Source organism: Pantherophis guttatus, chromosome 6 (genome assembly GCF_059756535.1).
Source record: "Pantherophis guttatus breed Tessera chromosome 6, ASM5975653v1, whole genome shotgun sequence".
Classification (NCBI taxonomy): Eukaryota; Metazoa; Chordata; class Lepidosauria; order Squamata; family Colubridae; genus Pantherophis; species Pantherophis guttatus.
In genome coordinates, this window is record NC_142068.1 from 104,819,096 (window position 1) to 104,891,006 (window position 71,911).

At 43.1% G+C, this 71,911-nt stretch overlaps 1 protein-coding gene, 1 long non-coding RNA gene and 1 pseudogene across 3 annotated transcripts in view; 1 reads left to right on the forward strand and 2 right to left on the reverse strand.

The window, feature by feature from the left end:
• Nucleotides 1-17,382: 17,382 nt before the first annotated feature.
• LOC132710305 (vomeronasal type-2 receptor 26-like) lies at nt 17,383-54,116 on the reverse strand. 2 transcript variants are annotated; one of them, XM_087871949.1, is made up of 6 exons: nt 52,379-54,116; nt 51,652-51,890; nt 23,908-24,702; nt 21,130-21,342; nt 19,205-19,331; nt 17,383-18,896 (listed from the first exon to the last, which is right to left on the reverse strand). In XM_087871949.1, the coding sequence occupies exons 1-6, from the start codon at nt 52,380-52,382 to the stop codon at nt 17,986-17,988; spliced, it is 2,289 nt and encodes a 762-aa protein (XP_087728075.1). In that variant the 5' UTR covers nt 52,383-54,116; the 3' UTR covers nt 17,383-17,985. The 2 variants fall into 2 exon arrangements, with proteins under 2 accessions (XP_087728075.1, XP_087728076.1); XM_087871950.1 differs by lacking the exons at nt 51,652-51,890; nt 52,379-54,116 and adding an exon at nt 44,911-45,102.
• Nucleotides 26,449-27,533, forward strand: LOC148113233 (uncharacterized; annotated as a pseudogene).
• Nucleotides 54,117-67,889: 13,773 nt separating the features above from the next.
• LOC148113234 (uncharacterized) overlaps nt 67,890-71,911 on the reverse strand; it is a 13,208-nt gene continuing 9,186 nt past the window's right edge. Inside the window, exon 3 of the long non-coding RNA XR_015728388.1 lies at nt 67,890-70,508. This is a non-coding gene — a long non-coding RNA (uncharacterized LOC148113234). The remainder of the gene's footprint in view (nt 70,509-71,911) is intronic.

The following is a 71,911-nucleotide window of genomic DNA, read 5'->3' on the forward strand; positions in this document are numbered from 1 at the left end:
CAGCCTGGAGAGATCATCCTGCAATGCAACGAAGGGGCCGTTGTCATGTTCTACGTCACCCTCAGCTACATGGGCTTCCTGGCTGCCATCTGCTTCACGGTGGCTTTCCTGGCCAGGAATCTGCCTGGGGCCTTCAACGAAGCCAAGCTGATCACCTTCAGCATGCTGGTCTTCTGCAGTGTCTGGGTGACTTTTGTGCCCACCTACCTGAGCACCAAAGGGAAATACATGGTGGCTGTGCAGGTCTTCTCCATCCTGGCCTCCAGTGCTGGTCTGCTGGTCTGCATCTTCATCCCCAAGTGCTACATTATCCTTCTGAGGCCAGACCTCAACACAAAGGAGCAGCTCACAGCCAGAATCAATGTGAAAACATGAGATGTAATCTATTAGAATATTTAAAGAATGGTAAAAGTTCCTTTTATTTGAAAGAAGGCAGTAATCATCCTCACTTAAATAGTATGTTTTGAAATGGGAAATGGTTGAATGACTGGAATTATTGCATTATTCATCCCAATAAATCTAGCTAAAGAGAAATCTGTGAAAGTCATTCAGAGGAATTTAATATTTTGCAGCTCCCAAGAACAGTTTATAATTTGAGCAAATATTGTCAGTGGCTGAAAATATAGATGTGTAGAAAGAGAAAGTAGGAAAAGAGGTAAGATGGAAGCTTTAGGACCCATCCTCCAAGAGTTATACCATCATCTTCATGAGAACCCTTGTTCACCAAGCCAGGTTGGGGGGGGCATCCCTGAAGTTTCTCTCGCTGAGAGACCCCATCAGCACCTCTTTCCCACAGCTGCCCCTCCCCCGGGAAAGAGGGCTTTCTAAGGGATCCTGCATCCTCCCCGCTCCGTCCCTTTATTGGATGACCCCTCTGACAGCCGGATCTAATCCCCTCCTCCCCAGCCCGCGGGGCTGAAACCTCGGCGAAGGGCACTGCGAAGCAAAACCCCCGAGGTTTCCCAGAACCCGGCGGTGAGGGATCCACTGCCCCAGAGAATAACTTCTCCATCGCCCTCCTCATCCTCGCCTGCCCAGCTGTCCTCCTCTTGTGGGGAGGCATCGGGTGAAGCTGCTGCTCAGAAGCCCCGCTTTGGCTCCAGCGCCCAGGAGGCTTCTCGGCCCCAGTCCCCTGGGTAGCCCTCTTCAGTGGGGCTCCCGCAGCCTCTGAGCTCCGCCGGGGCTGGGAGGGGAGAGGCGCAGAGCTGCCCGCTTAGCCCTCCATCCACGCAGCCAGACTGGGAGGAAGGCGATGTAGGCGGCTGTTGCTCCGCTGCTTCCTTGCCCGCTGCGCTTCCCGGAGGGGCTCTCGGCCAGCCCCAAGGGGGGGTTCCTGGGGGGCCAAGGTGGGAGGGGGGCGGGGAGGGGGCTCTGGCCGAGAAGACGAAGGCGCAGAAAGTGAAAGCAATGAAAGAAAGAGAAGTAGGAAGGAGAGAAAAAGAAGGGGGAGGGGAGAAGTAGCCCCCCCCTTCTTAACTGGCTTCCAAGGATCTGCTGAGCAAGGCTGCGGGGGGGGCAATTGGGGTCTTTGCAAGGTGTGGGATTCCCTCTTGGGCGCAACTGGAGCCAAAGTGGCCCAGAAAAGCAGTGATGTCAGCCGAGCAGCTCCGCCTCATCTTCCCCCGAGGGGATGGGGCCCTTCTTGCTTTTCTCGCCCCCGGGGCTGCGCTCCCTTGGCTGCCCTCCATGGCTCCCTCTGGAGCGAGACTTGGTCTTCTGCATCTCCTTCGGCTCTCCTGGGCCCCCATCTTCACCCGCGGGGAGTCCAGGCCATCTCTCCCACTCAAGGTGTTTCTGTCCGATTCTTCTGCGCTGGGTTGAAGGCGGTCAGGTCCGACTCGGCGGTTGCTCCTGGGCGCTTCCTACCCAGGCAGAGCTAGACCTCCCAGGAAGCCATGATGCCCTGCCTGGAGCTTGTGGGGGCTGCTCACTCTCCCTGCACGGAGGCTGCCTGAGGCAGCCTAGTGGTCCAAGCAGCAGCCTAGGAACGGAGAGATTGCGGGTTCGAATCCCACTGGCTGGGGGGCTCTGTGCCAATCACTGATCCCAGAGGTTAACCCTCTGCCTTTGCCCCCCCCTGCGATCAAGGCACAACCCTCCCCACTAATGGACTAGCAAGAGTAATGGATGAATCCCACCATCTTCCCTTCTCTGAATCTGGATCTTCCCAATCCCAGACTGAAGGTTTCCCTCTGGGAGGGGAAGAAGAAGGACGGAAGGTGCCATCCAGGTGGGGCTTCCTTTGCCACAATGCAGGTGAGGAGCCACACCAGCAACACACACACACACACACACACACACACACACCGACCTTCATGCCCTTGCCCCGCGCTGCCCAACACCCCCCAGCTGCTCTTGGGAGAGGAGCCTCATAGGCAGCCTCCACCTGCGTCACCCCTTCAACCTCCCACCCACAGAGGAGACCCACACTCTGCCATCAATCAATTACACACACACACACACACACACCATTTTCTCCACTTCCATATTTGGCCTCTAGGAAAACGTGCAATGCTGCTCACTCCGTTGCTTCCGTGGTGCCTGGAGGCTGCAAAGGGCTGGATGGGGAGGAGGAACCCACCCAACCCTAACAAAGACACCTAACAAAGGCCCACCTGCATCTGGAGAGGCGGCGTCTTCTATCTCTTCCCCCGGGGAGACAAAGCCTCACCTTCCCCAGATGTTGCTGTCCACAGTCGGTCTGAAGCCCTGGCGACTCGGTCTGTCCCTTCCATCTTGGCAAAGGGCAGCCCTGCCTCGCTCTCTGCAAAAGAGGGAGCTGCACATAAGGAGGGATGGGAAGGGGCAGCTCGAGGGTCCCAGAAGGAAACCTTCAAGCAGAGTTTGGGAAGATGAATAATAACAGAATAAGGGAGTTGGAAGGGACCTTGGAGGTCATCTAGTCCAATCCCCTCCCCCTGCTCAAGCAGGAGACCCTGCACCATTTCTGGCAGATGGCAGTCCAGTCTCTTCTTGAAAGCCTCCAGTGATGAAACTCCCACAACTTACGAAGGCAACTTCTGTTCCATGGGTTGATTGTTCTCACTGTCAGAAAATTCCTCCTTATTTCCAGGTTGAATCTTTCCTTGTTCAGTTTCCACACATTATTCCTTGTCTGGACTTCAAAGGTGCTTTGGAAAAAAGCTTGACCCCCTTCCTCCTCTCTGTGGCAGCCCCTCAAATATTGGAAGATGCTATCATGTCTCCCCTGGTCCTCCTCTTCACTAGACCAGCCATGCTCAGTTCCTGCAACCATTCATGATATGTTTAAGTCAGGTTGAATCTCTCCTTGTTCAGTTTCCATCCGTTATTCCTTGTCTGGAATATGAGGAGGATCCAGAGAAGAAAAGAAAAGAAAAGAAAAGAAAAGAAAAGAAAAGAAAAGAAAAGAAAAGGACTTCCGGTTGGTGATCCGCGGCGACATGGTGTTGAGTGGGTGACTGCTGCTCCTCAATACCATCAGTCACTGTGTTTTGGGGACCCCTCGGGGGCGCGGAGCCTGGAGAGCCCCATGGACGAGAGAGCGAGCCGGGTGAGCGTGAAAGCGGAGCGCAAAACGCTGATCGCAAGACCGGGCGGCTCTGTCAACCCAGCACGTGTGAATCGGCCAAATTAATGGCCGACGCGAAGCTGCGGTAACCAGCAACTAGATTGGAACCAAGGGAGATCGGATGCTGCAGTGTTAACAGATACACACCCTTCCTGCGTAGGTGAAAGAAGACATCAGGAAGAGGGGCCGGTGAAGTTGGGTGGAAGAGTCTCACAGAGGGGAAAAGCAGCGATTGAAAGTTTCTGAGCAGTCTGACAGAGAGAGAGAGCCCGACAAGCCAGCATTGAATAAAGAAAGATTTGCATCGAAAGTGTGCGCGCAAAGAGAGGAGCGGTGAGAAAATTTAAGAACAGTATTCCTTTCCTTTTTGCTGTGAGTAAAAGTAAATTCATCGGAGGTTGAAACTGGGTGGATCGAGCTTGGCTTTTTTAACGAACAGGAAGTTCAGCCATTAGAGTGTCTCGACTGAGGAATAAACTGCATAGCTGGAATGTCAGTCTTGTGGACAGTCTAGCAGCAAGAAATACGATAGAGTGCTGAACTTTGATGAATGGTCCTAAGCCCGTAGAAGAATAGAGACTGAGCAAAAAAGAACAGTGTATATCCCAAGAAGGAGAAAAAATTACAATAATAAAAATAACAGTGTTGGAACTTCCAGATATTCTTTCCTCAATATCCTGATTGTCTAAATTATAATCTTCAGCAAGAATTGTTAATCTCCCTATAAATTAATCTTTTTTGGTCTAGATATATACAATATATATTTTTAAGCAATAATATTTTAAATTCTCCTAGATTCATTCTGCTGTTTACAATAGTATTTATAGTATTTAAAATTATAATTATAATTGTATTTATAATCAAGTATTTAAAATTGTATGAATTCCTATTTACAGTATTTATAGTATTTATAGTATTTAAAAGTACTTACAGCACTTAGTTAAATTAACTGATTTATTGATTGTTGATTGTTGATTAATTGATATATTGACTGTCTAGAATTGAACTATTTAATTAATAATTGTTAAGCCAATCTACTATATATTAACTATATATTGAGTATAAGGTATTGCTGGGAAGAGGCTTAGATTTCTAAACAGATATTGATATTGATTGTCTATTAGAAATTATTTTCACTTAAAGATTTAGAAGAAATAATTAGACATAGAAATATATATATATATATAAATTAAGGAAAGATAACAGAGGTGCCAATTGGCGAATGAGAATTTGGAGTAATATTGAAAGAATAATTAGAGAGCAAAAAAAAAAATTCTGAAAGAAATGACAAGCACGTCATCAACAGTGGTGAAAACTGGAAAAAAGACTCCCTCTAATCCCACTATAGCAACGACCTCTCCGGCTACACAGAAATCAACAGAAGGTTTGGCAATGCAAACTCTGCAAGTGTCACTAACCTTGATTCAAGAAACGATGATGGCAATGCAGGAAAAAATGTCCAACAATCATGTCGAATTAAAATCAGATATACACGCATTGGACCAGAAAATGAATGAAATCCAAACATAAATATTTAATAATGAGCAACGAATTCAAAAAGCCGAAACAAGAATCGATCAAACCGAAAAGAAATTAGATACTGTGGATCAAACATTGACAAATCAAAATAAAGAGTTAGAGGATTCGATAACCCAATTAGAGATGGACCGGGCTTCCTTCTTTTTGCATTTTCAGAATGTTGTTGAGGATAAAGAGGAAGACCTAGGTGAGAAGATGGCGGAGTTGATAGCAGGTGTACTTCAACAAGATAAACAGGTGATAATTAGAGAGTTGGACGACGTATATAGGGTCCAGACAAATTATGCAAGAAGGAACAAGCTCCCTAGGGAAGTACATGTCCGCTTTGCAAGGAAAAAAGTAAAAGACATTCTATACAACATGACAAGAGAGGAACAGATAACGTATTGAGGAAAAGAAATAATAATCCTAAAACAGATACCAAGAAGAGTCCGGGAGATGAGAAAGGGATATAGATTTCTAGCAGTACAGGTTTTTTTTTGTTTGTTTTTTTATTTTAATTTGATTTATATGCCGCCCTTCTCCGAAGACTCAGGGCGGCTTACAATGTGCTCAGCAATAGCCTTCATCCTTTTGTATATTTATACAAAGTCAGCTTATTGCCCCCACAAACTGGGTCCTCAATTTACCTACCTTAGAAAGGATGGAAGGCTGAGTCAACCTTGAGCCTTGGCGAGATTCGAACCCTGCAGTAATTGCAGGCAGCTGGTCTTAATAACCAGCTTAATAACAGGGTGCCTTAAACCCCTGTACTACCAAGGCTACCAGTTGAATAAAAGAAATATACTATTCAGGTGGCTCCTTCCAGAAGGGATGCTAATAACCTGGCAAGGAAGAAAAATTAAAATAGAGAGCCTGAGTATAGCACAAGAGATCCTTGACCAGTTGAGAGGTGTGGAAGAAGAGCAGGGTAGCAAAGAAGAACTAGAGACAGCAGCAGTGGAGGAGGAAGCCCTACACCAACAGAACACGAACGAAGCAATTGCAGAGGAGAAGACAGAAGAAGAAGAAGCCAAAGGGAAAAAAGTAAGACCAGTAAGGGCCGTAAGAACAAACAAAAACTAATAACCAGACAAGGACATAGAGATGAATGATCTGAAGTTAATATCTGTAAATGTCAACGGTCTAAATGACTACAAAAAGAGAAAACGAATATTAACAAAACTAGGTAAACAAAATGCTGATATAATGTGTTTACAAGAGGTGCACATAAAAAAAGAAGAGCGTAAATGTTTAGAATATAAAAAATTTGGTCAAACATCTGTTTCGTTGGCAGAGAAAAAGAAGAGGGGGGTGGTAATTTATGTAAAAAAAGGAATTGAAGCAGAGCAAAAGTTTAAAGATACAAAGGGCAGAATTCTTATGATCGAAATTAAGAGAGGGAACTCCAAGGTATTATTAGTGGGCATATATGCTCCAAACAAAAAACAGGGAGAATTTTTCAAGAAACTTCATGAACAAATAGTAAAAATGGCGTATAATGAAATCTGTATGATAGGGGATTTTAATGGCATTGTGGATTCGGAGAAGGATCACAAGAGTAATAAAGCAAAAAAATAAATAAATAAAAGGACAAATTTACCGAGAGCTTTTTTCGATTTAGTTGATGAATTAGACCTAATTGATATTTGGCGTACCCTGCACCCAAACGATAGGCAGTACACTTTCTTTTCAAATGCACAAAAGTCGTGGTCTAGAATTGATATGGCATGGGTCAGCAGGAATCTGGGGTTAGAAATTGGAACGGCTGTAATTAACCTGAACGATTGGGCAGACCACAACCCAATAGAAATTAGATGGAAGTCTGTACAGAGGAAGTACCAACGGAGGTGGAGGTTTAATGGTAAACTACTGGGCGACAGTGAATGTATACAAAAACTCAAAGAAGAAGTGAACTTCTTTTTCAAGGAAAACGAAAACAAGGGCACACCCCGTGCAATAGTATGGGATACAATGAAGGCCTACTTGAGAGGAGTTGTGATCTCATATAGCGTACATAAAAATAAGGAAAAAAGGAAGACCCTGGAAGACTATCTAAATCATTTAGGAGAATCAGAAAGAAAACTTCAAGACAATCCAGAAGATGAAACAGCCAAAGAAAGTTGGATGATGTGGAAGCACAAAGTAAATATCATTGAGCAAGAGGAGTTAGCACAAAAAAATGAAAAGAATGAAACAATATCTTTTTGAGAATACTAACAAATCGGGCAGGTGGTTGGCCTATAAATTAAAAAAGGAAAATGAAAAGGGGATAATTCACATTTTAGAAGACTCTAAGGGCAAGTTATTGACCAAAGAGGAAGAAAAATTGGAAAGAGCTAGAGAATATTATGAATCTCTATACAAAGAAGAGGAGGTACCAGAAGACAAGTGCTCGGCGCCTTCCCAGCTTCCTTCACGCCCTTCAGCTCGGCTGGCGGAGGCCCCGAACGGCGCCTGGGAGTCCAAGGAGCGGGAGGGGGGGCTGGAGCTCTCCGGGGCTGCGGAGGGAGCCTTGGTGGGGCTGAAGGCTTTTGGCCAATGGCGAGGAAGAGCGCCCCCTGTGGGAAGGTTGAGGCAGCGATCTGGCTGGACTAGTGTGTGTGTGTGTGTGTGTCGGAGCTGTCCTAATAGGGGCTCACCTGGGAACTGGGGGGCAGAGCGAAGGGGAAGGAGGAGCTGGGATTTTGAGGAGGGGACCTGCTTTTCTTGGGGGGAAATAGGCTTCCCTGCTGGTTGGCTGGCTTTTCCGCAGCGATGGGTGTGGTCGCCCATCCAGAGGAGACCCTCAGCATCCCTGCTTAGCACCAGAGACCATCCAGGCAGCTGTGCCTCCCTGCTCCCCTCTCGCCTTGCCCCGTTGCCCGAGTGTGGGAGGCTGGATTCTAGAATCTCCTTAGCGTGGAGAAGAAATCACAATCTGTCTCTTAGAAGTTTAGAGCTCTTTCTGAGCTCACCTGCTCGTCTTTCCCTTCCACTTGAAGTTGGGCTGGGAGGGGGAGAAGAGAGAACCCTGAGAACCTGGACAGAAGCATCAACTCCTCTCCATAGTTTCCCAAGAATTTGGGAGGGGGCCTCAACCAGGGTCTCCATGCAGCCAGGCTGGGCTCCCCCAATTGAGGTGCCCTGGAAACAGGCAGGAGGTCCTGAGTCCAGAGTGGGATGGAAGCCCCAAAGTTGCCGTTGACCTGGGAGCCTCTGGATGGAGCTTGGCGCTGGGTCCTCTGGAAATTGTCTGCCCTCTTCGGGTCTCTCGGTTGTCCTCAGTAAGAAACGTTTGGGGGAGGCTGGGTATCCTTCGGGTGTATGTTTCTTAGGCTTCGCATTTGCATTTGGTTTACTTTGCTTGAATTAATAATAAAGCTTAAAATCTCTTTATTCACTGGAGAATATGATAGGAGAGGAAGAGGAGGAGGAAGAAAGGAGAATGGAATGGAAAGGAATGAGATGGGATGGGATGGGATAGGATAGGGTAGGATAGGGTAGGATAGAATAGAATAGAATAGAATAGAATAGAATAGAATAGAATAGAATAGAATAGAATAGGAGTTGAAAGGGACCTTGGAGGTCCTCAAGACCAACCCCCTGTTCAAGCCGGAGATGCCAAAGGATTCCAGAGAAAGGCTTGTCCAATCTCTTCTTGAAAACCTCCGTCAATGGAGCAGCCACAAGAGCTGCAAACTCTTCCCCTGATTATTAGATCTCCCTGTCAGGAAATCTCTCCTGACTTCTAGGTTGCATTTCCCTTCGCTGGGCTTCCACCCGTTGCTTCTCTTCCTGCCTTCAGGGGCTCCGGAGGATGAATGGATCCCTCTTCTCCGTGAGAGCCACCCAAGTATTGGGCGATGCTGTCCCATCCCCTGCAGCCCTTCCCTTCCTTGGACCCAACATTCCCTGTCCCTTCATCTGCCATCCCCTGGTTCATCCTCCGGACCCCCCCACCCTCTTCCTTGCTCTGCTCTGCCCACTGAGGCCGAGGGGTTTTTGGGTTGGGGGACCTCCCTTCCCCCCACTCATCCTTCAGCCGGCCTGAGAGGAAGCCTATCCAACACCCCCCCTTCTCTCACCCACTGTGCTCTTTCTGCCCCACAGCTGCTGGCTGAGAAGCGAATGGAGGGAGGGGCGAGGGGAGTTGTGCCCAAAGCCAGACCCCCCCTTTCCCCCCTTCCCCCTCTGCCTTTGTCAACGGAGGCTGGGCTGAGGCCTGGGGTGCTCCTGAACCTTCCCCCCCGCAGCCCGATCTCAAGGTCAGGTTTATTGGGAAGTTGTGATTGGGACAACTTGGCCCTTCTTCAGTCCCACAACTGTAGACAGCAACATCTGGAGAACATCTGGGGGAGGAGAGAAAAGATGCAGCTGCCCAGATTCAGGGGGGCAAACCTGCCTTCTGCTCGAGTTGATGCGGACCCGGGTCCTCCCCGCCAGACCTTCCGTCTCTGGGGATCTTCAGAGGCCCCTTCAGTCCCAGGAGACCCTCCCTTCCTCGGTCAAACTTCTCAGACTGGCTGTCCCGCTGGATCCCTTCCTCTTCAACTGCGGCAGGGACGCCGATCTGGCCTGGGATGATTGACAGCTCCTGGGTATTTTGGGCTGGTTTTGAGGTAGTCTGGCTGGGCGGGGTTTGCTCTGCTGCGTAAGGGAAGGTCACAAATATGCTGCGGACACCTGGTGGCAGGTGAAGAGGGAGGGAAAGTCCCTGGACCGAAAAGACGGGAGGGAGGGGGAGAGGGAGGGAGGGAGAGAAATGTACAAATGCCCAGAAGCCAAGAGAGTTGCACGGGGTCCCTTCTGAAGAGGGCGGCCTTCGGATTGCTTTGATCTCAGAAGTTTTGAGCAGGTCAGGCTGATTCTTCTTCAGCTATTTGTAACTTCCAAAACCACCCAAAGACAAGGAAAGATGACGGGGTTTCTTCCTCTTCCCTTCTCCTCCCCCTCCTCTTACAACCTCTCTTTCCCTCCCCGTTTCCCCCCAACTCAGGCAGACTTCATGCAAATCCCCAATTCTCCAGGGGGGTCTGGATGAGGCCCTTGACAGGAGATTAGAGAGAAATGCCACCTTCTCTTTATGGGTTTATTTAACGGAGAGAGATGGACACTCAACCTAGTCTCAGGCATGGATGGATGGATGGATGGAGGATGGATGGATGGATGGATGGAGGATGGATGGAAGGATGGAGGATGGATGGATGGATGGATGGGTGGATGGAGGATGGATGGAGGATGGATGGATGGATGGATGGATGGATGGATGGAAGATGGATGGATGGAAGATGGATGGATGGATGGATGGATAGTAAGGTGCCTCCCTGCCCTCCTCTCGCCTTGCCCAAACTTACAGCCCGCGCCTTCCCTGTCCCACTCCCTTTGCGGGGAACGTGGGACAAGGCACACCAGCCACACAACACACCAGCCACGCAACCTCCATTTCCCCCACTTCAGGTCTAGAAAACCAGCCTTTCTTTTAAGCGCCTCCTCAACCCACAACCTCCTCCAATCAGGGCGTCGGTCTCTGAAGAGTGGCGGGAGGCATCTGGAGAGATCTGCCCTCTCTTGTATCTCCCGCAAGGTGGACGAAGCCTCACCTGGCCCAGTTATTGCCCTCGGTAGTTGGGGGGGGGGTGAAGACAGGCTGAGCTTCCGCATCACCCCCCGCAACTTCCCCCCCCAGAAGATCCGGGTACTGTGGGGGGCGGTCTGGGAGCGAAGGGGCCTCAGCGCAGCCCTTGAGAGAGGCAGAAAGGGGGCTTTTCGGTCCTGGGGGGGTTTGAAGGGTCCTCGGCTGCCCCTCCAGGGCTTCTGGGCAGGCAGCTGCCAGGCAGGAGGAGCGCTGCGGTGGGAGGGGCGGGTGGGGTGAGGGACAAAGGGAGCCCCTTTCACTGGAGGCAGATCAAAAGGGTGGGCGCGAGGGAGGCGGCAGGTCAGGAGCTTGAGTGACAGCTGTCTGTTTGGGCGACGGGGGAGGGGAGAAGGGAAGCACCGTAGAAAGAACCTTTTGTTCTGGGGGGGGGAAGGGGGGCCAGGAGTGCCCTGGGAGGGGCAGAGATCCAAACTTTCAAAACCAGCTTTCAAATAAAAGCCACATGGGCGACTTTGCGACAATCATTAGACTATTGTGAGTTCTAGTCCTGCCTCAGGCATGAAAGCCAGCTGGGTGAGTTTGAGCCAAGATCTCCGAGGCTCTGAGTTCTAATCCTCCCTTAGGCGTGAAAGTTTCCTCAGTGACTTTGGGCTGATCCCCAGGAGACTCCTGAGTTCTAATCCCACTTTAGTTCTTATTGATTGGGAGTGTGAAAGTTGGAAATATTTTCTCAGATTAATTTGTGTTGGCAGAATTGGGGATTCCTAGAGTGTGAGATGGCCGAGTGTCCAATATTGTGTGGGGTGATGGAGGAAAGTGAAATGGTGGGAAAAGACCACTTCCATGTTGGGCAAAGCCATAAGTCTCTCTGCCTTCTGCTTGTTGGAGAACCAGAGGGATTTGTGTGGTCACTGTGAATCTTAGACTGACCTTTGTCTGATCCATGAGAGCTTTTCTTAGCTCCTTAAAATGGAATTTGCAAATTATTCACAATTAGGAGCCATTCTGAGACCTAAACATTGATTCCCAATTGAAGAGCAATCTGTGTGGTTGGAGAGCAGAACAGCTTCCATGGGTGCCTCTCCCTAGAAACCAGGAAGTCTCCCCCCCCCCCCTATTCTTTTTTTTTTTAATAAATACTTTATTGATTTTTGAAAACAAGGTTTTTTAAAAAGAAAATATCAAATCTCAGGTAACATCTGAGATATCGTGCGATTACATATATACATTATATACACATCAAGTATCTTCAAATCTATCATTGTTAGAAATAGGCATATCCTTATAGTCTTGTTCTATTATTCCACCATTTATACCACCTTTCCCATACTGCCTTAAATTTAGAATTCTCATCGTCTTTAAGAAAACTAGTTAATTTTGCCATTTCTGCACATTCTAGAATTTTATTTGTTATTGTCATCTCTGGAGGGGTTTGTTTGTCTTTCCAGTATTTTGCGAAGGTTAGTCTGGCCGCTGTTATAATATGTATAATTAATTGTGTCTTGTCCTTAGAGAGTCCATCTCCCGTCATTCCTAGTAGAAAAATTTCCGGAGATAATTTTATATCTTCTTCCACTATTTCTCGCAGCCAAGTTCGTATTTTTGTCCAGAACTTTTTTGTCTCCGAGCAGGACCACCACATGTGAAAGACATTTGTCCACATGTTTGGATCAGAGTCTCCCTTAATTTGTGTCTGTGGAAATATGATTTCTTTTTGTTCTTTGGGCCCCATAAATAAGCGTGCCAGCCTGCCTGTAGATCGGGCCTTCTAGCGTCAGGATTTTCTTATTTTGTAATGAAACCCATTCTTTGATCCATACTAATTTGGCCGCTTTCTGGTAAACTTGCCAATCAGGTAATCCAAAACCGCCCATGCTTCTTTTCCCTTGCAGTATTTTATATGCAATCCTTGCCTTCTTCCCTTCCCACAAAAAGTCTCGCACCTTCCTTTCCAAATCTAGAAAATATTTTTTATCAAGATTCACTGGAATAGTTTGAAATAGAAATATAATTTTGGGGAGAATATTCATTTTAATTGCTGAAATCTTACCTGTAAAGGACAGTTTTAGTTTCTTCCATCTATCTATGTCCTGCTTTATTTTTTGTAGTAATGGACTATAATTGTCCTCTTTTAAGGAGGAATACCTTACAGTGATCCAGATTCCCAAATATTTTATTTTCTTTGCTATTTGAAGTTCAAGAGACTTTTCTAGTCGCTTCTTATTTATCTCTGTCATATTTCTCGCTAAGATTTTAGTTTTAGTTTTATTAAGCTTAAAGCCAGCGACTTCTCCATACTGTTGTATTTCCTGGAGTACCTTGGGACCAGATTTCAAGGGATCTTCCATTATTAAGGCCACGTCATCCGCGAAGGCTTGTATTTTAAAAATTTCTTTCTTAATTTGTAATCCTTTGATTTCTTTGTTGCCTCTAATCTTTCTGAGTAGGATTTCCAGCGCCATTATAAAGAGTAGAGGGGACAGGGGGCATCCCTGTCTAACTCCCTTTTGTATCCAAAATGTCCGTGTCTTATCCCCATTTATTAATATGCTTGCTCTCTGTTTATAATATATATTTTCAATCATCTTTCTAAAATTTGTCCCAAATCCCATCAAATCAATTTGGTTAATCATGAATTTCCAATTTAGATTATCGAACGGCTTTTGGGCATCCAAAAACACTAACGCCAGCTGTTTTTCCGGGTGTTGTTCATAGTATTCTATAACATTTATTACTGTCCTCACGTTATCCCTCATTTGCCTCCCTGGGAGGAATCCTTTCTGATCACTATGAATCCAGCCATTTAGAATTTTTTTTAGTCTCTCCGCAATTATACTGGTAAATAATTTGTAATCTGAATTTAACAAAGAAATCGGCCTATAATTTGCTATCTGTTTTGGATCAGCACCTTCTTTCAATATGTGGGTAATATTGTTTTATGTTTGTTTTATTTGATTTGTATACCGCCCTACTCCCGAAGGACTCAGGGCGGTGAACAGCCAAACAATAAAATAACAGATACAAAAAATTTAAAAAACCAGATAAAATCAGATTAAATCATTTTGGCCCAGACAAATTTAAAACACCCCAATAATTTAAAAACAGATTAAAATTTACATGTTTAAAAAGGGAAGAGATTAGGCCAAGCCCGCCTGATGGAATAAAAAGGTCTTCACAGCGCGGCGGAAGGTGCGCAGATCCGGGATCCTCCGTATCTCTGGGGGGAGCTCATTCCAGACGGTAGGTGCCCCCACAGAGAAGGCTCTCCCCCTAGGGGTCGCCAGTCGACATTGTTTGGCTGATGGCACCCGGAGGAGTCCCTCTCTATGAGAGCGTACTGGCTGGTGGGAGGCTATTGGTGGTAGTAGGCGGTCCCGTAGATAACCAGGTCCTAAGCCATGGAGCGCTTTAAAGGTGGTAACCAAAACCTTGAAGCGCACCCGGAAGACCACCGGGAGCCAGTGCAGCTCGCGCAGGAGAGGTGTCACATGGGAGCGCCATGTCGCTCCCATTACCACCCGCGCGGCCGCACTCTGCGCCAGTTGGAGCCTCCGGGTGCTCCCCAAGGGGAGCCCCATGTAGAGAGCATTACAATAGTCCAGGCGGGAGGTGACGAGGGCATGAATGACCGTGCGTAAAGAGTCCCGATCCAGAAAGGGACGCAACTGGCGAATCAGGCGAACCTGATGAAAAATCCTCCTGGTCACAGCCGTCAAGTGCTCTTCTAAAGACAGCCGTGAATCCAGGAGGACGCCCAAGTTGCGAGCCCTCTCCGTGGGGGCCAATGATTCGCCCCCAATAGTCAGTGATGGCATCAACTGACTATATCGGGACGTCGGAAACCACAGCCACTCAGTCTTGGATGGGTTGAGCCTGAGCCTGTTCCTCCCCATCCAGATCCGTACGGCCTCCAGGCACCGGGACATCACTTCAAGGGCATCGTTGGGGTGATCCGGGGTGGAGATGTACAGCTGGGTGTCGTCAGCGTACTGATGGTACTCCACCCCGAAACCACGGATGATCTCGCCCAGCGGCTTCACATAAATGTTGAACAGGAGAGGCGAGAGGACCGACCCTTGCGGCACCCCACATATGAGGGGCCTCGGGGTTGACCTCTGTCCCCCTGTCAACACAGACTGCGACCGGTCAGAGAGATATAGGTTTCTTTCCAGGAGTCAGGGATTCTTGTACCAACTAGTACCTCATTAAATATATCTAACAATTCTGATTGTAGTTCTTCCTCGAATTTTGCATAGATTTCCCCCGGGAGGCCGTCTGGACCTGGTGTTTTATTCTTCTTTATTTTGGCGAGAGCCAATTTGAGTTCTTCTATTGTGATTTTATTATTTAACATTTCTCTCTCTTCTTCTGTTATCTGTGACAAGTTAGCTTCCATCAGGTATTGTACAATTCTGTCTGGGTCAATCGCTTCCTCTTTATATAAGGCTTCGTAAAATTCTCTCGCTCTTTCTAACTTATCCACTTCTTTTGTCAAAATATCCCCATTAATGTCTTCTAATATAAGAATTTGATTTTTTTCCTGTTCTTTTTTTAATCTATATGCCAGCCATCTTCCCGACTTGTTGGCGTTCTCAAAGTGGTAGTGTTTTATTCTCTTGATTTTTTGCGCCAACTCTTCCTGATCCAGAATGTTAAGGTTATGTCTTGCCATCATTCATTTTTGTTTGGCCATCTTGTCTCCCGGGTTTTGTTGTAGTTTACTATCTGCTTCCTCTAAGTTCTTATTATAATCCTCTCTAACTTTCCTTTCTTCCTTATTTTTGAACGCCATATACGATATCACTACTCCTCTCAAATACGCTTTCATGGTATCCCATACAATTTCCTTCGCCGTACCTTGCTTGCCATTCTCAATAAAGAAACGCTTAATTTCTTCATTTAATTTTATTATAAACTCTTTTTCGTTCAAAAGGTTGGACCTTAGTCTCCATCTTTGTTGTCTTCTCCTGTTAATATGGTGCCAATGTATTTCAAGAAGTTTATGATCTGTCCAGGTATTTATACTTATATCCGCTTTCTTAATTTCTAAACCTAATTTTCTAGTAGTCCATACCATGTCAATTCTAGACCAAGAATTCTGTGGGTTTGAGAAAAAAGTATATTGGGAATCGTGAGGATGTAAAGTGCGCCATATATCAATTAAATTAATTTCATCGACAAGATCAAAGAAGCTTTTTGGTAGAGGTAATCTTTTATTTCTTTTTCTCTCCCCACTTTTATAATCTTTCAGTGGATTAACAACTCCATTAAAATCGCCTAACATACATATTTCAGCATGGGCCCAACTCCCTAATTGTTCGTGTAGTTTTTTATAAAATTGTCCCTGTTTCTCATTTGGAGCGTATACTCCCACCAACATCATTTTTGCGTTAGCTCTCCTAATTTCTACCATTAGAATTCTCCCTTTAGTATCTTTATACTTTAATTCTGCCTCGATTCCTTTTTTCACATATATCACCACACCCCTTTTCTTTTTCTCCGCTAGTGACACAAACAGTTTGCCAAATTTAATAAATTCTAAGCAATTTGCCTCATCTTCTTTTATGTGAACCTCCTGTAAACAAATTATATCTGGGTTCTGTTTTGCCAATTTTGATAGGATTATCTTTCTTTTTTTGTGGTCATTCAAGCCATTGACATTTAAGGATAAGATTTTTAGGCCATCCATTTCTTATGTTGTGTCCGGGTTCTAGTTCTTATTTGTCTTTAGAGTTACTGCTCTTACTGGTCTGGTCTTTTTTCCTTGTCCTTCCGCTTCTTCTTTTTTCTTCTCCTCCTCTATATCTTCTTTTGTAATTTGCTCTTGTGAGGTTTCTTCTTCCGTGTTTACCGTATCGATCTCTTCTTTACTAATCTGTTCTTCTTCCCCTCCTCTTAGTTGATCTAGGAAGTCTTGTGCTTCGGATAAGCTATCGATTTTAACTTTTCTTCCTTGCCATGATACTATCATCCCCTCTGGCAGGATCCATCGAAATATAACATTCCTTCTGTTCAAGTGACTCACCAGAAATCTATAGTTTTTCCTCACTTCCCTCACCCTTCTAGGTATCTGTTTCAGGATATTCACCTCCTTTCCTTGGAATTCGATCTTTTCTTCTCTCGCTATATTAAGGAGAATATCCCTCACTTTCTTCCTGGCGAACTTCACATGGACCTCCCTAGGGAGTTTGTTTCTTCTTACATAGTTCATTTGAACTCTGTAGACCTCATCAAGTTCTTTGATAATATCTTGTTTGTCCTGTTGAAGGACATCTGCTATCAACCCGGCTATTTTATCGCTTAAGTCCTCTTCCTTCTCTTCGCAGATGTTTTGGAGGCGAAGGTAGTATGAAGCCTTATCCATTCTGAGAACTAAACATTGATTCCCAATTGAAGAGCAATCTGTGTGGTTGGAGAGCAGAACAGCTTCCATGGGTGCCTCTCCCTAGAAACCAGGAAGTGTCCCCCCCCCTCTATTCACCCCCTTCTTGGACCTGGATGAATATTATGCAGCATTGAAGGTTTGTGACCTGGTCAGTGATGCGGCTGCCTTTAGACAAGATCCCCTCAACCTCCTCCTGGACAGAGTCTCCAAGTCCCGTTTCTCTGGGCATCTTCTCCAGCCCTTCACAGACAAGAAATCCTTTACGTACAAATTGTAAAGTGGAAAATTAAACAGCCTGAAAACTGCTATTTTATTTCTCTGGTTGATGAAAGAAAAAATATACATTGGAAATTTCTTTACACACTTAATTTTTTTTTATTTGCTTAATTTTTTTTTTATTTTGGTGTAAAGTACCAAACAACAAATAAAAACAACCCCAAACTGAAATCCCAGACAGTTGTTCTGCTGAATTCTTTCTGCAAAGGAGGTTTTTATGAGGAAATCAAGAAAGAATTATATAAGAGAGATGAAGATTTCCCTCCTCAGCTGAGAGCCGGTCAAACATGGCATTTCACATCATTCTGGCATTTTCATGGAGAGGATCAGGCAACCAGGCTGGTTCCCACAGCTTCCTCCTGGCCTCTTTTCCTCCTCACTCTCTCACACACACACTTTTAGCTGTAGAAAGAAGTGCCCGAATTATTTTTTATAAGGTGTCACATTCAGTAGCTGTTGCTGAACAGAAAATTTCTCTGAATGACTCTTACAGAGTTCTCTTTATTGAGCTGAAAGGGAAGAGAGCTAGAAGAATTCCAGTCATTCAACAATTTCCCATTTTGAAACATATACATATGATTTTCTTTGACTCCTGCATACTATCTAAATGGAAAAAATATCTCCTTTCAAATAAAAGAAAATCTAATAATTCTTCCAATATCACAATGGTGTTATATCTCATGCTTTTACATTGATTCTGGCTGTGAGCTGCTCCTTTGTGTTGAGGTCTGGCCTCAGAAGGATAATGTAGCACTTGGGGATGAAGATGCAGCCCAGCAGACCAGCACTGGAGGCCAGGATGGAGAAGACCTGCACAGCCACCATGGATTTCCCTTTGGTGCTCAGATAGGTGGGCACAAAAGTCACCCAGACACTGCAGAAGACCAGCATGCTGAAGGTGATCAGCTTGGCTTCGTTGAAGGCCCCAGGCAGGCTCCTGGCCAGGAAAGCCACTGTGAAGCAGATGGCAGCCAGGAAGCCCATGTAGCTGAGGGTGACGTAGAACATGACAACGGCCCCTTCGTTGCATTGCAGGATGATCTCTCCAGGCTGGGAGTAGAGGTCAGAATCAGGGAAGGGGGCAGAAACTCCCAGCCAGATGGAGGAGATGATAATTTGGACAGCAGAACAAGAAAGGATGATGGAGTTGGCCAAGCTCTTCCTCAACCATCTCTTCACTCGGTTTCCTGGTTTTGTGGCCAGGAAGGCCAACACAACCATGATGGTTTTGGCCAAGAGAGAAGAAACAGCAACTGAGAAGATGATGCTGAAAACCGTTTGTCGGAGAAGGCAGTTGGCTTTCCTTGGTTGACCAATGAAGAGAGAAGGAGACAAGAAGCAAAGCAGGAGGGAGACCAGGAGGATGTAGGAGAGGTCCCGGTTGTTGGCTTTGACAAGGGGAGTTTCTAAATACTTAATGAAGATGATTAAAACAAGACCTGTGGTTAGGAAGAAGAGAAGGGCAAAAGAGACCAGGATGATGCCCAGAAGTTCTTCATAAGACAGGAAGGTTACAACTTTGGGGATACATTGAACTCTGTCCTCATTTGGGTATTTATCATCTGGGCACTTGGTGCATTTTTCTGTATCTGAGAAAAGGAAAAACCAATATTTCCTCAGTATTCTGTCCTTTACATTTCAAGGAGTCCTTTTTTTGGGGGGGGGGGGACTGATTCCAGCAATATTTTCCAAGATGTGTTCTTTAACCATTCCACAGAAAATAATGATAATATAATTTTCTAATACATTTATAGCTAACTATATGAAATTGGAGGATTAGTGCATTTTGCATAAACACAAAAAAGAGTTGAGCTTCAATGCATGTTTTAATTTGCACTCAAAATGCTGCGGATAAATCCATTTCCACCAGACCTTCCTTTCCTCTGATGTCACCCACCTTCCTGAGTGGAGAAGGTCCCCTCCGGACAAGGAACACAGTCGTAGCAGCAAACTGGCTCTCCTTCTCGAGCCCTCTTGACAAATCCAGGATGACAACTTTCCACGCATTTGGACTGAGGCAGGGACTGAGCAGAAAAACAAGGAATGCCAAAGAAAAGGTGTTAGGACTCTCCGTCTATGGAAAATGGGAGGAGAAATGGACATTAGCCAAGTAGCCTCAATGCTTCACTGAGGTAAATATGAAATCTCTGACTCCTTCCAAACAGGTGTAGGAGATGTGACCCTGGAAGGTTCTTCCTTTAGGTCCTCCCTTTTGCTTCTGGCACAACACGTTGGAATAATAAAAGGCTTTTCTACTTAATAAATTCTGGAAGGATGGAATTGAGAAAAGATTTAAGCATTGTGACAAAGTTAAAGGTTCCCCCTCATGACTGTATTAAAATGAATTCCTCCACTCTTCATCCATCTATCTATGTTGATGATGATCATATTAAATTTTCAAATACAGTCATTGTCAAAGATTTATTAAATTATTTTATTTAATAAAGATTTATTTAAGTTGAGTAAAACGTTATTAAAAAGGAAACTTCTGACCAGTAGGGTCTGGAAAGGTTTCTTCTGGACTACAGAAAGCCTTGCAAAGCTGGTCCCCTTTGACACCAGTTCAAAACAGTCTCCCCATTAAGAGATAAAGCAAAAATTCCTCATAAATTATAGCTGATGATGTTACCTAGTTGGGTAATGAAACGCCTGGAAGAAAACAAGCAAGCTCAGAGAGCACCAAGGAGCCCTCATGTCAGTCCTGAGCTACCAATATTTTCCTTTATTAAGACTGAAGGTTTCTGCACAGTTTCTAGAACTGTAGTGAGATTGAGGGGAGATCATGAGGTGTCCCTGAAAAAGGTTAAGTCGCAAACCTTTGGCTGCAACAGGTGGGACATGAATGTGAGTCCTGGGTCAGGAGGAGATATTTCTGAGGCCCATCCAGTTATCCAAGAAAAAGTCCTTTGTGTTGAAGAACTCCAATTAGGAGACTCCAACTGGCATGGAAAGACATTTAATAGTAGTTGAATTTGGAGACTCCTTTTCAAGCAGAGGGACTGAAGATAGCTAACACTCAAGATAAACAAGGCCATTCATTTTCAGATGAAGAGCCCTCTTAATTAGCAAAGGCCAAATCTAAGTAGCATTTCCTGTCACAATCTGTCTCATTACTTCTGATATCAGGAAGACCTTTTCTTTGAACTACAGTTGTGTTTCAGGTTTCTGGGACAAGGGATTCTCTCACTGGTCACTGTCATTTTACGTGAACTGAAAGCCTTAGACCTCCTTCCTAGGGGCAGAAGGCCAATTGCTCCCCCCCCCAGTTGGGTGAAAGACAGATAGGGCTAACTTTGACCAGGTCTGGACTACTTACAGTAAACACATCACAGACCATGGACCTTCCCTTTCAAGGAACCATTTCCCAATGGCCTTTCCCTAAGCAAGACAAGAGGAAGCTTCTCTCCCAATGGGACCCCCAGGAGCTCCATCCAGCCATGATCCAATTTCATCTCATTCAGTCCAAACCTCAATTCAGGGTCTCTTCAACAGAATCCCCTTCAGCTTTGCGCTTTCAGGACAAGGAACAAGCGAACCTGAGGCTCTTAACAACACAACCTCCAGCACTTGAGGGTTTCTCATCCCAGGTTGGACATGGCTGAACCAGCTACAAAGAGTCTTCAGTATTACAGCAGCTGAAGAACAGCTTGGTCAATAGTACTGAAGGCTCCCAAGTGGTCTATAGAAAGGAAACTATAAGGTTTCTAGTCCCCATGTTCAATTCCCAATGAAGGTCACGGACCCTGGAAACTAGGCTTAGTCCACATGAAATGGGTCATAAATCTTTGGAAAAAACAGGAAAGACAACAAAATTTCTCCCACCTGGTTGAGCAACTTTAGCTCTGAAAGAGCATCTTGGTAGATAGTAAGTCTCTGTCTTTCCAAAGTCCCCATTAGAAGTTCGATGGGATTCTCCTTGGGGAGAATCAAATGGCTCAGGATTGCCAGATCTGCTGCTACATCTCCATTTTGATCCAAGTAGAGTTTCATCATGGAAATATTGCAATACTCATTCTTCTGCAGGAAAGGATGGAACTAGAAGGGGAACATCCAGGAAGTTTAAAATCTGAAAGCTTTTTTTAAAAAAATCCCATTTAGCGTTTACACATTTGAATCTTTTTTCTACAGCTGCCTAACATCAAAATATACATTTAGAAAAATAGGCGTTACTACCTTCATAAATAAAACAAATGTTCAGCAAATTGCTCAACCCTATATTGGCAATATATATATATATACAAAAAATAATTGATGCAATTGGTAAATTATAGGGGACATTCTAGAGCAGATGATAAATGAAATGAATCATAGGAAAAAAATTATTTATAAACGCCTGGAAAACATCAGGTTGATTATGAAAAATGGTTCATTTAGCGACCATTTCAAAGTTACAACGGCACTGATCATTTTCCCAGGATCATGGCAGCATCCCCAGGGTCTCCAGGTGATCAACATCTGAATTCTTGGCATCCACTTATGATGGTTGCAGCGTTTTAGGGTCGCCTGATCTCCTTTTGCGACTTCTGACAAGCAAAATCAACAGGGAAGCCAGATTCACTTAACAACCATGTTAACAACTGCGATGATTCACTTAAGAAGAAAAGGAAAGAAAGTCATAAAATAGGGCAAAACTTACTTAACGACCGTCTTGCTTAGCAACAGAAATGCTGAGCTCAACTGTGATCGTAAATCCCATTCTGCCTCTTCCAATAACTGGAAGAAGTTGCCCAGAAACTCCAGATCTCCTCCATGTTGTTTGGGGGGGAGGTGGGGGAAATGGGGAAATGAGCTCAGTCAGAAGGGAGGAGATTCTGGCTGAAGGAGAGGAAAAAGACCCTGAAAAGAGGAGCCATTTCAGAGCTGAGCCCTCAAAGCAGAGAAGTTCAGCCTCCCCTTCACTGAGGAGGCAAAGACTGAACAGCCGTCAGTCAGAGAAGCTTTGACTGGGACTCCTGCAGAGAGGAGGGGTTGGGCTAGATGGTCTCAAAGTGTCCTTCAAAGTTATAAAGGTAAAATTCAACTATGCGAATCACAAACCCATAAAGACATGAGTGTATTTAAAAATGCATACATCCGTTTAAAATTCAGGGGCCTGGTGGCTCAGCAGACTAAAAGCATTGTGATTAACACCAGCTGCCTGCAATTACTGTAAGTTCGAATCTCACCAGGCTCAAGGTTGACTCAGCCTTCCATCCTCTCTAAGGTAGGTAAAATGAGGACCCAGTTGTGGGGGCAATAAGCTGACTTTATATAAATATACAAAAGTATGAAGGCTATTGCTTAACGCATTGTAAGCCGCCCTGAGTCTCCAGAGAAGGGCGGCATATAAATCAAATTTAAAAAAAAAAAAAAATTAACTGTGTTTAAAACCAAAATCTATGTGTCGTGGGGCCTGGTGCTTAGAAGATGATGTCTCCAGCAATCAGATTGGCCCAACCGTTGATCTTCTGAAGCCCAATGTGGTTAAGAAGGTTCCCCTCCTTCTCCTCTGGGTTCCTTCTCTGAAGGATCTAAGAGTGATGGATCCATATTGTTAGAAATAGGAAAGCAGCAATAAAGCAAGGAAGGCAATCTGGTACCCTAAAAGAGCAAAAGTTTATCAAAGCATCTGCAATTAGCACAGCCCCCCAAACCCCCCAAGGCTGTGTGTTCTCCCCACTTCTCTTCTCTCCGTATAACAATGACTGCATCTCTATCGATCCATCTGTTAAACTACTGAAGTTCGCAGGTGACACAACAGTGATTGATCAGTCTCATTCGAGACAAAGATGAATCCGCATACAGATGGGAGGTTGAACAACTAGCCTCGTGGTGCGACCGGAACAATCTGGAACTGAAGACACTCAAAACTGTAGAAATGGTGGTGGACTTTAGGAGAAACCCTCCCATACTTCCACCTCTCACAATACTAGACAACACAGAATCCACAGTAGAGACCTTCACATTTCTAGGTTCTACCATATCACAACACTTAATGATAGTCACAGGGTTATAATTATAGTCATTAAGTGTTCGACCTTATGATTCTTGATGAACGTATCTTTTCCTTTTATGTACACTGAGAGCCTATGCACCAAAGACAAATTCCTTGTGTGTCCAATCACACTTGGCCAATAAAAAAATTCTATTCTATTCAAATCCACCAGGTGGACCCGGATCAAAGCATGCAAGAGGTTTTATGCCCTTCCTCCCATCACTCAACACTGTCCTGCTTTCCCATTGGCTGGGGACTAGCAAGCTCTCGACCTATCCGGAGTGCCTATTCAACAATATGGCCTTATTTTTTCCCCAACTCCCTGTTTCCATGGCCTGGTGTGATTCTGCATCAGTAACTTTCCATTGCTCTTTTGCGTAAATCGGTTATATTTTGAAATGTGTCCATTAAGCTCTTGCTCAGAAATCCCTCCCCCCTTTTCTTTCTAGACTTTTCTGAACCACTTTGTTCACTCTAAGAACAATACCATTTTAACTAGTTTTTCAAAAAAATCCTTAATATTCTAGTTCCTTATTTTCTTTATTTATTATGCAGAAGTGGAAGCTGTAATGAAACATTATTTTAGAAGCAATTCTTCACATCCCACAATATCGGGACCCCCATACCTGCCACGGCTGCAGCCTTGGAGCCCCCAACCTCCCTTCGCTCTCCTTCCTTCCCCTCCTCCATCTGGAGGAATAGGCGGCATTCAAGGCCTGGGCCAGAGTCTGAATGATACTGTACAAAAGGTAATAATTTTGTATATTTCTTCTGTTCTTTTTCTCCTGGGTCTCCAGTGGGGCTTTCTGGGTGCATCTTCTGCGGCCTTTGACAGAAAAGACGTTCTTTGAAAGAGAACACAGGAAATAATAATCTTGAAACTTTTCTTCCACAAAGAAATGGGGTTCAAAGGCATCATCCATTGGCCTTCCTTTTGGCAGATAAACAAAGTTCCAAATACTATGGATGTATTTATGAAGTCTGTGCTTTTTCAATCTTAATCCTCCCAAAGCTGTATAGATCCAGACTTTCCCTTCAATGGGTCCTGGCAAATGCATAAGTGTTAAATGGAAAGAAAGAATTCTGTCCCTAATGGGAACATTTTCTATGAAGTGAACAAAGACGTTGACTTGTCTCCACTTAGAGAGGGAATCCCTGAGGGTTTTTGTGTATCCAGTTGTTGAGAACAGTTGTGATATAACCACACAAATTCCACTCCTGACAAGCACAGGAGGAAAAATCCTCATGAAATTCTCTCCCTTCTCTGTGTCTGAAGCAAAGAGGCCAATCAGGGTCCATCTGAAATGGAGGAGCAGCTGGACAATTGCTGGGTAGTGGAATCCTTCTTTGGGATTCATCCGGTGGAAAAAGGGGAATTTCCTTTTATCACTCAGAGCCTCTGAAACAAGGTTATTACTGATCTGAAAAAGAAATGAAGAAAGCTGTGTTATACTGGGGGTCAGATAAAGTCCAAAACTTTATTTTTTAATAAATTCAACTTGGTATTGATGAAGAAATTAAATAGATTATTGTTGATTAGCAATTATGCCATATCAAGAAACAGAATATTAAGCACAGTGTTAATGACACTGTATATAAAAATGGAGCACAAGAAACAAATTAAATAAAAAAGAATAAGAATAAAAAAACATATTTCTGTATCACAATTTATTGCAATCAGACCCACATGTCTATGGAGAGTCTCAGTCGTCCAGGTTCTTCAGCTCTGGATGAGAAGCAAAAGGTCTTCAAAGAAAAACCAGAAAGTCCAGTTGCCTCTTGAAAAAAGCACCTTTGGGACAATCAGATCCAGATGTGCAGGTGTCAAGTGAGCGTTTCGTTCCAATAAAGGGCCGTATTATATCTTTAATTCTGACTGAACAGCAAATGTGTTGCTTTAACACAAGTTTCCCAAAAGGTTGTTTGTCTAATGTGCAGTCCAAGACTCTCATCTCTCTCTTTCTTATGCAGTTGACATTGAATATTCCAGATTCATGGTGAAGCAATATTTGCTTATTTATTTATATACCACCTTGATCATTTCTGGGCTGTTCTCTAGTTACACAAGAGAGAGGGAGACCACAGTTCCTAATATAATTTGTCAATTGCACAATCCTAGAGAGCTTTATTTGAAATTCTGCATCTTCTAACCCAGAGAACTTGGGGACTCTGTCAGGTTCCAGAGGTTTAATTGTACACTAAGAAATTCAGTCCTGTGGAAAAGGAAGGAGACCCTCTGTGAGTTCTCTGGTTTCATGTATCAGGACACAGTAAAAAGCATCTGGTCTTCAGCAGTTCTTAAAAATAGGTAAATGCGATGGCACCGCAGGCTTCGATGGCTGCTCCTTTCGGAGTGCTAGCCCTGGGATCTTGTTAAAGCCGTTAGAACAGCGAAAATCAGCTGTGTAGAGGCTTGGAAACTTTCCCCTTGGGAAAAGGGGGGAAAGAGAGCAGCCAGGCTTAGGTAGAGCTCCCCAAGAGCCCCAGGAACAATTCTGGGGGCTTGAAGGGTGAGAGCTCCCTGGAAGCCTGACACAAGCTCCGGACCCGGGACGTCTCTGTTTTAAGCAGAACAAGACGCCACGACCACTCCTGCAACAATCTTGCAACATACTGGATACAAAAGCAGGCAGAGTGAAGCCAGGAGGGATTCTAATTGCAAGTACTAAACTTTAACTCCTATGTATTGAATACTTCCTTCTTGATTGCCAAGGAAAGAAAGTGAAAGGAAATGGTGCCGAGTCTTAATTGGGCGTGGTAATGAAAGTTAACTGTAAAGTACTCTTCAGTGCTGACAGCCCTTGCTGATAATAATTGAAATTTGTTTTAAAAGAAAGAAGAATTAAATTGGACTGCAGATAAATTCAAAACTTACTGAGGACTGGAAACTAATTGGAAATTAAGCTGATTTATTGGACTTTGTTCTGGCTGTTGTAAAAGTTTTAAATTGAAACTGAAAATTGGGAAATGGCTTCCAGGCAAATAAAAACTGCTGTGCCCAAAAGTACTGGGAGCTCTCCTGCCCCACCATCTAAACCACAATCTTTGTAGAACCACAAGTTTTAACACTGGAAGCCTTGCAGCAAGCTTTAAAGCTACAAGCCTTTACTTTAGAGGGGAAAATTACCTCTGCCTTTGAGGAAAAAATGAAGGAGGTGACTGAAAAAATGAACATGGTGACTGAAGAGATGCTAGAAATTAAAGACGTAATTCAAGCTCGGAACAAGGAAATTAGAGAAGACATTATCTTTGCATTTCAGGGTTTGGCAAGCCATATTGAAGGGTTAGATGAAAGACTAGAGGAAATTAATCAATCCAACGTGAACCTGGAGAACAAAATGGGGGAGGTTCAGGCACAGATGGAGAGGGCAGATTTAGAGGTGATGATGATACAATACAGGTCGATGGAATTTGCCATAAGAGTAAAAGGTCTGAAAGAAAATAACCAAGAGAACCTGAGAGAGATTTTTGCAGAAGCCTTTGTACAGATAACTGGAGAAAGAAAGGAAGATCTGGAATGGCAAATTGACAAAATTTATCGTGTAAATTCATGGGTGGCCAGACAGAGAAATTTACCAAGAGACATTGTAATCTACTTCACAACAAGGAGGATAAGAAATGAAATTCTACAGGCTTCTTATAAAAACAAACTCCAAGTGGCAGGGCAGGAGGTTTTAACATTGAAAGAAATCCCCCCCAAAATGTTGAGAACAAGGAAGGACTATGCCTTTTTGGTGGAAGAACTCAGAAAGCACCAGATACAGTATAGATGGGAGGTTCCAACCGGAATGGTGGTGAATTATTCAGGACAGAGATATCGTCTTAATACAGTATGGAAGGCAAGAGATTTTTACTCCAACATATTAAAGGCTGGAGGTTCATCTTCCCCAGAAACTAGAAGAAGAAAGGAAGCAGAGGAAGCAAGAAAGGGAGAGAAAGAAGTTATGCAGGCCCAGGCACAGGGTCAAGGAGGGGCCTTGATTGCTGAAGAAGATTTAATACAATTTATAAGTTCAGCCCAAGACCTGGAGCTATTTGGCAAAACAGAGGAACCAAAGGACCAAAGACAGACTCAAGCAGCAACTAAACGTAAAGAGGAATTAAAGGTTCAGCAAGCCCAGATAAAAATACAAGAAACTACAAAAACAGAAGCAGTGATGGGGGTGGGGGGGGGGCAAGGCCGAAGATCAAAGTGAAAGATGACCTTCAGCTAATGCTTCAAAAGCTTCAAATTGCCAAAGATGGCAAATAAATTCCTAACTTGGAATGTCAATGGTTTAAACTCACCGCAAAAGAGGAGGAAAATATTTCACTACTTGAAACAGTATAAAAATGACATTATTTGCTTACAAGAGACACATATTATAACGAAAGATCAAAAATATTTAATAAATGCAAGGTTGGGGACACATTTTGTAGCATCTGCACCAGAAAAGAAAAACGGTATAGTTATATACTTAAAAAAAAGGCTTAACAGCTAAATTAACTGAAGCAGATGTGCAAGGAAGATATATTGCAATTGAAACTTTAATAGAAAGGAAAAAAACACTTTTGATTGGAATATATGCACCAAATCAACAACAAGAAAATTTCTACAAGATTTTACATGCTAAATTAACACAATGGGACTACAAATCGTACATATTGATGGGAGATTGGAATGGAGTTTTGGATACTAAAAAGGACAAAAAAGGATCTTTGCAAAATACTCAAACGCGTGCCAGATTGCCTAAATCCTTTTTTGATATGATGGAAGACATGGAGTTGAGAGATATTTGGCGAGAGAGGAATGTAGAAGAAAAAGATTTTACTTTTTTTTTCTGATAGACACCAGTCATTTTCTAGGATTGACTTTATATTAATTACTAATGACTTCCTTTCCAGGGTGAAGAAAACGAAGATATGTCCAAGAACATTAACAGATCATAGCCCGGTTTGGATGGAATTAGAACATGAAAAGGGACCCAGGAAGTCCTGGAGGTTGAATGAAAATTTGTTTAGATATGAGGAAAATGTGAAAGAATGTAAAAAATGTATGAAAGAATTTTTTGTTATGAACATGCATAAAGGTACATCTATGGAAATGGTTTGGGATGCAAGTAAAGCATATATGAGAGGTATTTTAATATATTTGAACAATAAATATAGACGTAGACAGGAAAGAAAACAGAAGGAACTAGAAGAGGAAATAAAAAATAAAGAGCAAGTATTAATATTAAATCCAACAGACAAGAAAATAAAAGAAGCAATCAATTTATTGCGAGGGCAATTTAATATGTTGATGGCAGACCAGGCGGCAACTAATTTGCAATATGCCAAACATAATACTTTTTGTAATGCTAACAAACCAGGTAGATAGTTGGCATATTTGCTTAAAAAAAAACAAAAGTCACGTACCATAGAGAAAATAGAATATAAGGGTAAAGAGGTGTATCAGCAAAATATGATTAAAAAAGCATTTTTAGAATTTTATACGAAGTTGTATACTAGTGATAAGATCCAAGGTACAGATATAGACAAATATCTACAGAGGGAGAATATCTCTATAGTCTCAGAAGAGCAAAGGGAAGGTTTGAATCAATTGATAACCTCTGAAGAAATTGTTTTAGCAATTAAACAACTGAAAGTGGGAAAAACCCCTGGGACAGATGGATTGACAGCTGTTTATTATAAGAGTCTGCAGACAAAAATGGTGGGACCACTTAAAGAATTATTTAACAAAATACAAACTGGAGGAGAAGTGCCTCCTTCCTGGAGAACAGCATTTATTTCCTTGATCCCAAAGGAAGACCAAGATCATACTCAGCCCAAAAACTATAGACCCATATCACTTTTAAACACAGATTATAAGATTTTTACTAAAATACCAGCAAATAGGCTGATGCCAGTTATGCAACAAATGATTCATAATGATCAAACTGGTTTTATTAATAGGCGATATATGAAAAGTAATGTAAGGCAAATAGTTAATATATTGGAATATTTGGGAAAGAACAACCAGGTCCCTGTGGTGCTTATATTTTTATTTTTTATTTTTATTTTTTTATTGCAAAAGTTTTACAATTACATTTTCACCCCTTTTTTCACCCCCCCACCTCCCTCCCCAAACTTCCCGTCCTCCCTAGCCCTCCCTAACCCTCCCCCCCAGACTTCCCTATTATGTACTCATAACTAATAATACTGATATATATACCTGAACCCATCCCTCCCCCTATATAAATTTTCCCTCTTTATCTCTTTACATTAAAATATTTCTAATACATTGTTTTCAAATAAAAGCTATTTGGTACTTTCTAGTTTGGTATTTGTTCTGAACATATTCTATCCACCTTTTCCATTCCCATTCATAAGTCTCTTGTGAACAATCTTTTAAATATGCTGAAATCTTCGCCATCTCTGCAAAACTGGCCATCTTCAAAGTCCATTCCTCGATAGTAGGCAAAGCTTCATTCTTCCAATATTTACCTATCAACAATCTTGCTGCTGTTATCATATACAATATTAATTTTATTTCACCCCGTGTAAAACCCTTAACTATACCCAATAAAAACAATTGTGGTGAAAATTGAATTTTTTTCTTCAAAACATTCTGCATGACCCACCATATTTTTATCCAAAAAGCCTTAACTTTCCTACAGGTCCACCAAACATGATAATACGTAGCATCCAAACATTCGCATCTCCAACATTTTGGCTGAACATTAGGGTACATACATGACAACTTTTTAGGATCTAAATGCCATCTATAAAACATTTTATAAAAATTTTCCCTCAAATTCTGCGACTGTGTAAATTTAACATTCTGAACCCAAATTTTTTCCCATGTTTCCAACATCACTGGTTCTTCAAAATTTTGTGCCCACTTAATCATACAATCTTTAACTAATTCCGTTTCTGAATCCCTTTCTAGCAAAACATTATAAAGCCTTTTAATATGCATTGGACCTTTCTCTCTTATATGTCTAACCAATTCTTCCTCATGCAGCATAATACCAGTTTTTTGGTCCTCTTTCCATCTCAATTGTAATTGATTATATTGTAACCAAGTTAAATTAATCCCTTCGTCCAACAGTGTCTGCAATGTCTTCAACTGCCATCTGCCTGCAAAAAGAACCTGTAAAAAAACTGCCATCTGTAAAAAGAACCTCTTTGTATAAAAACCCCCCGAGTGACATTATATTTGTATTCCACAAGGTATGACCAAGATCCAGCCATAGCGGTATTTTATAATCCCATTTGAGTCGGTGCTTCTTCCAAACTCTCATCAAAGAGTCTCTAAGTATATGACTTTTAAATACTTTATCAACTTTGTCATCATAAAATAGGTAAGCATGCCATCCAAATTCAAGATCAAAACTTTCTGCATTCAATATTCCAGTCTTTTTACTTCCAAACCAATCACTTGTTAAAGTTAAAGCTGCTGCATCATAATATAACTGTAGGTTTGGAAGTTTAAGGCCTCCTCTTTCTGGAACATCTTGCATAATTTTCAATTTCACTCTCGGCTTTTTCTCGTTCCAGACAAACTTATTAAGTCCAGTTTGCCAAACTTTCAGTTGTTTATCACTTTTAAGCACCGGAATCATTTGAAACAAAAACAGAAATCTTGGCAAAATGTTCATCTTAACTGCTGCTATTCTTCCAAGTAAAGACAGTTGCAGCTTTTTCCAAGTCTCCATGTCTTTCTGAACCTCTCGCCACAACACCTCATAGTTATTTTGAAACAATTTCATATTTGATTCTGCAACCTGAACTCCAAGATATTTTACCTTAGGTACAATTTCAAAACCTGCCCTCCTTTCAAACTCATGTTTACGATCTTGTGTCATATTTTTGACTATCATTTTAGTCTTTTTTGAATTCACTCTAAAACCTGAAACTCTACCATAGTCTTGTATAATGTCGTTCATCAGGATTATTGATTCCATTGGTTGTGATAGGGTAACCACCAGATCATCTGCAAATGCCTTTATTCTATAATCCTCTTGCCTTATCATTATAACTTTCAAAATTTTTGAGTCCCGTATTATATTTAGCAAGACTTCCAATGTTAAAATAAATAAAAGTGGGGACAACGGACATCCCTGTCTTGTTCCTTTTTCAATTTTAAACTCTGTCGTCAAACTTCCATTAATAATAATCTGTGCTTTTTGCTCTTGATAAATTGCTGAGATCGCCTGTATAAATTGGTCCCCAAAGCCCATCTTTTTTAAAGTCTTTAGTAGAAAATTCCAATCCACTCTATCAAAGGCCTTCTCCGCATCCAAAAAAACCAGCACTGCAGAAATCTGTTTATTCTTGTCAAGATATTCCAATAAGTCTATTACTTGCCTTACATTGTCCTTCATATATCTGCCCTCAATAAATCCCGCTTGGTCCGCGTGAATCACCTTTTGGATTACTGGCATCAACCTGTTGGCTAATACCTTCACATAAATTTTATAGTCTGTGTTCAAAAGAGATATTGGTCTGTAGTTCTCTGGTTTTTTAGGACCAACTTGTTCTTTTGGTATCAAAGATATATAAGCAGTTGTCCAAGATGGGGGTATTTTACCCCCTTGTTGAATATTGCAAAATAAATCTCTAAGTTGTCCCACCATTTCAGCTTGTAAAGTTTTGTAATACACTGCAGTCAAACCATCCGTGCCAGGAGCTTTGGCTGTTTTTAGCTGATTAATTACTGCTGTTATCTCCTCCTCTGTTATAGGATAATTCATTCTTTCCTTTTGTTGATCAGTAATTTTTGTAACTCTCTTATCCTTTAAATATTTTTCTATAAGTCCATTCTGCACCTCTTCTTTGGCATATAGTTTAGTATAATAATCCACAAAAGCTTCTTTAATTAGTTTTTGTTGAAAGATTTCTTTCCCTCCAATATCAATACTATCAATAGTCCGTATACTTTGTTTTTTCCTCAATGTGTAAGCCAACCATCTGCCCGGTTTGTTAGCGTTGCAAAAAGTATTATGCTTCGCATATTGTAAACTTGTTGCAACTTGTTCCGCCATAAGCATTTGAAATTGGTCTTTCAAAAGTTTTATAGCACTTCGTATTCTTTCATCTGTTGGGTTTTTAATAAGTAACTGTTCTTTATTCTTTATTTCCATTTCCAACTCGAATCTTTTCTTTTGTCGGAACAGTCTATGTTTAGAATTCATGTAGATGAGTACCCCTCTCATATAAGCTTTACTTGCATCCCAAACAATTTCAATTGGGGTACCTTTATTCAAATTTATTTCAAAAAATTCTTTCAGGTGCTTTTTAAGTTCTATTGTATTTTTTTCATATCTAAACAAGTTCTCATTTAATCTCCAAGAACGTCTCTCAACCTTATCCATCTCAATTTCTATCCATACAGGGCTATGGTCAGTCAGAGTTCTTGGAAAAATCTTTGTTCTTTTTGTCTTAACAAGTAGATCATTTGACAACAGGATAAAATCAATCCTAGAAAAAGATCTATGTCTATCCGAAAAAAAAGTGTAGTCCAATTCATTTGGATTATGTATTCTCCAAACGTCTTTTAATTCCATATCTTCTTTCATATCAAAAAAAGTCTGTGGTAGTCTAATTCTAGACTTTGCCAAGCTCTTTTTATCTAGTTTAGAATCAATTACTCCATTCCAGTCTCCCATAATTAAAATAGATCTATAGTCCCATTGCAATATTTTAGTATGTAACATCTTGTAAAAATAATCCTGTTGTTGGTTGGGAGCATAAATTCCAATCAAAAGAATTTGACCATTTGCTGTGAGCAATTCAATTGCTACAAACCTACCATCTTGATCTGCTTCTATAACTTTCGCTGTTAATTTTTTATTTACATAAATAACCACACCATTCTTTTTCTGCGAAGTTGAAGATATATAATGTGCTCCTAGTTTTGAATTTATCAAATATTTTTGATCTTGAGTTGTGAATATGTTGTAAACATATTATATCATTATTAAATTGTTTCAAATATGTAAATAATTTCTTCCTTTTCTGTGCTGAATTCAACCCATTGACATTCCAAGATAGACACTTAAAGGTCATCAGCCTCTTTCTGGAGCACAGAGCAAAATATTTGAAGTTCATCCAAGAGCTTCGATCTCGCTCCTCCCATAGCTCCACTCTCTTGTACGGTACTCTTAACTGCCTTCTTGTCTTGTCTTTCCTGTTGTTGTTGTTGCTTTTGTTTAAGTAGCTTGGATTGGGCTCTAGTTATACGTTGATCTTTAACTTCTGTCAACTGAATCAAATCCAAAATTGGAGAAGAATCCAACAAGGGCTCACTCAGAAAACCTCCTTCTGCACCTTGCACTACTTCTAATTCCTGCTTGGACTGTTCTTGCAATTGCCTCTCTTCACTCTCTTTAATCTCCAAAACTGTGGATGTACGTGGAGATGGTGTTCTTTCCTTAAGAATAGTAGTGTAAAAGTGTTGTGCCTTCTCCACGGTATTCAACCGATACCCTTCTCCCTTGTATCTAAAAATTATCCCAGCTGGTGCGTCCCACCGGAAGGGTATCTGTAAATTTCTCAGTTCCTTAACAAGAAAACCAAATTCTTTTCTGGCTTTCAGCATTTTAGGAGGTAATTCTTTAAAGATTTGAAGTCGTGAACCCCCCACTTGTACAGAAGTATAAAAAGATTTTTGCAGGATATCATTTCTAATTCCTCTTTCTGTAAAGTATATGACCACATCTCTAGGCAGTTGTCTTTGTCTGGCCACCCAAGAGTTCACTCTATAGATTTTATCTATTTTGTGAAATACCACATCAGGATTAACTTGTAGAATCTTGGCCAAGGCTTCAGAACAAACTTGTCTCAAATCCTGTCTCTCCTCCTCTCGAATTCCCCGAAGCCGTATGGCGAATTCCATCGCCCGGAATTGTATCATAACAATCTCATCATCAATTCTCTGCATTTTATTATCAACTTCATCAATTTTATAATCATTGTCTTTCATCTTGACATTAACTTCTGATTTGAATTCTTCAACTTTATAATCAACTTTCCCAATAAATTCTGCCAGGCCAGACGCCACTTTTGATATTTTTTTGGTCACCTTATTTTGATTCTGTTTCACCATGTCTTTAACTTCATTAATTTCCTGCATAAGTTCCTGATGTGATTTTTGAAATTTATCATCTATCTCCTGTTGACATTTTTGAAATTTGTCATCCAGAGTTTTAGAAATAAATTCTTTTAAATCTCCCACATCAAATTCTTTTTTCTGAGTTTGTAGCTGTTGAGCAGGGGGAAGTTGCGTTTGATGTTTGTGTGTGGGGGATCCCCCCCCAATGCCTTCCCTTCCTGCTTCTTTGAAGCCATCCTGGCTCGTGATCTAGTTTTTCTAAAGAGGGAAGTTCCTTTTCCTTTCCCTCCTGCACAAAGACTTCTAAAAAAGTCCCCCAGATTTGATCAAACAAGGGTTAAAATAAAGCAAAGTCCAATATTGAAAAGGGAAAAAATTTCCCAGTTATTTCTCTTATAACAAGCAAGGCAGCTTAGTAGCAACTTGGAAACTTTGTAGCAAAACAAAATAACTTCACCAATCCACACTCGCTGGCTCGTTAACTCTGAAGCTAGGCGCCATGTTTTTTCAAAGCACTTTCACTCATTCGCATTGTCTCAGATTAAAAAGTCAACAAAGTGCTAATACTTGCGTTTCCAAATTTCGGATTCAGGTAGTTTCGCTGTTTATTAAAGCTGGTTCTTTCGCTTTAAGTTTCCTGCAGCCGGCTTGTTCTGCAAAAGCAGAATCGTCCCACGTCGCCCGGAGTTCCAGCAGGTTGGAAGGGAGCCACGCCTGTTCTCTCCCCAGAAACTTTCCTGGGGGGGTTACAGGGGCTCAACCTGTGCCCTGCGATCTCTCCTTCTTCAATCCTATGGATTTAGAAGTTTTCGAGCCGCTTCTTCGTCTCGAAGCGGCTCTACAGGCGGCGGGGCTGGCGGAGCTTCAAAGAGCGCCGCCGTCGCCGAAGACAAGGAAACCGGAAGTCCCCCTGTGGTGCTTATATTTTTAGATGCGGAGAAAGCGTTTGATCGATTGAATTGGAATTTTTTACTGAAAATAATTGAAAAGATGCGTGGAGAGTATACTTGGAGAGATACTTGGAGAGTATTTTACACAATCTATTAAGGCAATATATCAGGAACAAACAGCCCAAGTAATAATTAATGGTAGTTTAATGGAAACTTTTAACATAGAAAAATGAACAGGACAAGGATGTCCCTTATCTCCATTACTGTTTATTTTGATTTTGGAACTTCTGTTGAATAAAATACGTGGCTCAGATAAAATAAGGGGAATTAAAATTAGCATGATGATTACAGAGTACGAGCATTCGCAGATGACCTGGTTGTGACTTTGACCCAACCAGTACAATCGGTTATAGGTCTAATGGATATAATTAATCAATATGGACAAGTATCTGGATTTAAAATAAATGCAGGGAAAACAAAGATAATAATTTAAAATATGGTTATAAGTCAAAAAGAAGAAATAGAAAGAATAACGGGATTTGAAACAGTAAAAAAGGTTAAATATTTAGGGGTTTATGTTATGACATCAAATGCGAAATTATATAAACATAATTGTGAATTGTTGTGGCAAAAAATACAGAAAGAGATGGAAAACTGGAAAAAATTGCAACTATCGTTGCTGGGAAGGATAGCTGCAGTGAAAATGAATATCTAGCCAAAGTTCTTATTCCTTTTTCAAATGATACCAATATTGAAAAAAGATGGAAATTTGAATGAATGGCAGAAGGGCATTACTAAGTTTGTGTGGGCAGGAAAAAGACCGAGAATAAAACAAAAAATAATGCAAGATATACGTGAAAGAAGAGGTCTCAAAATGCCTAATTTAAGATTGTATTATGAGGCAGTTGCCCTCTCAGCAATTAGTGATTGGGTTAATTCAACAGAAGAGAGAATATTGAATATTGAGGGATATGGTTTGTTATATGGATGGCATGCATATTTACTATGTGATAAAAAGGTAGACAAGAATTTTAAAAGTCATATGTTAAGGAATGCATTACTACATGTATGGAAAAAGTATCAATATAAATTAAATAATAAATTACCTATATGGGCAATACCTAGACATACGATAGAGAATATAAGTATAGAACAGAAACAAGATGTGATTACTTACAAAGAGCTTATTATTATGGAAAGAGGTACATTGCAGTTAAAGTCTTTAGAGGTATTAAAGGAAGAAAGGATAATTCAAACTTGGTTTCAGTATGGACAGTTGTACAAGAGATGGAAAGAGGATCAGAAAATTGGTATCTTGCAAAATGAGGAAAATTTGATAAAACAAATTAGGGATCAAAGCCCAATGCATATTAAAAGGTTGTATAATGCATTGATAGAAATAGATTCAGAAACTGAGTTAGTGAAGGACTGTATGATAAAATGGGCACAAAATATCAGGAAACCAATAATGATGCATACATGGGAAAAAATATGGGTTAGAAATGTAAAATTTACCCAAGCCCAAAACCTGAGGGAAAATTTTTACAAAATGTTTTATAGATGGCACTTAGATCCCAAAAAGTTAGCTTGTATGTATCTAAGTTTACAACCTACGTGCTGGAGATGTAAATGCGATGATGCAACGTATTATCATATATGATGGACATGTAAAAAAATTAAGGCATTTTGGATTAAGATATGGTGGATTATACAAAATATTCTTAAAAAGAAGATAAAATTTACTCCACAGTTGTTTTTATTGGGTATAATTGTACGGTAATAGAGACTAATTTGATTCTGAATTTAATAACTGCAGCCAGTCTTTTGGTGGCACAGTATTGGAAGAAGAAAGACCTACCTACTATTGAAGAATGGACATTAAAAGTAGCTAATTTGGCGGAGATGGCTAAAATCTCTGCATATTTGAAGGATCGCTCGAATGAAAGATACATATTGGAATGGAGAAGATGGATTGATTATATACAAAACAAATATGGGACTAAAAAGTTGCAAATAGCTTATGAATGAAATATTTAGGTGAATTCTTCTATTCTTATATTTTGGTATGTATGCGGGAGTTAAAGTGTAAGGGGGAGTTAAGAACTTATAGTTAGTTTGTTTATGTTTGATTATGTTTGTTAAATGCTATACCCTGTATTTTGCTCTGGAAAGTCGGGGGGGGAGGGAGAAGGAAATGGGTGGGGGAGGAAGGGGGGGAATTTGTTTGTAAAAATATTTTAAAACTTTTCAGTTAAAAAAAAAAGTAGGTAAATGCAACCTCAGATGAACAACAACACAGGAGATATAACACCCTGTCCTCCTTTATTTTACAGAAAGAGAGCCGAAATGGAGGAGCCAGGTGTGAAAGGCTAAGGACACCCTGACTGCTTCCATGGGTGTGAAGAGGCTGAGAGGAAGCCTGGTGCTGCTGATCAAAGGACCTGGATTAATTGATCATCACAAGTGTGACGGCCTCTATAAAAGCCAAAGTTTCAGGAGTTTTCTGGTCTCCAGCATTGAGGTCTGTGTTAACACAATGCCAAAGGGCAAAGACTCCAGCAGTGATCTGAGAGAAGCAATTGTTGCTGCCTATCAATCTGGGAAGGGTTACAAGGCCATTTCCAAACAATTTAAAGTCCATCATTCTATAGCAAAGAAGATTATTCAGAAGTGGAAAATGTTGGGTCGTGGGAATGAAGAGGCAGGAGCAAGGTAGTACGTGACAGCAGCTCTTTAATGTAGAGTGAGACTTCAGCCAAGGTTACAGGAACACAGCTCCCTTTATATACCTTGCTGGCCAGGGAGCTGACCAATCACAATTGGCCCATTGTCTTTTAAATCTCCTGCCAAAACTATATACATAACACCCTTCCCCTCCCTGAAGGCACTTAGGGTGTACATTTGCATACATAATCACGCAGGTGAGCAGGGCGTTCCCTACGCCTGGTTGACCTGCACTCTTGAGTCTGAGGCGTGGTGTCGAGCTGATCGGAGGGGCCTTTTGTTTCTCCCAGCTCTGCCAATGGAACCTCCTGGATTACTTCGGGGGTGTTGCTTTCCTCGGCCTGGAGAGGTGTCTCGCTGGGGTGGCGCTGGACACTGAAGTTCCCAGATAAGTCCCCGGATCTCATCGGGCTTGAGCTAGCTGTTGTGGGAAGCGTTTGGAAGTTAGGGCTTGGACTTTGGGGTTGCGGTTCTGGTTCGGTGGCCAGCCTTCTCCAGAGTTGATCAATGTGCCTTCGCCAGATCCTCATGTCTCCTATGTCTACGGTGTATGACTTGGGGCCTGTGTTATCCGAAATCGTCACAGCTACCGATAAGGGCCCATTTGCGTAATTTTTGACGAACACTGGTGTCCCTATCTGGAATTCCCTCAACTTCTTGTCCACCCCTTGAATCTGTCTGGGGAATAGTTGGGGTCTATTTATTTATTTATTTATTGGTTCGATTTATATGCCGCCCTTATCCGGAGATCAGGGCGGCTTACAATGCGTTAAGCAATAGTCTTCATACTTTTGTATATACCTGCTTAGTAGGGCTTTCAGCCCCCCCCAGCGGTGTTCTTTTTTATACAAAGTCAGCTTATTGCCCCCACAAACCGGGTCCTCATTTTACCTACCTCGAAGGATGGAAGGCTGAGTCAACCTTGAGCCTGGTGAGATTTGAACTTGCAGTAATTGCAGGCAGCTGGTGTTACTTAACAGTGCTTTAGTCTGCTGCGCCACCAAGGCTCTTGGTAATCGGTCAAGGGTGCACCTAAGCTGCCTACCCATTAGAAGTTCGGCTGGACTGCGCCTGTGGCTGTACATGGGGTGGCGTGTTGGGCTGCTAAGAATTTATCTATCCGGGCCTGCCAGTCTCCCACGTCCAGCTGTGAGAGTGCCTCTTTGGCTGTTCTCATGAATCTCTCAACCAGGCCGTTACTGGCTGGATGAAAAGGTGCAGACAGGGCATGCCTGATTCCCAGTTCTGCTAGATACCCCTCAAATTGGGTGGCTGTGAATTGGGGCCCATTGTCTGATACAAGGGTATCAGGTAGGCTGCGGGTGGCAAAGAGTTTCCAAAGCATTCTGATTATCGCTTCGGAGGTCGTGGATTTCATTAGGGCAATCTCGAGCCATTTGGAGTAGGCGTTGACGATTACCAGGAATGTTTGGCCGTGAAAGGGGCCTGCGAAGTCTATGTGGATTCTCACCCAGGGCCTTGGGGTCTCTCCTATTCCCTGGCTGGTGCTATTGGGGGATCTGGTCTGAATTCCTGACGGGAGTTACATTTCCCCACGCACTCGGTAATGTCATTGTCCATCTGGGGGCCACCAGACATAGCTCCTGACCAGCCCCTTCATTCTTACAATCCTGGGGTGCCCTTCATGCAACATTTTTAAAACCTTTTCCCTTAAGCATAAGGGTACAACAACGCGGTCACCCCACAACAAACAACCCCTTTGCATAGACAGCTCATTCTTCTTGTTTGAAAATGCTTTGAATTCCCCGCCCTCAGTCTTAGCCAGCCAGCTCATGACAGTTCTCAGCACATGATCTTTAGCTGAGGCTCTCGCCACTTTGGTTGAAGTGAGAGGCCCCGAGTCCAAAACATCAATAAGGAGAACTGGTGCCTCCGAAGTTGGGTCCTCTAGGAGGTCCAGTAACAGGCAGCGGCTGAGGGTGTCGGCATGCCCCAAACTCAGTCCCGGTCGGTGGACAAGTCGGCAGGAGTAAGCTGCCAGGAAAATGGTCCACCGTGTCATGCGTGGAGACAATGCAGCAAGGGTGGGCCGATCCCCAGCCAGGAGGCCCAAAAGTGGTCGATGGTCTGTGACTAGTTCAAAATTCCACCCGAATAGGTATTCGTGGAATTTCTTGACCCCGGAGACAGCTGCGAGGGCTTCTCTACCCAGCTGGCTGTAATTTTGTTCTGCGCTGAACAGGATTCGTGAGGAGTATGCGATGGACGCCTCTAGGCCATTCGGCAGTCTATGGCTCAAGACGGCTCCCATGCCGAAAGGGGATGCGTTGCAGACTAGGACAAGCGGCAGCATCGCATTATATTGAATTAAGAAACTGTCAGCAGCCAAAAGTTTTTTCACTGCGTTGAAGGCGGCAGCTTCACCCTTCCCCCAGACCCAGGGTGCATTTTTGGCCAATAACCAGTGTAGGGATTCAGCGACCGTTGCCTTGTCTCACAGGAAGATGGCGTAAAAGTTAAGGAGACCCAAGAAAGCCTGTAGCTCCGATTTGTTTTTTTGGTGTGGGCGCATTTTGGATAGCCCTTATCTTGCTCTTGGTGGGGTGTATGCCCATTCCGTCCACTCGGTATCCCAAAAACTCCACAGAGGGGACTGTGATCATGCATTTGCTCCGTTTTCACATGAAGGCCAGCCTCCCTGAATTTCTCCAATACTAGTCTGAGTCTGTCCCCTAGTTGTTTCTCGTCTGTTGCGCTAATGAGGACATCATCAAAATAGTGCACCACCTCTGGCAGTCCTTGTAACAGACGCTCCATGGTACTTTGGAACTGTCCGGGGACTATGCTGACTCCAAACTGCAGTCTGGTATATTTGAAGGCACCTCTGTGAGTTACTATGGTCTGGGCCTCCACGGTAGCGCCATCTACCGGTAGCTGCTGGTACACCTCCGCAAGATTGAGTTTTGTGAAGATATTGCCAGGGCCCAGCGAATGGAGTAAATGATGCACAATTGGGATGGGGCAAGCGCTCTGCTGTAGAGCCTTATTTAACGTGCATTTGTAGTTGGCATAGATGTGCACAGACCCATCTGGCTTGACCGGGTCACTATTGGGGTCTCCCATTTGGCTTGGTCCACTGGAACTAACACCCCTTGCTTAATTAGCTTGTCCAGTTCCAAGTCAATTTTGGGCTTGAGGGCAAAGGGCAATCATCTAGCCTTGAGTCTGATTGGAGCTATGTTAGGGTCTAGATTAAAGGAAATAGGGGTCCCCACGTATTTGCCCAGCCGGTCGTTGAACATGTCCTGGAACTCCTGCATGAGGTCGTCCTTCAGGGTGCTGCCGCTGGTGCTGTGGATGCCGGTGAAGCCCATTTCTAGGGCCTTGAACCAGTCCAGGCCCAGGAGGCTCGGTAGGGTTGCACTGATCACGGTGAGGGGTAGCTCCTTCTGGTACTCACCATATGTGACCTGGAACGTGCCCACTCCTTCCATAGAGATGCGGTTTTCTTGTTACTCTCGAAGCCGTATCCGCTGGATCTGGAGCTGTTTCTTTTTTACGCCGGGGACGACGGTTTTCAGGGTGGCCCAGGACATGATGGACAGGGATGACCTGGTATCGATCTCTATCTCACAGGGTTCTCCTTCGATCTTGACCATGGTGTGGACCTTCTTTTTTTTTATTGAAAAGTTTTAAAGAAAAGCAACAATTTTCCCCAATCCCTTTTCCCACCCACCCACCCCCAACCAACCCCCCCTCCCCCCCGGCTTCCCAGAGCAAAATACAAGGTATTTCAATTAACAATTAAACTAACCAACCCCCCCTTAACCCTTAACTCCACCATAAGTAACATAACTTTAAGATTTAACATTCACTCATAAGCTATTTGATATTTTCTAGTCTGATACTTATTTTGAATATAATCAATCCATCTGCTCCATTCCAACATATATCTTTCTTGAGTATAATCCTTCAAAAATGCTGAAATTTTTGCCATTTCAGCTAAATTAGCAACTTTCAATATCCACTCTTCAATAGTAGGCAAAAAGTCTTTCTTCCAATGTTGCGCTATCAACAGTCTTGCTGCTGTTATTAGATTCAAAATCAATTTAGTCTCTGATACTGTACAATCCATTGTTATACCCAATAGAAACAATTGCGGAGTAAATTTCAATCTTCTTTTCAGGATATTCTGCATCACCCACCAAATCTTTATCCAAAATGCTTTGATTTTCTTACAAGTCCACCATATATGATAATAAGTTGCATCATCACAGTCACATCTCCAACATTTAGCTTTCACATTAGGATAGTGTGGACCTTCTTTTTGATGGTCGCGCTGGCCTGGCCGATCCTGGTGCTGCAGGTCTCGTGGCTTTGAAGCTCGCACCTTTTCCTGGGGTCACCATCTTTACTGGTCCACTTGTGTCGCGCTGGCTCTGATTGGCTGTAGCTGTCCCTGGAATTGTGGTTGACCAGTAGGCTTGCCCGGCAGACTCTCGCCAAATGCCCCTTCTTCTCACAGCGTCTACAGATGGCATCCCTGAACTTGCAGGTCTGTCCCTGGTGTGACCCTCTGCAGCTTGAGCAGCTCCCTCGACACTCTCTCTGCTCACGTGTCAGTCTTTCGGTTTGGAAGACGTCTTCGTTTGACTCTTCCTCGCTGTCAGTCTGGGTAGTCTCACGGTGTACCGGTGTCGACCTCGGGGTTACTTGTGAGGTGGCTGGTCATTACAGAGTCTCCGCAGCCTTGGTAGATGACTCCTGTGCCCTTGCTTCATCAAGTTAGGCATCAGGTTAGGCTTTGTGAGCAACCTTCTCTGTAGGCGTATATCTCTAATGCCACAGATTAGTTGCTCTAGGAGCGTATCATCGAGGTCTCGGTACTCGCAATGTGTTGCAGCCTTACGCAGGGCAGCCATGTAAGCGCTGATCGGCTCTCCTTCTCGCTGTACTCATTGCCGGAAATCGTAGGGCTGAACGAACCTGGATGGTACCGGGGCGTAATGTGCCTTAAGCGTGGCTTGTAGCACTTCCCATGATACGGTCTGGACTGGAGTCGGTTCCGAAAGTGACTCAGCCATGACAAAGACCTTCGGCCTGCAGTGGCTCAGGAAGAGGGCTCTTTTTTGGTTGCCGGGGAGGCCCTGAATGTCACTGGCTTCCAGAGAGCACTCAAACCGGATCATGTATGACCCCCACTTCTCTCTGGCTTGGTCGAAAGGCTTTGGCGGTATATATGCAGACATCGTGGTAGTCCTGCTATGTACAGGCTCATCAGCCAGGCTGTTGGTAGCTCTTTTTCTGGCTTGCTTCTCAGTGCCTCGATCCCACCTTTGTTGCTAATGTTGGGTCGTGGGAATGAAGAGGCAGGAGCAAGGTAGTACGTGACAGCAGCTCTTTAATGTAGAGTGAGACTTCAGCAAAGGTTACAGGTACACAGCTCCCTTTATATACCTTGCTGGCCAGGGAGCTGACCAATCACAATTGACCCATTGTCTTCTAAATCTCCCGCCAAAACTATGTACGTAACAGAAAACATTCGAGGCAGCTGCCAATCTTCCCAGGAGGGACCATCCCAGCAAGTTCACCCAAGGTCAGACCGTACAATGCTCAGAGACATGGCAGAAAACCCAAGAGTTCCACCTGAGACTCTACAGGCCTCAGTGAGCCTGGTAAATGTTCCAGTTCCTGACAGCAGAATCAGAAAAAGACTGAAAAAGTTTGGTTTGTTTGGAAGGGTTGCCAAGAGGAAACTTTTCTCTAAAAAGAACATGGCAGCACGGCTGAGGTTTCCCAAGTTGCACCTGAACAGACCACAAGACTTCTGGAACATTCTCCTTTGGACAGACGAGACCAGAATGGAGAAGTTTGGCCATAATGCACAGAGCCACATTTGGTGGAAACCAAACACAGCATATAACATCATGACACACCAACTGTCAAGCATGAGGGTGGAGGGGAGAGGATTTGGGCTTCTTTTGCAGCCACAGGACCTGGGCACCCTGCGATCATTGACTCGGCCATGAACTCCTCTGTGTACCAAAACATTCCAGAGTCCAATGTGAGACCATCTGATTGACAGCTGAAGCTTGGTGGACTTTGGGTCATGCAAAAGGATGATGACCTCAAGCAGACCAGCAAGTGGCTGAAAAAGGAAAGGATCCAGGCATTGCAATGGCCCAGTCAATGCCAGACCCCAACCCAATTGAAATGAGGTGGTGGGGCCTCCAGAGAGCTGGGCAGAAACAAACCCCCACAAACCTCAATGAACTGTTGTAAAGAAGAGGGGGCCAAAATTACACTCACAACATTGTGAGAGACTGATAAAGTCATACAGAAAAGGATTACTTCATGTTGTTGCTGTTAAAGGTGATTCTACAAGCTATTGTATCATAAGATGCATTTAGTTTTTCAAACCTGGCTTCTCCGTTTTGGCTTTCTTTTTGTGAAAGAAATGATCACATGGTGTAATATGTCCTATTTTGTTGTTCATCTGAGGTTGTATTTACCTCCTTTTAAGAAGTGCTAAAGAGCAGGTAGTTTTTTATCAGATGTCCTGATACATAAAATCGTAAGAACTCAAAGAGGGTGAACTTTCCTTTTCACATGACCGTATTTCCTCTGATTTTAGAGAAAGATGAAATTGTGGAAATTCCCAACTCAGCTCTGAATCAGCACCTGAAGTCCTTTTATCCACCCCCAAAATACTCCCCAGGCGCTGTGATTGGGTTTGTTCCAGTAGAGGTAGATATTAAGCCCCAAACTTCAGTTCAATTGAAGGGTTTGGGGGTAACTTTGGCATTATATTCTCTAATAATTGGGGAGAAAGCTGGATAGCTATGATTTCCTTTTCCAGGTTCATCTTTTAAACTTTAAATTCAATCCTGCCATTGCTTTAGGTGAGCTCCTTTGATGATGGCAGATCCAAGATTCCGTCTCAGAGAAAAGTGACACTGAGTAAAGAAAGGTGTTACCTGCTGCATTGGCCACGTTTGTTTTCCAAAGACCAAAACTTTTGACTTTGATTGATCAATAATCAGAATGATTATCTCAGTAGGAGCCACCTTTTCTCCAGAGTCTACTCCAGGGGTTGGCAACCTTAAACACTCAAAGAGCCACTTGGACCTGTTTCCTACAGAAAAAAACCACACCGGGAGTCACAAAACCTGGGTGGGCATGGCCAACTCGATGTCACTCACTCCCACCCAGTCACTCCCACCCAGTCCCCCAGTCCCATCCAGCCACACAACCATTCTCTATGTCTCTCTCCCCCTCTCCCCTCTCTTTCTGTATCCCTGTGTCTGTCCCTCTCCCTCTCTTCCCCTCTCACCTGATCTCTATGTATCACTCTATATGTGTCTCTCTATGCCTCTCTCTCTGTGTGTGTGTGTGTGTCTCCCCCTCCCTTCGGGCAATCGTCCTCCTCCTCCCCCTCTCCTCTCATAACTCCCTGGCCGGGAGCAAAGCGCAGCAAAGGCGCATGCGGGGTGGGCGGCCGCTCGCTTAAGGAGGGTCTTAACAGGACACGGCTTCTCTCCTCCACTAATGCTCCAGTCATCGCCTGGCCATGTCATCGCCCACCCCTGGCAGCTTTTTGGCCGTGCGCGGAGGGAGTGTCTTTCCTGAGGGAGGAACTTGAACTCTGTTGAGGCCATTGAAAAGTTCTTGTGGATGTGTCATAGTTGTATATTAGGTACTAGTTAGTTGCATATAGTTGCGTATTAGGAAGTCATGGGAATTGCCAAAGCAATGTGTTCCTCTCTCTCTTGTCCGACATAGATAGGAATTACCTTGGGGATTTGTGTTGCCATTACAAAGTGAGGAGTTTCCATTCCTCTCCCATCCCTGGTTGGCCCCGCCTCTTTTATTTAGTTTTTTGGACTCCATCCCAAAGCGGCAGGAAGCGAAGGCTGCCTTAGGTGCAAATGTGGCGTGAAGGCAGTTACAGGGCAGCTTCGCTTCTGCACTCTCCTTCCCTCCTTCTCCTCTTGTGACCCCCTGGCCAGCTGTGGCTGAGCTGGGAGCATGCGCATGCATGGGGAGACCCTCCTTAAGTGAGCCTTTGCCCGCCCGTGCCCACCTTTCCTGAGCTTTGGCATTTGCTTGAGGAGAGGAGGGTCTCCCTGTGCCTGCGCACGCTCCCAGCTCAGCCACAGCTGGCCATGGGGTCACAAGAGGAGAAGGAGGGAAGGAGAGTGCAGGAGCGAAGCTGCCCTGTAACTGCCTTCATGCCACATTTGCACATAAGGCAACCTTCGCTTTCTGCCACTTTGCTAACGCACAGGATAATTGTCCTGTTCTATCAGTTTAAAGCAACATGTATTTAGCAAGTAGGAGCCTCAGTGGCTTAAAGATACTGGATCTGTTCCGGCAGTTCGAGTTCTACCACTGCATGGTGGGGTGAGCTCCCATCACTTGTCTCAGCTTCTGCCTGTTTTCCCGAAAATAAGATCCTGTCTTATATTTTTTGAACCCCAAAATAAGGGCTTGGCCTTATTATTGGGGGGGGTTCTTATTATTTTGGGGGTGCAGGAGGCGGCAAGCGTGGCCATCTCATGGCTGCTGCTGTGTTGTGCCACTATGGCAGAGCAACACAGCTGCTCATCAGCTGTTCACTCGGACAACCAAAGGTGGGAATCTCCCTGGTGTTCTTGGCACTCGCCCGCTTTCCATCCATCCATCCATCCCTCACCTGCAAACTCCCGCCCCGCTCCTGCCTCTCTGTCGGGCAACTCCCGGCAGCCCCAGATGCCCAAAGCCTGCGCCCACCCGGCTCCCTTTTCCACAGCACCCGGCACTTTATCGAGGGGGGTGGCATGTGGGGCGGGGGAGAAGCAAGACACGTGGAGTGAGACGTGGCTTGCTCCTCTTTCTGTCTCTTCTCCCCCCCTCACCAGGGTCTGGGGAGACACGAGATGCGCGTCTTACCTGCCTTGCAGCTCTGTCGCGTGTCTCTCTCTTGTCTGCAGGCAAACATTTTGTAGGGTAAAAAAAAAAACTTGCGAATTCAATCAAACTTCTTGAACTCACCGAGAAGCCCTGAGGTGATCGGTGGAAGGGAAGAGCTGTCTCCTGTGCTGACTATGCCCACTAGGGCATATTTTGGGGGGAGGGCGTATATTTACGCCCACCCCAAAAATCAGGCTTGGCCTTATTTTCGGGACATGTCCTATTTTCGGGAAAACAGTAGCAGTTTGAAAGCATGTGACAACACTAGTAGATAAATAGGTACCACTTTGGTGGGAAATGTGGCATGCGTATCTGGATGGGGAGAAACAAGCTCAGACTCAACCCCTCCAAGACCGAGTGGCTGTGGCTTCTGGCGTCCTGGTATAGTCAGCTGGTACCATCACTGACAATTGGGAATGAGATCTTGCTCCCCAAAGAGAGGGCCCGCAACTTGGGTGTTCTCCTGGATTCACGGCTATCTTTAGAAGATCATTTGACGGCCGTGGCCAGGGGTGCCTTTTATCAGGTTCGCCTGATCGGCCAGTTGCCTCCCTTTCTGGATCGGGACGCTTTGAGCACGATCACTCATGCCCTAGTTACCTCCCGTATGGACTACTGTAATGCTCTCTACATGGGGCTCCCCTTGAAAAGCACCTGGAGGCTCCAACTGGTCCAGAATGTAGCCGCGCAGGTGATTATGGGCGTAGCTCGTTACACCCATGTAACACCTCTCCTACGCGAGCTGCACTGGCTCCCGATGGTCTTCCGGGTGCGATTCAAGGTGTTAGTTATCACCTTTAAAGCGCTCCATGGCTTAGGACCTGGGTACCTACGAGACCGTCTTTTGCCACCAATAGCCTCCCACCGACCAGTTCGTTCTCACAGGGAGGGACTACTCAGGGTACCGTCAGTCAAATTATGTCGACTGGCGACTTCCAGGGGGAGGGCCTTCTCTATGAGGGCTCCAACCCTTTGGAATTATTATTATTATTATTATTATTATTATTATTATTATTATTATTCAAATTTCTATACCGCCCTTCTCCTTTCGGACTCAGGGCGGTGAACAGCCAAAATAAAAACATTTATACATAAATACGATTAAAAATAGATTTAAAATAATTAAATTTGGCCCATAGTTTAAAATTTATCAATTTAAAATCCATATCAAAATTTAAAACCAACCATAAAATCATAAAATCAAGAGAGACCGGCTAACTGAAAGAGATGAGTTTTTAGGGGAATGAACTCCCCCCTGAGATACGAAATATCCCTGATCTCCGTGCTTTCCGCCGTGCCCTCAAGACCCTGATGTTCCAACAGGCAGGGCTAAACATATGAACATGTGAATGATTTTTTAAATGTTATCTAATTCTGGGTTTTATTTAATTGACCAAACTAAGTAATAATTTTAATTAGCAATTTTATGATGTTTGTGTATCTATATTTTTCTTGACTGTACACCGCCTTGAGTCCTATGGGAGAAAGGCGGTATAGAAATATAATTAATAAATAAATAAATAAATAAATAAATAAATAAATAAATAAATGAATGAATGAATGAATGAATGAATGAATGAATGAATGTTTGGTACAGATGTCAGGCCCCTAACAATGCTGGATTTGCTTGGATGTGACACCCAACTGTGAGGCACCATCGGTGGCGAGAGAAGGCCCAGATGATGCCATAGGACACCTTTCATCTTTCTGGTGTGGAGCTGATTCATCCCCTGTGGTGAACCCTGGAGAAGCTTATGGGCACAAACTGAATGGACTCGCACTCTTTGGCAGCGAAACAAATACTATGTACTAACATTGTAGACTCCTGGCTAATTATACCTTTGCCATATGCTAAATAACTAAATATTTTAGCACTTTAGCCATATACATGAGAATCCTTCCTTAGTCCTGGTAAGTCATTAATACTGTATCCAGACTGAAAAACAAGGGTTCAAATATTCATTCTTCTGTGTTACCCCTTGGTAAGTATCGATCCTTTTTCTCGTGGCTCCATTGAGCCACAACCTCCCTCTCAAACAAGGGCTTGGATCAGGGCCAACAGGCTAGTTACACTTTGCAGGCAATCAATTTCCTCCATAATATTGATCTGCTCTTTGTGTCAAATGCTGCACTAACATCTATAAAAGCTAGGAAACTGTGGTTTACCCGACTGACATATTGTGTAATTAGATACTTCAAAACTAATGTGTTGACAATATTAGATTATTAATTGATTTATTACTATACAACTTTATGAAACTCTTTACTCTACTTAAACCTTTTTTTTTTTTTGAAAAATCTTTTATTTATTTTTAAGCATAAAACATAAAACACATCTTTTTAGAGCAAGGGTTTGATCCGGTATAACATAAGTATGTTCCAAACCATACTGGTAGATTTGGACAATTTTTTTTTTCAGAATTGAATAAATATATTAGGAAATTCGTCTGGCGGGGGGGACCTAGGATCTCTCTTATAATTTTACAGGAAAAAAGGAGTAGGGGGGGTTTCGGACTCCCTGATTGGGAAATATATTATAAGGCAGCTAATTTAGTGTGGAGAAAACAAAAAATCCTAACTCTGGAAGGCCACGATTTGCAGAGAGGGTGGCACGCTTACCTATTGGATAAAGACAGGGGGAAAAAAATATACGTTCATAGGCACAAAATTAGGGACACACTAATACAAACTTGGACTGAGATTAGGCAACGGCAATATATGAAAGTCCCGAAGTGGCTGTCTATAATGGAGGCCTTGATACATCCCAATATGCTGGGAATGGAGAAAATGTGTAGATATAAGGACATTCTGGATGGCGGAGGAAATCTCAAATCCAAGGATTCTTTGAGAGAACAAGGTATTCATATTGACTGGTGGCCATATTTACACCAGTAAGTGATTGGTGGTCTAGATATCAAAAAGATAAGGTGGAATTCGGTGTAGAAATAGGATGAAATGGATTTGATAAGGTTTTGATGGGAACGGGAAAAAAATGTTGGCCAAATTATACAATTATTTATTAGAATACGATAGGGTGGAGGAGGTGGTTAAAAATCAAATGACTGCGTGGGCAAAGAACATTGGGCATAGTATAAATTTGAATGATTGGGAAACTATCTGGAATAAGAACTTTAAATTGACTAGAGCAGTAACGTATAAAGAGAATTAATATAAAATGCTATACAGGTGGCATTTAGCCCCCGCAAGATTAGCCAGAATTTACCCAAATACAAATTCAAATTGTTGGAAGTGTGGCCACCGCCAGGGTACCTTCTTCCATATGTGGTGGACATGCCCCGAAGCGATGAAATACTGGAAAAAGATTCGGAAATGGATACAAGAAATAGTTGGAGAAGACATTGATTTGGCATCGGAAACATTTCTCCTGGGAATATTAAAAAGGGCCTAAGGCAAAAAAAAGAGGTATCTAATAGTATTACTACAGCTGCCAGACTGATATATGCACAATATTGGAAAGAAAAGGGATTACCACCAGAAGAGCATATAATTAGAAAAGTATTTGAATGCGCAGAGATGAGTAAACTAATTTATGAGATAAATGAGGATGAAAATTCGGATTATTATACGGTATGGGAAGAGTGGTATAAATGGATGGATGATAAAATAAAGGAAGGAGTAAGGGATGGTGTGATCACTAAAAGGAATAATTTAAGAGACACCATGTATATATCCTGTATATATGTACAAACATTGCTTAACCGATGCTAGTAGGATTGTAATATTATGTAACTTGATAAAATTTTAAAAAATTAAAAAAAAACATAAGTTCCATATTTCATCCATTAACATCTTAAAGAAAAAAAAAGGGAAAAAAGAACAAATCTAAACCCAATTTTTATCATTCCGTCTAGCATCTTATAGTATTTGACATTCTACTATGTAATCACCCTAAAACTCCAAATCTAAACAGCTCTTTATAATATTGACTTATCATTTTAACAATCAGTATTTCATATATTTTCCTTACGTCAAAGACCCAAATCAAATCAATGTTTCTTTTAAATCACATCTAATAACCAACATAAAATATTTTACTCCTCTCTTAAAAACATTTCAAAATCAATTCACTTTAAAAAAATTTCCACATTTCCACCTATAATTTATTATACCCAAAATATTGCTGCACTAACATCTATAAAAGCTAGAAAACTGTGGTTTACCCGACTGACCTATTGTGTAATTAAATACTTCAAAACTAATGTGTTGACAATATTAGATTATTAGTTGATTGATTACTATACAACTTTATGAAACTCTTTATTCTACTTAAACCTTTTTGTTCTTCTGCAAGGAATTCACTTTTGTTCCACCCAATCTCAAATTTACTCAAGAGGAACAAGCAATATATTTCAGCCACAATATCTATTAGTCTAACTGGCTTGTAATTGCTAGATTCCTTTTTATTCCATTTTTAAATATATATATATATGCTACTATTGCCAGCTTGAATACAACTGCATATGGCAGGCGTTATATCTATGTAAAAATCAACATGCCAATAGTTTATCCACAAATAGGATATATTTTGAATAGCTGAATAGCCAGGAAAAAATCCTCTTCAATGACCTTATTGCTTTTCAGGCCTTGTATGAGAAATTTGAACAAGAACGTAAGAGAAAAAAACATAACTGACATGTTTGCTAATATGGAGAAAAGCAACTCTTGACTTCCATGGAGGAGACATGATTGCATCTATTGCTCCCCCTCCAATCACTTTACCAGAGAGAGAAAAAACACACACAAACCTGTGGGACTTTGTAAGGTGCTGCTAATGTTGACGCCTGGATAGAGATGTCCCTGTCAGCTGCATCAAGAAGAGCCAGGAGGTTCTCCTTCCTTCCACAGCCGTAGTTGGGGACATTGGCTTCTCCAGTGGAGAGCATGTCCAGCAAGGCATCTGAAGTGTGTAAAGTGTTCAAATAGTTGTCATGGAGGTTGTAGCCCAGTGTGAGGTTGTGCAGGATCTGGGAGTTCTTGTTGACCCCTTGAATGGTGAAAATGAATGGTAGGGTGCATATAAAAGGGAAAGAAGCCACACTGTAGAAAAATGTTCAAGTTATTATCAACAGTAACAACAAACTTTTTAAAAGAATTTATTCCTTTTTGCCTCCACAAGCCTATTGAGTCTTAAGCCAATATTGATCCAAAACCAATAATCGGTTATAGAAATCTGGGAATGGGCTGGGCAGAGGCAACTACAACTGTTTCAGTCCCTCCTTTAAACAAAATGAATTCAACTGATGAACTCAGGAGTGAACAGGGAGAGGAAAATAATCTGCATTGCCTTCAGGTTTTTATAACCCCATCTTTGGATTTGAGTCTTTTCTACAAAATAAAAAAAGGAGGCAAGTTATAGAAATCAAAATCATTCAGGAAATTAGACAAGTCCTGCAATATAAAAGTAAGTGAAATAAGAAGAAAAGAAGGAGAGTGTTAGGAGGGGATGCAGCTCCATCACCCTGAATGACTTACGCATGAGAAAGTATAGGAGCACTGTGGAAAGGCAACATTATAGGTGATACTTGTGTTTCAGTTGCGACTATACCAATGAGATGGTCTCCTGGCCTGTAAAAGCTCCATGGTTGTTTTCCATCCTGGTGCTCCAAACTCAGAGGGCATTTCATTTTCAGCTTCCCAGAGACTGGATGGGACAAAAGCAGCATCAGAAGAAAAAGCAGGAGGTCCATAATTCATGGAGCTTTATTAATCCTCTTCCTGTTTCTAACACCCACAGCAGGAACAGTTGGGAGAATTCAAAGCACTCTCAGAAGATGGAAATGCCAGCGACTTTCCTGATATAAACAGAGAAACACTCAGCTTCACCTGGAAAGGAGAAAAAGGTATAATCAAGAGCACAGATCCTGCCTGTCCCAAAACTTGTTCCCACAGAGCTTGACAAATTTATCCTTTTCTGATTCAAGATCCTTTGCTTATGGCTTCAATCTGCTCTCTCTATCACAGTTATGGAGATCTCCAAGGCCCAGATAATCATTATTAATTACAGAGAGAAGCGACTTCTCCTCTTGGGATCCTGAGCTTCTACTGGGCTCCATGTGCAGAGGAGAGGATGGAGAAAAGCTTGTTTGTGAAAAGCCACAACTACACTCCTGAGGTCAATTCCTGTAGTGCTTGTGGTCCTTCCTGTCAGGACATGTCAGGAAAGTGATGCTGGAGGAAGATAGTTCAATAACAAGGGAATTGAACTCTGCTGTCCTTCAACCGGATCTCTTGTCTCCAGAGTCTGCTGGAGAAGGTCACCCAGAAGTATGGAGTTTGGTGCCACTCCAGGTTGGTGACCCTTAACTCTTGTGCTGCCTTTCTTCTAAGGCCAAGGAAGCAATCAGTCCCCTTGGATTCTGCCTAAGGTGAAGAGTGGGGCCTGTTTAGGCTTTTCTTTCATATCAGAACTTCATAAATTGGAGCTGATTTTAAAAAGGGGAACCCCTCTGACATTCCCATCTCTGAGGCTGTGGGGTGAAGCCCCCTTCCCTAAAAAGCTTCCGAGTGCTTTGAAGCTGCTCTTGGGGCCCCTGAGTCCCTGGTTCATTGGGATCCATTGTTCACGGATTGTGTCTCTTCTCTGGATGAGGAAGACGGAGACGTCCCCCTTTGCCCAGGAGGGAGAACTGGGGAGGGGGCTGATCTGAAGGGAGAGGAGGGTCCCCATCCCAGGTTCTCCTCTCAGGGCCTGGCTAGGAGGTCCTGGGGGGCTCTGGGGGGAAGGCCAGGCGGAGGCCTGGGAAGGGACTCCTCTCCTCCCGGAGGGTCTCTGCTGTGTCTTCCTGGAGCCTGGAGGGGCCCAGAGGGGAGGGGGCCAGAGAGAGACGGGGGCCCAGGAGAGGACCAGGGGAGGTGGGTGGCTGGGGCCGCTTTCCTCTCAGGGAGGCCGGGGGGACCTTTCCCCACACTGGGCGGAGGAGAGCCTGGGCTGAAGAGGAGCCTCGCAGGAGGAAGAGCCTCTCCGGCTTCTCTCCCATGGTCTCCATCCAGGCTCCCACCTTCCTCCCCCCCTGGATCCAGAGGCTTCGGGGCCCCCAAAGAGCTTCCTGGGCCGATCGGCCAGCAGGTCCCCCCTGAGGAGAGAAGCCAGGATGGAGGCCCTGAGGGGGGAAGGGAGGCCTGGCCCTTCCTCCCCCCTCGGCTCCCCCGGCTCTGCCTCGGCCTCTGCCCAGCAACGGAACCAGAAGGAAGAAGGTGGAGGGTTTAGATCCTCTGCTGATGGAGGAGGAAAATAAATATTATATATATATATATATATATATATATATATATATATATATATATATATATATATATATATATATATATAATATATATATATATATATATATATATATATATATATATATATTTATATATATATATATATTTATATATATTTATATATATATATATATATATATATATATATATATATATATATATATATATATATATATATATATATATATATGTTAAAAAAGAGGGGAAAATCCTTCATTCCCTGGTTGCCCCCCAGTGTCCCATATCCCCCTCCTGCCCCCGTGAAGTCAGGGAAAAGGGGACGGGGGGGTTGGGCCTCCCCTCCTTGGGGGCCCTTCAGTGGAGGTCATCTGTCCGAGTGTCCAGTGCAGGGCCTCCCAGGGCAGGTGGCTCAACCTCAGCAAAGGCCTCTGGACTTCAACTCCCAGAATCCCCTGTCCAGCACTCGGGATCCTCTTTCCACGCTTTAGCTGTCCCTCACCCTGCCTGTAGGGGGCAGCCTACAGTCCGGCCTTTAAGCCCCAGCTGGCCCCCACAGGCAGCGAGCAGGACAGCTAAAGCGGGCAAAGACCCCGCAGCCTCCTCCATTTCATGGCCTCTTTTTTCCTGAGTCGATTCTCCCTCCCTCCATTTTGAGGGGAGAAAAAAGCTGAGGGGAGATTTTCTCTCCTCTCCAGCCAGGAGACGGGAAGGTTCCCCAAAGGGGGGGAGGGAGGTTGGGAGGGGGAGATCAGCAGCCCCTCCCGGTTCTTTCGGGGAAGCCCCACAGGATCCCAGGGCCGGAGGTGCCCCCAGAGGTCATCCAGCCAGACCCCAGCCCAAGCAGGAGCCCCTCTGCCCTTCTGGAGGTTTCCCTCCGGGGCCTCTGAGCTTCCTGTGGGCCCTGGCTGTATTTCAGAGGCTGAGGCCTTTCACGAGGAGAGTCTCTGCTCCCCATGGAAGCCCTCAGAGCCCTCAGAGGAGAGAAAGTTTAGGCCTGGATGGCCTTGAAGTAGTCCACCTCCCTCCCTCCCTCCCTCCCTCCCTCAGCTTAGTTAGTGCAAAAGATCCTCTCCTCCCATAAGGCCCTGCCTGTTCCTGCCCCCTTTGCCTCCCGTCTCGACTTCAGTCCTTAGAATAGGAAAAGTCTGGAAGTCTCTCCCCTTCGACCCTCCACTGCCTCCCCTGGACCCCCCCCACCCGCTTCTCCAGAGGTCCCTAAGGTCCCCCAGCCCCCTCCCCCTCCCTCTCCCCCTCCCCTTCCCTCTCCCCCTCCCTCCCCTCCTCCTGCCCTTGCCCCTCCCTCCTCTCCTCCTTCCCCTTCCCTCCCCCTCCCCCTCCCCTTCCCTCTCCCTCCCTCCCCTCCCCCTCCCTTTCCCCCTCCCTCCTCTCCTCCTTCCCCTCCCTTCCCCCTCCCCCTCCAACCGTCCCCCCTTTTCTTCTATGTACCCTGAGAGCTTCTGCACCAAAGACAAATTCCTTTGTCTCCAATCACACTTGGCCAATAAAGAATTCTATTCTATTCCTATTTCTTATTCTATCCTATCCTATCCTATTCCTATTCCTATTCCTATTTCTTATTCTATTCTATCCTATCCTATTTGTACTCATTTCATGTGTTTATGGCTACGTTTTGCTATTTATTTCCATTTATTTTGGCCATTTATAATGTCCATGTCTATGTTTATACTGATACTTGTTTCCTTGTACTTGCTGACAAATTAAATAAATAAATAAAATAATAAATAAATAAGTAAATAAATAAATAAATAAGCGAAGGGGGGTTGGCGGGATGTGTGAATTGGATCAGAGTTTGGCATTCAGGGGAAAGAGGTGGGATAGTGGCAGAGGGACAGAGAGGCATCTTTAGAGATCGGGGGGGGGGTTCAGTGATTTCCCACAATTTCTGGACAAACCTTGATAAGAGACTTGCAGAGCTTTGTGGTTGTGTGTTCAGAGGATGGAATTGGTGACTTTGTATCAGCCGGATCTCCAGCCTGGGATTCTCCTTGGATGCATGCTTGCTGTCAGCTGCCATAGTAACGGGGGGGGGGGAGGCACGGCATTTGGGTTGGGGGGCTGAGCTGGTGAGGTGGAGACCCATCTGAACTAAAAGGGAGGTTTGCTCTCATGAATGACTGCGCTGCTCAGTGGAGTTGTTTACACCCAGTCAAGGCCAACCGTCCTAGGACTCCAGGTGGACGAAAACACCTGAAGATGTGCCCCACACGACACTATGTGGGACGGGGATTGGACTTTCAGCCTGGGTCCCTGGGGGGGGGAGGGATGGGATTTGGGGAAAATTTCAACCTGTAACTTTCAAGCCTTTTGAATCAGATCTTGCCTTGCTTTTGCCGCTACCATCTCAAACTCAGTAAAAGGACCTTTTCTCTACTTCAATGGAGTCGGGGGGGGGGTCTTTCTCGGGTTTTGAACGGAGGCAGGCCTGACACTTTGATTCCCCTCCTCCCACTTGGAGCCTCAGAAATGGCTTTGGATGCTGGTTTCCAGTATTCCCAGTGAGGCCATGGCTCAGGATACTGGGGCTGCTCCCCAGAGCAGAAAGGCTGGGCATGAATCCCATAAAACTGAAGAAGGGGGAATGTGGCTGTGACCCTCCCTGGGTTCCCTTCTCTCTCTCTCTCTCTCCTGCCAGGTGTTGGGAGGAAGAATGGAGGCTTCACAGGGCATCCCAGACTTTGCTCAATGTTGGCTTAGAGAGTTCTTAGAACCAACCAGGATGGCTTCCAAACCAGGATCAGGGTCTTAAGAGTTATTAGTCAGTCCAATTAATTGTGGCACTTCTGATGGCCATAACAAATCACAGTTTCTGCATTATGCAATCACTGGTGGTCTCTTCAGGTGTGCTTGTTCTTTTCCAAAATGGAGGCAACATGTGGATAGTTGTTGGTCTGCATCCGTGTTTTTCAAACTTTAAGATGAATGGACTTCAACCCCCAGAATTCCCCACCCAACAATGCAGGGACTTCATCATGCTGGCCAGAAAATTCTGGGAATTAAAAATCCATTCATCTTAAAATTCCAAGTTTGAAAAATGCTGGTCTACATTCTTCCCTGCTATAAGGAGTTAAAGTCCTGCACCAAGAATTGGCCAACTCACACGTTGCTCAATAAACCAGACACAATTTTTTCTCTCTGTCTCCTGAGCAACCCCGAATCCCCCTTGGGAGACCCAGCCCTGCATGGCTTCTCCCCCACAGGAGCCTCTCCTGGAAAGACACGGAGCCCAAGGGAAGCTGGAGAAACCCCAGAGGCTGCGTCCCCCCAACATTCAACCCTGGGACCCATAAACCAGGTTCGTCTCTTCCCAGTGTGGGAAGCTTCCCCTCCCCCAAAGAATGAAATATTTTGGGAAATCTGAAAAAGGCAGAATATTATATTTCCTTAAAGGAGAAATAGAGAAAGAGGCTTTTAAAGACAGAAAGCAGACTTGATCTTTAGAATTCACCCACCACCATTTAGCTGAAGACACAGAGCTCACTACATGGCACAATTTCCTAAGGGCATTTCAGGCATTGCCCAACCCCTCCCCTCCCCCCCCCAGCAGCATTTCAGGACCTGCATAAAATCCTGGCATTCGTCCAACTAGTTGTTCAGCTGGTCTAGAGCCCTGGTGGTTCTGCTTCATCAATCAATGGACCTTCTCCCCAAGGAGCCTCCATTTTATTTCCAGCGTCTTTCTCCGGATTGGAACTGAACCAGATGGATTTTCCCTTCCAACACCAGGAATGGGGGGGGTGGAGGGTGGGGAGCTGCCCCAGATCCCCTCCTCCTTCCTGGCCATCGTGGGCCTTCTCTATGGGTCTGGGATTTGCTTTCCCCCGAGTGCCCCATACATGGAAAGAAGTGGCAGTGGAACATGGGATATGGTCTCCCCCATTTCCAGGACTCAGAAGATGGAACCTGGAGGGAGATTTTGCAGATCTGCTTCCCTTCCCCACTATGAGGCTCCACAGCTTACTCCTCCCAAGAGGGGCTCCCCACTCATCTAGGCAGAGTCCTGTCTGGCATCCCTGCAAGAGCCCCCTTGCCTGGCCTGGGCATGGGAAAGGGTGGCAGGGGAACATGGGATATGGGCTTCTGCATTTCCAGGTCTCTGAAGATGGAAGTTGGATTTTGTAGATCAGCTTTCCATCTCCAACACGAGGGTCCTGAGCTCCCCTTCCCTCCCTCCCCTCCCCACATGGGCTGAGAGGCAGCCTTGATTTCTCCATCTCTTTTCACTTGGTTTTTTTCTAACGTCCCTCTCTCTCTCTCTGATTTTTTTTTAACTCTGCAAAATTCAAAAAACTAGTTTTTCACTAAAGTTGATTTTGTTCTTAGAGCCTGGCTGCACTATTGCATCAGCCCTTTTCTGCGATGCCCTTGAGCATTAGCTTTCTAAATAAAGTAAATTTTGGTTCCAACTCAGCTGGCAGCTATTTCAAATCTGTGACATGCTCTGGTATTAACTGCCCCCCCCCACAAGTTTTGTCTTTCATCACTATGCAAACAAATATCAGATTGATTTATTTCTTCAGAAGATGGAAGTTGGATTTTGCAGATCTATTTTATTTATTTATTTCAGATTTATTTGTTATTTCAGCCACAGGTGCCGTGTATTCCCTGCATGGAGCTCCCAAACCTCTCAATTCTAGATGACCGATTTAATTCCATCTCTGCTCCTGTTATTTTGAATCACATGGGGATTATTTCCCTTTCATTTCCCTCCAGAGAATTTCCCAACAATCTCTGACTGCAAGAACTACTTGAATTATCCAGGGATCCCTCCTGAGAGGGAGAATTATGGTAAAAGTTTCAGCTCTGCTGTTTGGCCGAATCCTCCAGGGGAGACTTTGGGCAGAGAAATAGGGAGTTTTGGGACAGGCAGAGTCTGTGCTCTTGAATGTATGTCTCCCTCCTTTCCAGGTGAAGCTGAGGGTTTCTCTGTGTTGAGAAAAAGCAACACCTTGTGAGAGTCCTTTGATTCTTCTAAATCTTCTTTAGAAACAGGAAAGGGATTCATTGATTCACCCCATGAATGATGGACCTTCTGCTTCTGCTTCTGATGCTGCTTTTGTCCCATCCAGTCTCTGGGAAGCTGAGAATGAAATGCCCGCTGAGTTCTGAGAACCAGGATGGAAAACAACCAAAGAGCTACTACAGACCAGGAGACCATCTAATCAGTATAGTCACCAGTGGAAGGAAAAGATTACATACAAAGTTGCTTTTCAATGTGGCTCCTTCTCTTCAGTTTGTTTTCCATGATCCGTAAGTCATTCAGGGTGATGGAGTTGCACTCCCTCCATTCTAACACTCTCCTTCTTTTCAGTTTTTTATTTCTTCATTTATTCCTATATTGGGGAATATAATTTCCTGAATGATTTTGATTTCCATGGCTTCTCTCTTTTGTCGGATTTTGTGAAAGAGACTCAAAAAGGGGTCTGAAAAAGAGCTGAAAGGGCTGCAGATTATTTTCCTCTCTCTGTTCAATCCTTAATTTATCACTTGAACAATGAATTTTATTTAAAGTAGTGGTGGAATCAGTTGTAGTTGCCATACCTCAGCCCATTTCCATATTTGTGTAACTGATCTTTGCTTTTGGATCAATGTTGGTTTAAGGCTCAGTAGGCTTGTGGAGGATTATATATATTACATATAACAAAAGTATTTGTTGTGGCTGTTGATTATAGTAACTTTTTTTTCAATAGGACTTTTTATGAATTTTTGTATTGCTTAATATTAATTTTCAACATTCAACTGGCCAACAAGAATTCCCATCTCTTGCACAATCTCACACTTGGCTACAACATCCATAACAACTATTTGAGCACTTTCCACACTTCAGATGCCTTGCTGGACATGCTCTCCACTGGAGAAGCCAATGTCCCCAACTACAGCTGTGGAAGGAAGGAAAACCTCCTGGCTCTTCTTGATGGAGCTAGAAGGGGCATCTCCATCCAGATGTCAACATTAGGAGGCACCTACAAAATCCCACAGGTTTGTGTGTGTTTTTCTCCCTCTGGTAAAGTGAGAGGTGGGTGGTGGTGGATGAGCAATAGATGCAATCATGTCTTCTCCATGGAATCAAAGAGCTGCTTTTCTCCATATTAGCAAAAATTACAATATTTTACCCCATTATATTCGTGTTGAGATTAATCATAAAAGGCCTGAAATGCAAGCAATACATTCCCTGGAGAAGACATTCTACCAACTATTTAACTGATCAAAAAATATCCCTGGTTGTTCGAGCCTCTGTTGGCATCTTCATTTTCACAGATAAATAATGCCTGCCCTATCCAGTCAGATTGAAATTGGCAATAGTAGTATTTTATCTATATCTAAAATGTGGAATAAAAATTACTCTAGCAATTATAGGCCAAATAGACTAGCAGATACTGTGGCTAAAATTTATGCCATGATCCTCTTAGTTAAGCTTGAGAAAAATTCATTCCTTGCAGAAGGTTTTAGGTAGAGTTAAATGCTATATTGATTTTGTAAGAAATAATGCATAAATTAATAATCTAATATTGGCAACAAATTTGTCCTGAAATATTTTATCTATATCAGTGAGATAAAAAAAGGTTTGCTGCTTTCTAGATGTTAGTGCAGCATTTGACTCAATAAACAGAGAAATAGGATGGAGAAAATGTTTTGCCCTCAAAATGGAGCTCAGCCTGTTGGCCCTGATCCAAGCCCTTGTTTGAGAGGGACGTTTGGGCTCAATGGAGCCATGAGAAGAAGGATCTATGCTTACCAAGGGGGAAGGGAAAGGTGCATATTTCAACCCTTGTTCTTCAGTATAGATTTGAATGACTTACTAGGACTAATGCAGGGTCAAAAAACAGATCATAAATAAAAGTTATATCATTCTTTGACAAAAGTGACTAAATCAGTGGACCAATAAAATGCAGTGCATGTAGTATACAGTACTTGGATTTCAGAAAGGCTTTGACAAAGTAAACCACAACCTATTTCTCCGGAAGCTGAAAATATGTGGGATAGACAGCATCACCCCCAGATGGGCTCAGCCTGTGGTCCTCAGTGGAACTACGTCTGCATGGAGGGAAACAAGCAGTGGGGGACCCCAAGGTTCCATTTTAGGCCCAGTTCTCTTCAACATCTTCATGAATGATTTGGATGAGGGGAGAAATGGGGAAATCATCAAATTTGAAGACAACACTAAAGTGGCAGGAATAGCCAACACCCCAGAAGATAGGCTGAAGATCCAGATGGATCTAGGAAGACTTGAACCCTGGGCCTATCTAACAAAATGAAATTTAATGTAGAGATAAGTAAGGTTTTATACTTAGGCTAGAAAAACCAAATGTCCACTTACAGATGAGGTGAAACCTGGCTCAATAAGTGTAACTGTGAGAGGGATCTTGGAGTCCGAGTGAACAATCACTTAAATATGAGCCAGAAGCAGCCAAAAAAAGTCAATTCAGTCCTAGGTTGCATTAACAGAGGGATAAAATCAAGATCACGTGAAGTATTGGTACCGCTTTATAATGCCTTGGCAAGACAACACTTGGAATAGTGCATCCAGTTTTGGTCATTGATTTACACAGATAATGTGCAATTATCATACTTACACACTGGATTGTATAGACTTGGATTGTTTTGTCTTAATAATTATTTGATAATTTATAAAGCAAGTTCAAAAGTTATGGTCTTTGGGAAATGACATCCTAGCCATAGATGGTCAGCCATTAGAGCAAGTAACACCTTTCCTTACCTGGGGTTGTTTTCTCTGAGCCTGAATCTTGGCTCCCTCATCATCAAAGGAGCTCAGTTAGAGAAAGGGCAGGAGTGAAAGTGATGCTTAAATGAAAACCTCTTAGCTCTCCAGCTTCCTCAGCCCCAATTATTAAAGTATCTGAGGCCCAGTTTTCCCCCATATTCTTACATCAATCTGATGTTTGGGGCTCCAGAGAGAAACCACCAGCAGAACCAACCCAATCTCAGCCTCTGAGGAGGTGGGTAAAAGGACTCCAGCTGCTGCCCTCAGAGCTGATTTGGGAATTTACACAATTTCTGCTTTGTCTAAATTCAGAAAATATGGCTATTATTGGCATAAAATTTAGTCTATGAAAACTGACAGACTCTGAAAATTGTGGCTGTTGGAACAGACAAAACTTCAGTTAAAGACCAAACTTGGATTATGCAATTGACAAATCTTATTAGGCTTTGAGGTCTGCCTGTTTCTTGTATAACTGGAGAAAGAAGTTAAAAAATTTCCTCTAGAAAGAATCTGGGATAGAGAAGTAAAAAAAGATGCAGCAATCCTCGAAAATTATAATAGGCCCTTTATTGGAATAGAATCCTCCAGTTGGCATTTGCACGCGTTAATCTAATTGTGATAAATTGTAGGGGTGATACAGTAATATGGTTTACATTTTTATTGTTTTAATTTGCTTATTATTTTCCATTATTATGATACAATCTTGCTAATATTCTGTCTTTAATATTTTAGACAATGTCTGATTAACAAACTATTCTAATACATTCATGAGAACCAGGTTGGATTTATTAAAATCTAATATTTTGGACTTGATCTGATCCCAAATGTAACACAGCATTCTTCATTGCTTTTTCAGATCAGTCATAAAATTGTTTCAGAGGCTCTGAGTGATAAAAGGAAATTCCCCTTTTTCCACCGGATGAATCCCAAAGAAGGATTCCAGTACCCAGCAATTGTCCAACTGCTCCTCCATTTCAGATGGACCCTGATTGGCCTCTTTGCTTCAGACACAGAGAAGGGAGAGAATTTCATGAGGATTTTTCCTCCTATGCTTGTCAGGAGTGGAATTTGTGTTGTTATATCACAACTATTCTCAACAACTGGATACACAACAGCATCCCTGAGGAAGCCCCTCTCTGAGTGGAGACAAGTCAACGTCTTTGTTCACTTCATAGAAAATGATTCCATCTGGAAGAGAATTCTTCCTTTCCATGAAACATTTATGCGTCTGCCAGGACCCATTGAAGGGAAAGTCTGGATCCTCACAAATTTTTTTGGGTATATACTGAACAAGCTTAGCCTTCTCAAATACATCCATAGTATTTGGAACTTTGGTTATCTGGGGAAAAAAAGGCCAAAAGATTCTGCCTTTGAACCCCATTTCTTTGTGGAAGAAAAGTTTCAAGATCCTTATTTTCTCTGTTCTCTTTCAAAGAACGTCTTTTCTGTCAAAGGCCGCAGAAGATGCACCCAGAAAGCCCCACTGGAGACCCAGGAGAAAAGGAACAGAAAAAGGATCCCAAATCACTACCATGATTACAGTTTCATGAAGACTCTGGCCCAGGCCTTGAATGCCGCTTATTCCTCCAGATCGAGGAGGAGGGGAAGGAAGGAGGGAGAAAAGACTTTGGGGTCTCCAAGGCTGCAGCCGTGGCAGGTATGGGATCCCGATATGGATCCATTAATCTTAGATCCTTTGGAGGAGGAATCCAGAGGAGGAGGAGGGGAACCAACTCAGCATATCTGTCTAATTCAATTACTCAGGAAATAATGGTTCCAAAGAGTAGATACCATGGCATTTTAATATTACACACTACTCATTTAAAAATGCTGTATTCTTTCTTAAATGAATTCCTGTATTTGTGGGTGTGTGATGAGCATGGTGGATTTCCCCCACAGCAGGTGGGTCTGTGTGCAGCTCAACAGGCAGCTAAACCTCCCTCTTCTCCTCCAGTGAAAGGGAGCCTGGAGTGGATCTGGGTGTTTCATTGGGAGAAAAGGGCACGGAAAATATAAATATAAACAGGAGATAGGCAGCATTAACTAACAGCCAACAAAGAAGCAGCTGGAACCTCTCTAGCGATGCTCCGTGTGAGGGATGGAGGCCGTCTCTGGATGACCATGTGTCTCGGTCAGGGGTGAAATGCTCCCGGTTTGGACCGGATGGCGGCGGGTGGTTCGGAGAACAGGTAGCAAAAATCCCTGCGCACCCCCCAACCACCACCACCATGCCCAGCTGAGCCGCAGGATCATCAGAGGCTTTTTTTTTTACTTTTAAAAGCATTTTTTCTACAACTTCTTCCGCTGAAAAAATACTTTTAAAAGTAGAAAAAAAGCCTCTGATGAGCGCACGGCTCAGGTGGAATCGTCAGAGGCTTTTCAAAGCAGTTTTTTCTAGAGGTGGTTAAAAAAATGCTTTGAAAAACCTCTGCCGATCCGGAAACACAGCTGGCATTGTCAGAGCTTTTTCAAAGCATTTTTTTAAACCACCACTTCCCCGGAAGAGGTTGCAGAAAAAAATGCTTTAAAAATCTCTTTGACGATCCCAGCTAAGTTGCCTGATGGTCAGATAGGCTTTTTAAAAATTATCTGACGATCAGACAACTCAGCTGGGATCCATCACCTTCAGGTTTCATAGGAAAGATTTAAAAGGGTTAAAAATTATTTGTGTATCATTTTGAAGACAGTTTTATCCACTTATTATCCAGACCTCAGGTTTCTAATCACATCACACAATTGTTTGTGAGTCCTTTACTGAAATCCAGTGATATCACCAGAGTTCCCATCATCTATTTAGGAAGTGTAATGATGGGTGAGAATGACTTTTGGGATGAGGGGAAGAGAGGCTGCCTAGGGAAGGATCAGAGAAGAGGGGAGAATCCTGCAGCTGCATAATGGGAGGGAAAGAAACCCAGAAAGGATCCTGGCTAACTTTTCAGGCTGAGAAAAGAGTTGGTGGGAGATTTGTTCTTTCAGATCTGCAACATTTGGTTAATGTCACATTACAATCAAGTAGAATTAGCACATCTGGAGGTGTTTTCCATCAGGATGACCAGGGAGAAGATTAGCCTGACAACTTTCTTCTTGATCAACCCATGCCTTCTGGGAATCAACCTGTTGTTTTCAAAGAATTTATGAATCATCTTTTTTTCCCTCTCTTCATTTTATTTGTCATCTGCTCTAGAATGTTCCCTATAATTGATCAATTGTGTCAATTATATTTTCTCTATATTTTGTCAGTATATGATTGACAAATTTTTCTCAAACTTTTTCATTCACTTTTGAAGATAATGGCAGTATTTGTATCCTAATTAACCATATTTGGAGATTAGACAATTGTAGAAGAAAGATTTAATGTGGGATAAGAAGCAAAGTTTTCTGTTTTTCAAATTCCTGGATGTTCCCATTCTAGTTTCATCCCTTTCTGGAGAAGAATGAATTTTGGAATATTTCCAGCAATAAACTGTACTTGGACCAAAATGGAGAGATAACAGCAGATCTGGGCATTAAAATTTTCTTGGTTCTCCCCAAGGAGGATGTCAGGAGAGAGATTATGGCATATTTTGAAAGGCAGAGATTTACTATCCACCAAGATGCTCTTTCACGGCTAAAGTTGCTTAATAAGGTGGGAGAAATTTTGATGCCTTTTCTCTGTTTTCCAAAGCCTGAGGTCCCATTTCCAGTGGGCAAAGCCTAGAGTCTCCAGGGTGGTTGGCCTCCCATGCCAGGTGGTGTCATCTAATGGATGTTCTTCAACAGAGGGGACCTATCGTATTTTTTGGAGTATAAGACGCTCCTTCCCCCCCCCAAAGAGGCTGAAGATTTGGGTGCGTCTTATACTCCAAATGTAGCTTTTTTAAAGATTTTTTTTCAGCCCTAACGAGTCGCCAGCCGAATGAAGCGATCTCCCCCCGTGCTTTGCCTGCTTTTCTCATTGCTGCTTCCTTTCAGCTGTGCCTTAGAACCTGTTTTTCATCCCCAAGCAGGGAATAAAAAACCAGCACACTAATGTGCTGAGCTGACCAGACTAAGGACGCTAGCCAGATGAATACCTGGTAGGCAGATTTCCCCCCCTATTTTCCTCCCTAAAAACGAAGCTGCGTCTTATACACCGAAAAATGCGGTAAGTGGAGTGGCTTTGCCATGTTTTATGGAAACCTTTCAAGATCTTACTGGTCAGAGGTTTCTTTCTTCATCACAGTTTAATTTCGTATTAAAAAATCTAATGGAATAAAAGTTTCCTAAGTATTTTACAGTAAACTTTCTTCTCAGTTTTAATAAGAATATATCATCATACATAAATCTTTTTTCAATTCCATTCCTCCTGACTTTTATTAAGTAGAAAAGTACTTTATTGTAATGTTAAATTCCAAAAGCAAAAGGGGGGAACTAAAGGAAGAATCTGCCAGTTGTTTTACCTCCTGCATCTCTTTAGAAGTAGTCAGAGGTTTCCTATTTACCTCAGTGAAGACCAGAGGCTACTTGTCTCCATCCATTTCTACCTCCATTTTCCATGGACGGAGAGTCCTAAGGTCTTTTCTTTGCCATTCCTTTTCTTCTGCTCAGTCTCTGCCTCAGTCCAAATGTGTGGAAAGTTGTCATCCTGGATTTGTCAAGAGGGCTCGAGAAGGAGAGCCAGTTTGCTGCTATGACTGCGTTCCTTGTCCGGAGGGCACCTTCTCCACTCAGGAAGGTGGGTCACACTGAGGAAAATGGGAGGCTTTGTGGAACTGGATCCATCCAGAACCTTTTCATGAAAGTGCAAGTTAAAAGACAGATTGAAGTTCACCTGCTTTTTTTTTCATTTTTTTTTAAAAAAAATATAAACTTTATTAACACAAATATAAAACACATATAACACATATAACAAAAACATTAAAATACATTATACAATAAACAATTATAAGTAATCAATCATTTGAAGCGTTTGTTTCGTAATGGTCTTTCAAGTAGTACAGTAATGCTTATTCCCCTAAATCTTAACTTAATAATTTCTTTTTGCCTTTTCTCCCTCTCCTCTCTTCTCCTCTCTAAGACGTCTGCTTTAATAATCTGTATATTATATATTGGGATTATACCTTTGCTTTCTAGGCTTCTCTTTGTAAATTTATTTGCCCATGAAAAAGGGTTGCATACACGCTTGTATTTCTATTCTATCTAACTTCCAATTATATTTCTTCCGTAATAGCCGTATGCCATTGATACCATTTGTTCCAGACTTTATAAAATTCTGTGTCTTCTTTTCCCTTTAGCTCTTTTGTCAGCCTGTCCATTTCAGCACACTGTGTAATTTTATCCATTGTTTCTTCTTCTGTTGGGTTTTTTTCCAGTTTCCAATTTTTGGCATATGTTATCCTTGCTGCCGTTAAGATGTGTATTAACAAGTATTTTATTTCTTTGGGGTAAGTTTTAGTAAAAATTCCTAACAAAAAGGTTTCGGGTCTCTTATCTATTTGTAGTTTAGTGATTTGTTCTAGCCATTTCTTAATATTGGACCAAAATTTCTTTGCCGCTGGGCAAGTCCACCATAGGTGATAAAAGGTGCCTTGTGGGTTTTTGCATTTCCAACACACTGAACTGTTTTTCGGGTTTATTTTGGCCAATCTTGTGGGTGACATATGCCACCTGTAAAACATCTTTAGCTGGTTCTCCTTGTATGCCACCGCCAATGTTGTTTTTGTATTCAGTTGCCAGAATTCTTCCCATCTCTCCAGTTCTATTGAATATTTAAAATTTTGCATCCATTTAATCATCGTGTTTTTAACTACTTCCTCCTCCATCTTATATCTCAGCAGAAATTTGTAAATTTTACTAATTAGTTTCTCTCCAGAATCTAAGATAATTTTATCTAGTTCCTGTTTTTCTTTACATATTTCATACGTTTTTATGTATTCCTTGTGTTTCGATTGTATCTGTGAGAAGGTCCACCAATCCATTTCTCTATTTAACTCTGTTTCCAATTGTTGTTTGGATTTCAGATTTCCTTGATGATCAATCAGGTCTTTATATCTAATTATATTTTTGGGTTCTATAAGGTTAGGATGTTTTAAGGCTTCTAAAGGTGAAAGCCAGATCGGGATTTTTGTATATTGTTGTTTTGTAATTTTTAACCAAATTATTAATAAAGCATTTCTAAGTGTGTGTCTTTTAAAATAGGTGTGTGATTTATACTTTTCATCCCATAAGAAGGAGTGCCAGCCCATTTGTAGGTCATGGCCTTCAATAGATAATATTCTGCTATTGTTCAATTCCATCCAGTCTTTAATCCATACTAGTCCCGCCGCTTGGTAATAAAGTTCCCAATCCGGGAGTGCTGTTCCTCCTCTTTCCTTAGAGTCCTGGAGTAATTTTAATTTTATTCGTGGACGCTTCCCCTGCCATATAAATTTGGAAATCATCTTGTTAAGGCTCACAAAAAATTTTTTATCTAATTTTATTGGGGCAACTTGGAACAGGTATAGCAATTTGGGTAGTGTATTCATTTTGATAGTGTTAGAGTTTTTTTAGTCTTACTTAACGTTTTTAGTCCAATTTCTTCAGTGTCTTAAATATGGCTGCTCCTTCCTTCCATTCAAATCCACATATCTCCTCCTCCGTCTTATTTTTATCGCTGCAGTCGTTAATGTCACCAAAAGGCAGCTTGGTGTTCCTTCAATTCGCCTTAACTCTCAAAGTTCTGTTCTTTATTTATTTATTTTGTACTTATTCCTCCACCACTTGGCTGTTTTTCAGAGTCTTAGAGTCACATGTTTCAATACAGCTTAGTCACTCCACGAGGTTATACTTCCTCTCGCTGCTGCTTCTCTGTCCAGGCTTATGCGCTTCTGTCGTAGGTCACTGCCACAAGTTAAATCCTCAAATTGCGCCCCTTCTCTTCAGCGTTCCTTCTCGTCTCGCCAATTCTGGGGATTCTCCGCTCTGCTCTGCCACTCGAAACTGCTTTCCACTATTAGCTTTGCTCTAGACGGCTGCCATCATTCCTGTCTGCCCTAGGGCAGACTTCTTCTCCAACAGATTCGAGGAGTTTGTTTTGTGTCCCCTCTGACGCTAGCGCTGCGTCCAGGGGCTTTAAGGCTTCCCCTCTTGGTTCCCGATCTCTATGGGATTGGAAAAACTCATAAAGAGCTTCTATTAGAGAATGCTCCAGAGATGGCAGCTGCTGTTTCCTCGCCCCGCTCACGATGTCGTCACCGCTGGAAGTCCATTTCCACCTGCTTTTTTTTTAACCTGCACAATTTCTTATCTAAAAGGAAGTAAATCAAAAAGACTTGGAAGGAGGGGCTGGGAAGAGATGGGAGGAGTGGGTGGCAGACTGGTCAAGCTTTACTAACAGCAGAGGAAACATCTCTTCTGCTTTTTAGTTTGGATATATGCTGCTAAGTTTACCTTTCTTTTTTTTTTTTGGTAATATTTTTTTCCAAAAGACTAATATGTGGTGAAACAGACAGTGTCATTAATTATAGAAATTGGATTAACAGTTCGTATGAACCCCACACTATATACATATACATATAAATACCTCTTCAACTTCCATATAAATATTATCTATTTTTATTTCTGTTGTCTATCCACTTATATACCATTTTCCCCACACCGCATAGTATTCTGAATTATCTTTTTCTCTTAATTCTAAAGTTAATTTGTTCATTTCAGCACATTCAAATACTTTTTGAATAATCAGTCCATTTGATGGTAGGTTGTGTTCTTTCCAATATTGCGTGAATGTGATTCTTGCTGCAGTAAGTATATGTAGAATTAAGTATTCTTATTTCTAAGTTTTCCTTTCTAGGAACATATGAGTTCTTTGAAACTTGATGAATTGTTTTAGGTCCACCTTCTGAAAGACCTTACAATCCACTGTATATTGGATCCTCCCCTTGAGGATCACTGAGAAGGTGTCACTGGGCCATAATCTGATGCTGTGGATAGTTATGGGGGGAACTCATTACACAAATAGTCTGCCAGTCATGTAGATCAATCAATCAATCAATCAATCAATCAGAATAGAATAGAGCTGGAAGGGACCTTAGAGGTCTCTGTCCACCCCCTATATCCATGATGGCGAACCTATGGCATGCGTGCCAGAGGTGGCACACTGCACCTTCTCTGATGGCACGTGAGCTGTCGCCTCAGTTCAGCTCTGCCACACATGCGCATGTGCCTCCAGCTGGCCATCTGGTGTTCGGGTCTCTGCTGTGCATGTGCGGGGGTGGGGCATGTGCAGGTGTACATGCACATGCACAAGGGTGTGTGGGGGTATGTTCGCATGCGTGGGGGGCACATGTTATGCACTGGGGCACACGCCATCCACGGCGTACACACACAGGGGCCATGTGTGCATGCCCAAGGTGCAGGGTGCATGCAGGGGGTCATGTGCACACACTTTGGGCACTCGGTCCGGAAAAAGTTAGTCATCACTGCCCTATACCATTTCAGACAAGTGACTGTCCAGTCTCTTCTTAAAAACCTCCAATGTTGAAGCACCCACAACTTCTGGAGGCCAGCTGTTCCACTGGTTAATTGTTCTCACTGTTAGGAAGTTTCTCCTTAATTCCAGGTTGCTTCCAGATATTACAAGATACTATAGGTATCCTCCAAGTCCAGGATATGCCATGTGGCAGGATTCAGGATGTTTGCCTAAAAAGATTATATAATTTATTAACCTCTAACAATATAGGTTCCTATGAAGGTTCTACACATTACACAAATAATTAACATCCTAGGACTTCCCTCAACTTCATATACCTAGCTACATTTTTTAATAAAAAAAAATATCCTTCTTATGCTCTTTTTAATGAAATAGCTAAGAAATACTTCTTGGAAAATGCCCCTGGTAACAGCTGTCATCCAAAAATGGTATTTCTTGAAATGTAAAAAAAACAGTATATTAAAGACATATTGTTTTTTGGCTTTCTCAGATACACAAAAATGCATCAAGTGTCCAGATGATAAATATCCAAATGAGGCCAGAGTCCAATGTATCCCCAAAGTCATATCCTTCCTGTCTTATGAAGAACATCTGGGCATCATCCTGGTCTCTTTTGCCCTACTCTTGTTCTTAATCACAGACCGTGTTTTAATCACATTCATTAAATACAGAGAAACTCCCCTTGTCAAAGCCAACAACCGGGACCTCTCCTACATCCTCCTGGTCTCCCTCCTGCTTTGCTTCTTGTCTCCTCTTCTCTTCATTGGTCAACCAAGGAAAGCCACCTGCCTTCTCCGACAAACAGTTTTCAGCCTCATCTTCTCAGTTGCCGTTTCTTCTCTCTTGGCCAAAACCATCATGGTGGTGCTAGTCTTCCTGGCCACAAAACCAGGAAACCGGGTGAAGAGATGGTTGGGAAAGAGCTTGGCCAACTCCATCATCTTCTCTTGTTCTGGAGTCCAAATTATCATCTCCTCCACCTGGCTGGGAGTTTCTCCCCCCTTCCCTGACTCTGACCTCCACTCCCAGCCTGGAGAGATCATCCTGCAATGCAACGAAGGGGCCGTTGTCATGTTCTACGTCACCCTCAGCTACATGGGCTTCCTGGCTGCCATCTGCTTCACGGTGGCTTTCCTGGCCAGGAACCTGCCTGGGGCCTTCAACGAAGCCAAGCTGATCACCTTCAGCATGCTGGTCTTCTGCAGTGTCTGGGTGACTTTTGTGCCCACCTACCTGAGCACCAAAGGGAAATCCATGGTGGCTGTGCAGGTCTTCTCCATCCTGGCCTCCAGTGCTGGTCTGCTGGGCTGCATCTTCATCCCCAAGTGCTACATTATCCTTCTGAGGCCAGACCTCAACACAAAGGAGCAGCTCACAGCCAGGATAATTGTAAAAACATGAGATATAACACCATTGTGATATTGGAAGAATTGTTAAAGTTTCTTTTATTTGAAAGGAGCTATTCTTTCCATTTAGATAGTATGCAGGAAAAGAAAAAAATATCTGTTTCAAAATGGGAAACTGTTGAACAATCGGAATTCTTGTAGCTCTCTTTTCAGCTCAATAAATCTTACTAAAGAGAACTCTGTGAAAGTCATTCAGAGGAATTTGC

Bases quoted from the DNA above. Each gene is read 5' to 3' on its own strand.
- LOC132710305 (XM_087871949.1), bottom strand. The intron at 24,703-51,651 runs GTTTGTGTGTGT...TTTCTTTTTCAG, and splicing joins CACCTTACAAAGTCCCACAG to ATCAGTAATAACCTTGTTTC. The intron at 19,332-21,129 runs GTGGGAGAAATT...TTTTCTGCTCAG, and splicing joins AGCTAAAGTTGCTCAACCAG to TCCCTGCCTCAGTCCAAATG.